This window comes from Lates calcarifer, linkage group LG11, assembly GCF_001640805.2.
Source record: "Lates calcarifer isolate ASB-BC8 linkage group LG11, TLL_Latcal_v3, whole genome shotgun sequence".
NCBI lineage: Eukaryota > Metazoa > Chordata > Actinopteri > Centropomidae > Lates > Lates calcarifer.
In genome coordinates this window covers 414,079-467,128 of record NC_066843.1, presented here as the reverse complement: position 1 = coordinate 467,128, position 53,050 = coordinate 414,079, and the positions used below count along the sequence as shown (strand labels likewise).

Below are 53,050 nucleotides of genomic sequence, written 5' to 3'. Positions count from 1 at the left end.
AAACAAAAGTTTATTCTTGAATCTAAGTTTCAGACATTTTAATTTTTATTTTGAACCAGTTTCCTGCAGGAACGTCTGAACGTTCTGAGCAGGTGCTGATGATTTCAAATAAAAACCTTTCTCTCTGTTAGAGATGGAAGCTGGAAGATGGAGATTTGTTTAGGGAGGGGGAGGAGGCGGCGGCGGCGTGGTGAGGGCGTCCCCCATCACGTCTGGACTGGTTTGATCCATCCATGCTGCCTTATCTCAGAGGGTGTGACTGTTGGCAGCTTCAGGACACTCCCAGCTCAGACAGGTGATCGGTTTCAGGTATCGATCGATCGGTCTGTACGATCTCTCTCCTGTGCTGAGAGCGAGCCGACTGCCGTCAGAGACGTATCTGTTCAGTGTTTGACCTTTGACCTGAGCTGACCAGACTGTGTTCACTGTGACGACAGTGCTGTTTGTTTTAATGTTACGATGATGAAGATGATGATGATGGTGGTAACTGCGTCAGTGGTTTAGTTTCTGTTTGTTTGTGGAGAACGTCGTCGTCCACACAGAGGATCAATAAAGAAAGTAAGAATCAAAACTTCTGTTCTGGTTTTAATCTGAATCTCTCTCTCTCTCTCTCTCTCTCCACCTGCTCCTCTCTCTGTTCGTTAATATGAATATTTATATGGGGGGAGGGGGGGTCTTATGTAAACTCTGTGATTGACAGGCCCTGACAGCCAACCAGCTCGCAGACAGTCTCTCCTCATGAATATTCAGCAGCAGCAGCTGAACACAAAGAGCCTCAGCTGTTAAAGGAGCAAACCGCTCATTTCTGTTTGATTTAACCCTTTAACTCTCAGAATCCTTCAACTGAAGCAGTTAAAGAAGCTGTTTTATATTTATATGAAGAAACAAATCCCTTCTTAACCAGGAGGCCTTAAAACTGGATTTATTAACTCAACAAATGACCAATAAAACGATCATTTCACCAGCACCAGGTCTTTGTCCACATTAATCACAGCTTCCCTCATTATTATATTTTCCTCTGCCTTTCAGAGAATTTCACTCTGGATCAGGGTTTAGTTCAAACTGATGCTGATGTTTAGTGTAAAAACAAACATATGGACAAAGTTAAACCAGTGGTGCCTTCCAGTTCTACTCAGAAGTCGGAATTTCCATGTTCAAGTCTGAAGTTTCGACCTGAACGCCCCCTGAAGTCCAACCCCGACATCAGAATACAAGATGGCTGCCACTCACGTCAACAGTATGAACTCTGTTAATGTTCCTGTTTGTTTCAGATTACTGCTGTTTGCTGTTTTATTCTCTGTGTTGTAGATAAAGTGTTGGGCAGGAGAGAAAGGATGAAAGAAGTTAAAGAGGAATGAAAGAGTTTGAAAAGGAGGAAAGTCAGAGGGAAGAAGAAAAGACTTCAGGAGGGATGAGATGAGGAGAAAAGTGGATAAAAGAGGATGATTGTTTTCCCGTTGTCATGGTCACGTGCTCTGTCGTAACCGTGGTGACGAGCTCATTCAGCCTGCGATTGACAGCTGAGAGTCGACGATGATGTAACAGTTTCAGAGGCCTCCTGCGCTCTGATTGGCTCGTTACAGATGACATAACAGCTGCTCGACCAACCGTATGTCACCGTTTTCTCTCTCACACAATTATTCTTCTGTCTCTCTTTTTTCCTTCTTAATTCTACTTCGTTTATCTGTCCATCCTGTCTTCTCCTTTAATTTGAATCACTCTCTTCCTTTCCTAATATCTGTTTTGTTTATCTCTCTCTTCTTAATTTTTATTTTTTCTTTCCATCCTCTGCATCTTCTTTCTTCCATTCCCTCGTTATTTTTGTCACTTGTCTATTTTGGAAAGTTTTGAAAAGTAGAAACAAACCACTGCTTCTACTCTCAGTGTAGCTTCATGCTAATGGTAGCTCCAGGCTAATGGTAGCTTCAGACTAACTGTAGCTTGTAGCATCTGCAGGTTACTGATTGATGTGTAGAAGCTTCACAGTCAATTAGCTGCTGCTGTTGGGCTGGTGTGTGTGTATATGAATATGTTTTACTTACATTGTGGGGACTCACCTCTCTTTGGGGGTTTAAAAGGTCAGGTCCCCACAATGTAACCTCCTGAGCTCCTGCATCCTCATACGGGGACTTTACATTTTGGGTTTGCTGCACCTTGTACTTCATTTTGCTAAACTTAGACCTGTTGTCCTCGTTAGTTGTTCTAGCGTTCAGTGCTCTCAACAGTGTAAAAACAAGATGGCGGCAGTCTCTGAGAACATGTTCTATGGTATGAAGGACAAAAAAATTACACAAAGTATAAATAAATAAATACAAAATAAATTCGGGAACGTAAAATGTGATTTATTTATTTATTTATGTGTTTCTGTGTCCTTCATACCATGGCCGAGACTGAGACTAAAGTGGAAAAAGTAGAAAACCTCATCAAATTTTATGGTTAAAACTTATTTGTGCTTAATAATGTTTGCAGTGTGATATGGTGTAAAACAAGTTTTAGTAATAGTAACAACCTAGGGCACGGTTAATTAGGAAGTACTCATTTGAGGACATTAGGACATGAACAATCGTTCATGAGTAAAAGTGGAAACATAAGTCAGGTAAGAATTATAGAATTATCTTTATTAGTTTACACTTAGATAAATATTAGTGATAGTTTACATTTATTTTACCTCTGCTTTAATGAAAACTATGGAATAATGTGTTGGAACAGGACAATGCTCAGGTCTCAGGATTTTAAGTCACAGAGGTTTAAAGTTCAGGGTTAAGTCTTCAGAGACTGTGCTCAGTTAAAGATGGAGGTGGTGTCAGTTTACTGTGACATATTGTAAACTGCTCCTCCAGGAGGAGGAGGAGGAGGATGATACTGATGACTGTGTGTCCAGTTACAGTTTGCGGTCCAGCTGATTGTTGCGGTTACTAAACTGTGACGAGACCTGATCAGGTTGCAACACACATCAATGAAAGGTCATGTGACTCTATTGGGAATCAATAGTCAGCAGATGTTTACATGTTGATTTTGACACAGATGAATAAACACTGTTGTACTTATATACTTGTGAGGTCGTTATCCAGTCCCCAAGTCCCTAACCTGGACCCGTGGAAACCTGAAGACAAACTGTCCTCTCTTTGTAAAACTGTCTCCTCAGCTCATTGGTCTGCGCCCTCAGGTAATGAGTAACCTGTTATTGATCTGTCTAAAAATACCTCAGTAATGATCTGTGGTTTTAGTCCAGAGACCTGATGGTCAGATAACATGATCACATGATCAGTTCTCCCACCTTTCATCAGATCACACCTGCCGACTCAGCAGCTACTCACCTGTTTTTCACCTTTGTTTGTAGAATAATGCCATCGTCGTAGTTTAGATTGGTTCTTTGGATCGTCTCTACAGAGAGAGGTCCAGGACTTCAGAGCGTTCAAACCATCAGTCTATAACTAAACCTGCTGCTGATTAATACGACCATGGAGTCTTTATCACAGCTCTGACATCAGGGTTTTAGTTCAAACTCAGCTGTAGCAGGTGTTGTGATCAGCACCAACAGAAATATCACTTGGAAACACTGGGGAGAAAAGTCGTCTAGTGCCACCTTAAGAGTAAACATTCAGGCTTAGGGTCCAGGTCTGAGAACCGGTGAGATGCATCACGTCTTTAAGGCCTTGTCCAAGTTAACACAGATATTTCTTCTTCATCAGTTCACACAACATTACGAAACATCTCTGCTCGCATTAAAACACATGAACTAAAAGCGCTCCACTGAGCACACTGGGCCAGTAGGTGGCGACAAAGTCTACGTCAGTGATTCGTCAAATACCAGAGAAGGACGGTTGTTCCTGGTTGACTGATATCAGCCACAGCAGAGACAGGTGTTAGCGGCCGCTCGGGTGATGCTCGTACTAAACAAACAAAGAAACAGGGACGTAGCTGCTGTTAATGTTTCAGGGCACGAACGCCTCGAGGTGTGAACCAAACTCCCAATGAATTCAACTTTAACAGCTGAAAGACTCTTTGTTACTGTTAACGTCATTTTTGAAAACCTTCAGACTGTGTTTGTGTTACTGTCACAGATCTGATCAGTTTTTGTTCAGTGAACTGAGCATCTGTCACTGAGGTGTTTATTAACAACAGTTTCATTATTTATCACCGTGTCGTCAGCCTGTCTCACACTGAGCATCACAGCCATAACATTTAAACCATCAGACCTGAACGTGACCAGGTGACAGGTGGACGACAAACGAACTGGAGGTGTGTTTTCATTGACTATAAACCAGCTCATCAAATAGATGCAGTTGTCATGAACATGATTGTTTGATGATGAAGCTCAGATCAAATAACCACAACACAGCTCTGATAACACGACGGACAGGAGGCCTCAGGTCCTGATGAGTCTTCACTGTCGTAGTTTACAGAGTCCTCTGCTCTTTGCTGATCTGAGAACATTCAACAGAAGCTGCAGCTCCACTTTAAATAAACAGGTGGTTTTTATGAAAGACTTTTAATGTAATAAGCCTCCTCAGGCTGACAGTGCTGAAGTAATCCAAAGTATTTCAGTTACTCACTGAGTACTCACATGATGGAATAAGAGCTTTAATCCCTGATGATAAGATGTTGAATAAAATGTGAAGTAAATGTTTTCAGATCAGATTTCCTCTGGACCTCCTGTCGTCAGGGATATTTCCTTTTCCATCAATTTTACAGCAATGGAAGTAAATGTGCTATGCGCGCTCCCGGCAGGAGCGAGGGGAGCGCGCAACTGCAGCAGATCAGAGCGGGGAGGGGCGGGGGGAGTGTGAATGTTACGAGTCACTTCTCATTCCACTAATTTAGCAGAAGGGGAGGAGAGAGAGGGAGGTAGAGAGAGCATGGCGCTGTGTTATTGGTGAGCCGGGGGGGGGGGGGCTGTCGGAGCCTCTGCAGTATCTGACCTGAAAAAAAAGAAAACACTGAACCCTCCTCCTCCTCCTCCACCTCCTCCACCTCCTCCTGCTGCTGCTGCTGCTGCTGAGAAAACCTACAACACCCAAACGCACCGGGCCGGGCGGGTTTTCCTCCTCCAGGTGTGTGAGGAGGAAAAAAAAACGCGGACGGAGAAAAAAATCCTCCACCGTCGATCCACCGCCGCCTCATTCATCCCGGAGATCTGACGGAGAAATCAGCCGCCGGTGACCCACCAGCCCCGGAGAAACCAGCGGAGAGCCGCGGAGACGCAGGGCGGACGGAGGGAGCTCTGTTTCGGCTTCATTCCGTCGGGTTTGCTCGGTGCGTTCGGCGCCGGAGCTCGGTGTTTTTACGCGGCGGCTGCAGAGGGAGCGGAGAGCGGGGAGGAGGACGCGGGGAAGGAACGGCCGAGAGCGGAGCAGGGTTCTGGGGGGGATTTTTTTGGCAGAAGGGTCGGTGTCTCGGTGCGGTGATCCGAGAGGGAGGATAGAGACGGACTCTCTGCCGCCCATACACCCCCCCCCCCCTCCACCAATGGGTTAAAGTCGGTCTGTATGCATTAACGCCGCGCAGAGCCTCGGGTCCGTCCACACCTGCTCACACCTGCACACCCCGACCTGCAGGGGCTGTATGATGTAGGAACCACCTGCCCCCCACCACCACCACCACCTCTGCTCCATCTCTGCATCATCATCCTTTAAACACCCCCCTCCCCTGTATCACTATCCCTGCCTCCCCCCCCCGACCCCCCACCCAGCGTCCCACCATGCCGGCGGGGATGAAACCGCTGGAGAAGTTCCTGAAGAAGCAGACCACGGCGCTGACCCGGGCCGGGGGCTTCGTCGGAGGGGTGGCGGACAAGGCCAGCGGGGGGACCGGGGCGTCCCGCCGGAGGGCCAGCCTGTCCCGGGTCGTACCGTTCTTCAGGGAGACGTCACCAGAGAGCGGCCAGGCCCGGGAGGTGTTCAGGTGAGACAGACATGAGGAGGTTTAGGGGGTCAAACACAACACCTGACTCAACCAGATCTGGGCAGAGCCGGGTTAACCAGTAAGGAGGTCCTGGGGCAAAAACAAGCAGCGCCCCTCTGTGAGTGACATATTTAGGAGGAGGCAGCATCTGAGCTCTTTCTGCAAACTGACAGAAGAATCTCCAGAAGAATCTGAGGTCTGAGGCCTCGGGGCAGGATTTATTCCCGGCTTTGCTGGGTTGGTAATCCAGATCTCGATCCAGGTCTCTTGTCCAGGTTCATCAGTGTATCTCAGTTCCTCAGTTCAGTCCAGGTTCACAGTGTTTAGTCCTGCACGTAGATAGGGCTGGGTGATACAGGAAAAATATGATCATGATTTTTAGCTCCATATTGATTGATTTGGACATTTAAAAAAAAACAATAACAGTTTATGGTGCAGAAATGTATTGTCTTAACTGTGGTGACTGATCAACAAATGTGAACAGAACAAAAACCTGTGACTCCGATCACAGACTCCTCTGATAGGACCTTCTATGTAGAGGAGCAGATTAGACAGTCAGCAGTTTGTGTCTGGGAGTTCGTAGCTACAGTCCAGAACTTTAATCAGTTTCCTGAACACACCTTTCTCTGCTGAGCTCAGAGGCTTCATGTCTTTAACTGAGAAGAAGGAAACTGTTCAGCCTGCTAGCTGTTAGCTGTTAGCCCTGTTAGCTGTTAGCCCTGCTAGGACTCGGTGTGGACGGACAAACAGCATCTTCATCCTCTCTGGGATGAAACCTTTTCAGCTGATTGTAAAGATTTGTTTTGTTTCCATCTTTGTTGGTACCGACTGGCGACATGTTTTTCAGACCGTCTTCATCTGAACTTCGTCTCTTTTAATGAAATCAAACCACTTCCATATAATCGACCTGCTGTGACCTTTGTTGTTTCCTGTTAAGGTCAGTTCTTCACTTTCGAGCCTCTCTCTGGTTCCACTCATGTTTCTGACTCGTCCACAGCTTTCTTTACCTCCGGGTCGGTCAGGAGATGGATCTATACTTTGACGTGCAGCTGCTGCCTGATTGGCTGTGGTCACATTAATGCTGCCGTCTGATAGGTTGTTAATAAAATGCCCGGAGCTTATCGTCTCACCTCTACCTGTAGAGCTGAAACAGTTTCATTGATTATTCAGGAGTTATGTTGGTGATCCATTAGTTATTAGACTCATTTTAGAGCTAAGACTCCAAAACCAGAGTTTTTGATGGAAAAAAGACATTTGAAGACTTCACGTTGGGGTCTTAAAACTACTAAAAGATTGATCCAGAATGCAGGTATAGTCAGGAGATGCATTGATAATGAAATTAATCATTAGTTGCAGCTCTGATCACACGTCCATTAAATCAGAGTCTGATTTGAAAGAATCGTCCAGCAGGTGTTCAGATATCCTGCCACATACAGCCATCATGGCTGCAGCTTCATATGTAGAGAGCTGAGTGCTGTGTCCTGACGCCATGTTACAGGACGATCTGTGTTTGAGAATCATGCAGCCGGACTCAGTGTTTTCGTCTCATTGTCTTTTTATTGTTTATTTCTAAACGTTGCAGCCCCGACAGCGAGGACCCGCCTTCCTGGCCCTCAGCTACAGGGACCGGTCTGGTCACAGTGCCTAGCAGCGCCAACGGCTCTGGGTCGGGCTCCGGTTCCGGTTCTGGTTCTGGAGGAGGAGACGTCCGCAGTCCGTCTCTGTCCAGTGACGAGCAGAGCTCCGAGGCCAGCCTCATCACAGAGACCAGCAGCAGTGGCGGGGGAGGAGGAGGAGGAGGAGGCGGAGGCGGGACACCTCTTCACCCCGACACACCTGACAACCTGACCCTCGCCGTGCTGGACAGCGTGGCGGGGAAACGCTACGGACACTGCACAGGTAAGAAGCTCTCGTTTTCTACAGTTTATCCTCCAACATGGCCGCCGGAGGAGGGAGGGCGATGTCGTCCAACCTCTGCTGTGATGTTTAGTTGTTAGTTGTTATTTTGAGAATTAAAAGCAGCCGAATCAGCTGTGATCAGCTCCTGGTGTCAGTGTCTCTGTGGATGTTCAGACAGCTCTCACTGTCTCACTGTGACACTGAAGGAAAGTTAAAAACAGGAGGACTCTGAGTGAAGTTCTGCAGCTGTCAGGAGCGTCTCGTTTTGTGTATTTGTGGAGGTTTATTGGTGACGGACATCAGAGACGATGATCCTCTCAGGAAGTGGAAGTCACAGCTGAATCTATAAATATGTGTTTCATGTCTGTGAGTTCAGGAGTTATGACTCAGGCGGGCGTTTTAAAGGAGCAGACTATAATTGCCACTGCTGCTCCAACTGTTGATCAGCAGTCATATGACAATAGCTAACTTCCTGTTGTTTTTACAACACCTGTATGTACCTGTCTTTGCCTCACCCATCTCCCTCTGATCCCTCAGTTTAAACCTCAGGAACAGAACAAACTCTCCCCAGTTTTTCCATTTTATTGGTGCAGAAAACATCCAAATAATCCATTTGTCCTGGCTTCACTGCTTCTGACCGTCTTGCAGCTGCACCTTAGCTCAGATCTGACCTGTTCTCTGTAATCATGTACAGTGTGAAGGGCTGGCAGAGCCAGTAGAAGCCAGTAGAAGCTGGTTTATTATTTTATTACCTATTCATTTGTTATCAGGTTCTCCAGCGTCTGTTTCTGTTGTTTGGACAAAAACCAGACTTTGGAACATTTCATACACCAAACTGATGGTGGATTAATTGAGGCAATAATGATCAGATCAGTCAGTGCTGAAGGTGATTGTTAATTGCAGCTGTTTATTGACGAGCTTCTGTCTCTGATTGAATTTGATGTTTGAGGATTCGTCCTCGAGTCCAGAGAAAATCTCTGCTGTCAGATCCAGGCTCTGTTTTCTGCAGGAGCGTTTTCATTTTACAGTTCACATCATACAGACTGTTCCTGCAGCCTCAGTGTGTGTCTGTGTGTGTGTGTGTGTGATAACCAGTGGTTACATAATCGCTGCCGTCCTCTTTCAGAAACGCAGCCTGCTTATTACAGCTGAAGTGGGTGTGCATGCATGCGTGTACGTATGTGTTCCTGCAGGAATGTTTGCCTGCATGCCTCTGAGTGTGTGTGTATGTGCGCAGAGCACTGATTGCTGCCTGTTGGAAGCTGCAGGGTGTGTTTGTGTGTTTGTCTTTCATTTGGTCTTTGTATTGTTTGTTTCAGAAACTCAGATTAAAACAAGTAAAAATAGAAAGTTTGAAAATTTGAAAACATTCAACATTTGCACATTTACTGAAATATAAAATAAATGAGGCAGGTTTATTTGTGCAGTATGCTTCAACTGCAAGGGAATAAACTGCTTTACAAAATAATGATTAATGAAAAATAAAAAAAAACATTTAAATGGAAATTAAAAAATAAGAAACACAATTAGAAAATGATTTAAAAAAATAAAAATACATATAAGAAATGCTCAAATTAAAGAAATTTAAAAAGATATTTTTGCACTGATTTCAGCAAAAATCCTGACATTAAAGTGTTTTAAAGTCCCCCAAAAATTCTAAAAACATTTTCTAAAATTTTCATTAAAATATTTTCAAAATTCGCCAAAAAACTTTCACTTTAAGTAGAATTCACCTCCTGCTCTGTGACTCTGTCATTACAGCAACAGTTCAACATGTTGTTTCAGCTTTTACTCTCTGCTGTGTAACTGTACAATCGATGGAAACGCTTCTAGTTTAGCTTCAGTTTCTTTGACCTGCAGAGACGAGAAAATGACAAGCGTTCAGCAGAGGAGGAAAGACGCAGAGACAGAAGGAAAGGTTCAGGCTTTCTGTTGTTAGACACTGAAAACAAAGATCCATTAAGATTTTTATCAGACAGATTATTATGAAACAGCATCTGAACCTACGGAAACATTAAGATCACACTTCTCTTCCACTTCCTCCTCAGCCAGAGGATTATTTACTGTGGTTTGTGCCTGGTTGTATTTTATATGGACTCATTATATTGGCTGTAATAAGGAGTGACATTGATGAACAGACATTTTACAGTCCAGCACCGTGTCAGGTTTAAATCTAAAACATGATCAATCTTTTCTCGTTGGCGTCACGTCCGGTGAGGAATAAGATAAATAATAAAAATGTACAATGCGCTGCTGCTTTTTTTTCTCTTGTAAAATATCTTCAAACCATAAAAACAAAAAGTGACTAAAGATACTGTGGATGCAGGAAACTCGACTCTGTCGTCATGGTTACGACTGGCATCCACACTGCTCCGGAGTTTTCGAGCCTCCAAAGCTGAGGTTGTGTCCAGAATCATTATATGTGTATAGTGAACACAGTGTATCCTACAATGCATTGTGAAAAGTAGTGAACAACCGCTGGTCACTAACCAAGAAATATATCCCATCATGCATTGTGCTCACACTGAGAGAGGGAAAACACGATGATGCAGACACGTCACATTCACATTCACTTCCCGATTGGTTTTTATCGGTCGCAGCGTAGTCTTCGATTGGTCAGTCAGTTGTTATTATTTTCTGCAACGAAACAACAAACAGATCAGACAGTCTACTTCCTGTTTACACCTGCGTGGATATGGACAGATGTTTAATGTGCACCAAAGTGCTGAGTGGGTTTTAGTAGAAAACGGTCTCATGTTAAGTAAAGAAAACCTCCTTTATCCAAACTGGTCACATCCATAAATAATCCAGAGTTTCCTTCCTGTTGAAGAGTCGTCATCATCATCATCGTGTTATACAAACACTTCTCCGATAATCAGCTGTTAACAGATCGTCTCTGAGACTTAATGAAGCGATGAGTTTGTTTTCACATCAGTAATTATTTTCTACACAACCTGGTGATGCTGCTGAATTAATTACTGATAAAATCATCATCAGATCTGCTGCTGCTCACAGGACGACAGCGTCTGTGGTCTTATATCTGCATATTGATATTAACATATAATCAGCTTCAGAGTTTATGAAGCAGAGAATCAGTTTAAATGAATTAAAAAGGCAAATATAAATAAAACTCCTCAGTCTTTATAAATCCTGTGGCTCAGTCCTTGGACCAGGAAACAGGATTTTTGTGGAGGATATTTGTTTTATCTTGATGAGTCCGTCAGCAACATATTCATCAAAATGACCAGATGAGGTCTTTGAATCATCTTTAATACCTTCACAGTGAGAAATGAGAACACGGGACGGTTCATTTGATAAATAAATAAGTGACTGATTAAAGAACTGATAACAGACTTTAGCTGAGAGTCAGACAGAAAGTGTTTAACACAACCTGAGACTTTCATCAACTCTAAAACGTGAAGCGTCTCCATCGTCAGGTTCAGTCTGCAGGTGGTTTTCACTCAGGACCAGGTTAAAACCCTGCAGCAGATTCCTTCTCAGGTCGCTTGGTTCAGGACTGAGGAGTTAAAACAGGGACCGGCTGATCCAGTTTGAACATTTGAGAGACTGTAACATAAAATCATTATCAGACCTCAACCATGAACCTCTTGCACTTAAGGCTCGATAACACCAGTGTTCAGAGAGAGAGTGTCGTCATCATGTTGCAGAGACCAAACTGTCCAGTTTCAGAGATTTTCACAGAATGAGTCAAAGCTGATAAATTATGGATCGCATGAAATTTAGCGTCTGAACCAACTGTCCTGTGAGGAGGGAAACAAACTGTGGACAATGTGTTTGTTCTGGTTCAGGCTCCAGAGAAAAATCAAGGAACAAACTTCAGTTTGAACATTTTCTCTGAAAGTTTCTCCTCAAACGGCAGAAACGTTTCTCCATCATCCAGAGTTTGAAGAGCAGATTTGTTGTGATTGATGTGACAGATGTTGTGTTGCTTCAGGCTTCGTGTTCGACTCTCTCCTGATCAAAACTCAACAACACAACTCGCCCCAGTCTCTTCTCCTGCAAACACCACCTACAGTAGCCCAGAGGGGACAGTTAGCTGCAGAAATATGTGACGCTGCAGCAAAAACTAAACCATCAGCAATGAAACGAGAGCTTTGTTTTGCTCTGAAAGGCTGATGATTTCTGACCCTGTTTCAGAAACAAGAGAATCACTTTTCATTGCTCCATGCCAGAGTTGGACCGTTCAGTTCGTACTTCTTCTTCTCATGAACATAATATCTCAGCAACACCTCGAGGGAAATTCTTCAAATTTGGCACAAATATTCTCTTAGACTCAGGGTTGAACTGATTAGATTTTGCTGTGACCTTGCAAACACGTTTTTGGCCATAACTCAGGGATTCACACACTAATTAACACTGGACTGGTTGGAGGAGGTGTACAAACATGAGGTGGTGATTCCAGTTTCTTTTCATTCCAGCCTCCGAGCTGAGACTGAGCTGAAGTCCAAAGGTCTGTGATTAGCTGTGTGATGCTGTGGTTGTTTGTTTCTGACTGTTTGTTCTTACACCAGATTAGATTTCTGTTTGTACCAGTAACTGTTCAGATGGATGGAGCTTAATGTTGAGAAAAATGTTCTGACAGAATTCCTCAGGATGACTGAAATCCCAGCGTGATGCTTCTCTGCTCCTGATGTTAGCATCAGTTTATCAGCTTTATTAACTCTGTACATTATTTATCAGGAGTTCTGATCTTCTTATTAATCACAGGTTAATGCTGCCAATGATGAATAATCAATCAATCATTTAGTCCATGAAACACCAGAAAATAGTAAAAATCAGACCTTTATTGCAAATAAAGGCATAAAATTCCCAGAGATATGATTAAAAAAATCTCATTTTATCCAAAACGACAGTTCAAACCCCAAAGATATTCAACTTTCTGTTAAATAAGACAAACAAACTGTAACTATCCTCCTGCCAAATGTCAGGACTCAACTTAATTACAACAGGTGAGAATCTAACATGAGGTTTATTTGTTTATTTTATTCAGTCCGATGGTTTAGAATCACAGTTCCATAAAGTTGTGGTCCAAGAGTCTGATAAACAGCTGCGTCTTTAAACACTGACATTAATGGACTACTTGGATCGCCTCTGGTGGCTGGCTGCGGTATAGGTCATAAGCCCGCCTCCATGTAGAGAAAATCAAAGTCCACGCCAAATAAATGTTCTGTTTTTGATGCGTTTCTGATAATTTGTTTTAATTAGTTCTTTGAAGGCTATGAAAAGCAGGTGAAATGTCATGATTGACAGCTGAGATTGACTTGTGATTGGTCGGTTGAGTGTATGGGTGGGACTTTAACTCTTGAGCTCCTGCCCCCGATCATGACCACGCTGCAAATGGCGGCGCTTGTATATGGGATATTTTGGCTTTTATTTTTGTACAGTTGGAGGAAGTGCAGATATGTCGGCCATCTTTATATCCAGTCACAGGTCTGAATTATCTGATCCTGTAGTGTGAGGGGTTCACAGACAGAATCCTAATGTTACTGACTGGGTGACTGGAGTCTCCCTGATTTTGAATCCTGCAGTGAGTCTGGTCTGATGTGTCAGAAACACGCTGAAGGTGAGCAGAGAGACGCCGAGTCTGGATCCACGTCGTCCTCATCTGGTGTGTTTTTGTGTCTCAGCAGCCTGAAAATTACACTGTGCTTCATATTTAATTACTGCAGAGCCGGAGCCTGTTGATCCTCTTCAGTCAGTGTGACCCACATCCAGCTTTTATTTTGGCTCGGTGTGTCTGCGTCACACACCAGTCAGAAAACCTGCAGCACGTGAAGTTAGTTTCATGAATTTAAACGTCGGTGCAGCCTCTCAGCTCCGGGTTTGTCCCATGTCCTCCATGTTTGATGTCACTTACCTCCAGCACTGACGGATTCTCACCTGTCTGGTTTTACCTGCTCGCTTGTTCGTTCACAGTCTCCACACACACACATACACACACACACACACACCTTCATAAATACTTAAACATGACGCATTTTGATTGAACTTTTGCCAAAACAGCTTTTTAGTGACACAGATTTTTGGATGTTGATGAAACAAAAGACGTGAGGATCAGACTCCTGAAGTTTCTGGGTTTCTCACCCAGACAAACCTGGATCTTTGAAAATGAGTAGATTGGTTTAAACTAAGTCAGTGAGTGTCTCTGTGGACCTGTATTTGTTTCCATTCAGTCAAAGTGTCCCCATTAAAAGCAGCTGAATTAGTTATTATCAGCCGAACAGACCTGAACTGAACAGACAACTCACTGTTTACTGTGATTCTGAAGAAAACAGGAGGATTCTGGGTGAAGTTCTGCGGCCTCTTTTCTCTGAGTTCTGAGTGGATTTCTGGAGGTTTATTGTGGACGGACATCAGAGATAACGATATCTTTAGAAGGTGTAAATCACACTGAATCTATGAATGTAAGTTTCATGTCTGTGTGTTGAGATGTGACTCAGAGAAGACGTGTGATTTTTAGTTCAGTAAATTCAGTCTGACCCACTTTAAACCAAAAACCAAACGTACAGAAAAACACTTTTCCAGCCGACAACATGTCTCCAGGTGGAGCTGGTGTCAGACTCTGTTCAGAGGCCGACCCGGGTCACATGGGGCTCTCCCTGCTCTCCTGTGTCGGCCATCTTAGCTCTCTGCGCTCTGTCTTTAGTTAGCCTCCAGATGTTAGCAACACTTCTAAGTCATCTGTCTTCATGTTCAGCACCCGGCGTCGTTTCTGCTCCGTTTGTTTAGAAATCTAACGAGTTACAGAAAAACCTCAGCGAGACGAAAGTAGAGTTGGTTGCTATGGTAACGGACAGAAAAAGTTGATAACAGTAGAGTGATGGGAACGGGACGGCAGAGCTGGTGATTTTAAACAGTCGTCATGTCTCTGAGACGCTGGATTAAAATACAACAGGTTTCCCATGATGCACTCTGAGGGTTTGTTTTTAAATCCTGGGCCAATGAGAAGCTTTGTGTGTGTGTGTGTGTGTGTGTGTGTGTGTGCAGATTGAGGTAGTAGTCAGATAATCCTGTTTCAAGGTTCAGTCTTACTTCACACACACACACACTAACCTCAATCATCACTGTGTGTGTGAGAGAGAGAGAGAGAGAGAGAGAGGGTGTGGTTGTTTTAACCGAGCGAGGGTGTGTCAGTCAGACACTGAGGATTTTATAAAATAATTAGTGTGTATTTGTGTGTGTGAGCTTGTTTTACTTTGTTCGCTGGGTCTGAAACCTTTATATAAACACAGAGCTCCACAGTGATGATGTGTTTCTGTAGTCCAACCTGAAGTTAGCTTCAGCCTGGTTCCTCCACAAAAAGCCAATGGGATTCTTTCATAGTGTTTTGGATTATTCCAGAAAATAAACAGTGAGCAGCTAAAGTTTCTGATCCTTCAGGTTTAGTTGATCAGATCATCTTCACAGATGAACACCACTGTTCTGACACTCGTTAGCAACCGCCTTTTTTAAGACACGTAAAAGCTTCAAACATCAGGAGTGGAGGATTTACTGACCCATTTTATGTCGGAGAATAAAACCTGAAAATGTCTTGAGCTTGTGTTAAAACCACAGACCTTATTTCAGACATTTAACCAGAAACACACTGACTCTGGACGAGGAACAGGAAGTGCTAACATGCTAACATGCTAACTGACTTCCTGGTTTTAGGATCAGTCCTGCAGGACTCTGTATACTTGTCCTGCAGGTTTGGAGCAACATTACAGTGATTCTGAAGCTGTTGTTTTATGGTTAAAACTTAATAAATTTACTAAATTTACAAAATTAAAATCTGACATTTTATTACAAAACAAATGAAAAAATAAAACACAAACAATTATGTCATTCAGTCAGGTAGCTGTTTTCACATTTTCATAATTGTTCCTAAAATATAAAACACAGAATATATGAAGAATCCAAACAGAGAGAGCGACTCCTCTGCAGCTGTCAGCGCAGGGTTTTAATAAAGGTTTGGAAAAACACAAACAGCCAACGAGCGGTTGCCACGGACGATACCTGTCTGCAACTGTGATGTTATCACTGTGTGTGTGTGTGTGTGTGTGTGTGTGTGTATGTGTGAGCAGCTGCCTCTCAGGTAAAACAGAAAGACGATAAGTTTCCTGACAGTTTTATAAAGGACGAACAAACCTGTTAAAGCCTCTTACATAACACACACACACACACACACACACTCAGCTCAGCGGCAGGCGTGTCGAGGCAGGCAGGTGTGTTCAGGTGAGGCAGAGTTACGCTGTGAAACAGAATGTAAATAACTTTTCTCCTGAATGAAGTTTTTACTGCTGGTCTGTGTGCGGTTGTTGTTGTCTGCTGTGTGTGTGGGAGGTGGCAGCATCATACTGAGAGGAGGAGGAGGAGGAGGAGGAGGAGTGGAGGTGAAATGAAATCTAAACGCAGTGAAGTGAAGGGGTCTGAATACTTTCTGAAAGCAGTGTGTTGTATGTGGCTCCTGCAGGTGTTTTTCTCAGGAACAGGGAAACTGATTCACCTGGATCCTGGTGTCCAACACAATCACGAGTGTGTGAATCTCTGTGAACGTTCCTGTTCTCCAGGGAAAGCCCTCAGCGTGCCGTGGTGATGGGGCTTAAAACCAAAACACCACAGAAAAACAAAGAAACAGAAAGAGAAAGACAGTGATGGCGTGACAGGACAGCTCGCTGTGTGGGAGGAGGACTTTTTCTTTCTCTTTAGAAGAAGAGAAGAAGTGATGCTGCCCACTCGTTTACCTCTCTGCGGATGCTTTTACCTTCCTCCTCCTCCTCCTCCTCGTCTCTCCGCCTTCCTCGACCTCTCGAAGCTGCAGGTTTCCCTCGTCCAACTTCCCGTTTGTGAGGATGTGAAGAGCAGCAGTGTGTGTGTGTGTGTGTGTGTGTGTGCAGATACATAAGAGGCTCTTTAGCACCTGTTCACATAGCAACCAGCTCTCAACAAGACATTTGGAGAAGAGGAGTGGGAGGAAGAGAGAGAGAGGGAGGGAGAGGAGAGAGGAGGTGGGAGGAAAAAAACACAGACTCAAATTAGAGGCTTCTGAGCTGAAATACACGAGAAAACCTCCAACTTCTCTCCATGAAAGCATCAGCTCCGTCCACGATGTCGCTCTCACACTGATTCACTTCTGCTGCAGGTGATTTCCTTTTCCTGAAGGTTTAAACCCTCAGCATGGTTCCTGCTCTGCTCCATGAACACCTGTTGTTGCTCGGTGTAACGATGGTGAGCAGGTACGATCTCCCTCTGAGCAACACAACAAACTCTGCTCATAGCTCTTGATGTTTCCGTCAGTCTCCTGGACATCAGAGATGAACGCTGGTTTTTTAAGACTTCTATAGTTCAGCATTACTCTTGCTGTGTAATTTAAAGGTGCTATACGTGAGTTTTTGCTATCACTGCAAAGCTAACGTTAGCATTAGCACCACCAGGAGCTGTTTCCAGCTGTGAAAAGCAACATCAGTGTTTTGCTTCTGTTTCTGTCTCATCTTTTCTCCCAATGAAGTTAGCATGCTAACCAGCTAGCCCCAGTCCGCCATGTCATAACACCACTTTACGATAGTGAGTCTCAGAGGACGTATTCTAACCTCTTGTCTTGTAAACACAAAGATGGCAGCTGCTAATGCTAATGCTAGCTCCCATGTAGCACCTTTAAACTTCTGGTCCAGAGAGTTCAGAGTGACACTGTAGATCAGTTACAGACTGTTTAAAAACCAGCGTTCATCTCTGACATCCAGGAAACTTAGAGTTTGGTGTTTGTTGGAGCCACAGTCTGTCGCTGTGTTCACACCTGGTGTCCACGTTACTTCAGAGTTTTCCAGCCCTTAAAATGGAGACGTTTGGAAACGCTGCTGTCCCTGTTTTAGTCTGAGCAGCAGACGGAGGCAGTGGTATTCCAGCTGTGTTCTGTGTTACGTGTCTTTGAGCAAGGCACTGCCACAGTCTGTCTGCTCGTATCTCTCTCCTCCTCTCGGTGTTCCAGTCAGTTTCTCTCTCTCTCAGCTCGTAGGCGTTCTTTACATCCCATTTGGATTCAGTTGGTTTCTCTCCTCCTCCTCCTCCTCCCACGTTCACACTCTTTCACTCTCTCCCTCTGTGTTCACACCATCTTCTCTCTCTCTCTGCATCTGTCTGCTGATTCCTCCTCAAACCATTCTTCTTCTGCTAATTCGTTAGCCTGTGAATATGTTTATATATTAAATGACAGGGTGCACTTTATCTCTTCCTGTGGTAACTTCAGGGCTCAGACGTTAGTTAGTTATTGTCATAACTCAGTCACATCTCAACACACAGACGTCAAACTTAGATTTTTAGATTCAGTGTGATTTCTACTTCCCAAATATATCATTGTCTCTGAGAGCTCAAGAAGAGGAGGCTCCTGACAGCTGCAGAACTTCACCCAGAATCCTCCTGTTTTTAACTTTCTTTCAGTATCAGTCTAATGAGGAGAGAAACAATCTGCTCCTTGCTTCTATTCCAGCCACGTGATTGGTTCAGAATGAGTTCTATCGAGCAGGTGATTTCTTGATGAACACACACACACACACCTGTCCTGTGTGTGATAACAGTAACAATGTTGTTGTTTTTCTTAACAAACTCAGTTGTTGTCGCTCAGTTAGACACTGAAACTCTCCACAGCAGCTCCAATAAAACAGAATAGACCTGGGATGAATCCAGTGTGGTATTGATTACATGATCGATCAGTCAACACACACACACACTCACACTCTGACATGACGTTCATTCCTCTCTGTTCTTTTTCCTCCTCAGTGTTTCTTCTTCTTTTCACACATTTCTCTCTCCATCCTCTCACTGTGCAACGTGGTGTCTCTATGGTAACCGCCTGCAGAGAGGCGGACCCTGACAGGACACGCCCACTGCAGCATGCGTCTCTCACACACACACACACACACACACAGAGCAGCAGTATATTTTAGTAAATGCGACCACAGGTTTTGTCTGAGTCGTGCTGTTTCAGCATCTTAAATTACAGTGTTTTACTGCAGCAGCTGCTCGTCACTGTTTCAGCTCAGTGTCGCTCTGAAAAACATCAACACCAGGTTTTCTCTGTGTTTGTCTCTGATGAATCTGACTCTCTCTGCTGTGTCTGTTCATTTAAAGCTTCAGTTCTGGTTTCATTTATCTGAACCGACGACGACTTCGAGGCTAAATATGTCTTCATGGCCCACATTTAATCTGTGTGTGTGTGTGTGTGTGGAGGAGTGTTTCTATAATGTAGTTTATATGATTCTCTTAAAGTTCATCTCTGAAGATCAGAATTATTATACCAGCATATGAATTTTTATATTTACTGTTGGAAGGGAGATTTTTTTCTCCTTTGATGGAGCTAGGCTAACAGTTTCCCCCTGCTTCCAGTCTTTGTGCTAAGCTAGGCTAACAGTTTCCCCCTGCTTCCAGTCTTTGTGCTAAGCTAGGCTAACAGTTTCCCCCTGCTTCCAGTCTTTGTGCTAAGCTAGGCTAAACATGAAACTGATATCATCTCACAGATGGTTAATTTCTGACAAACAGAGATCTGTGTGTGTGTGTGTGTGTGTGTGTGTGTGTAAATTGTTTGCAGCCATAGATTCAAATGTGTAGAGTGGTATCTGTTGATTTACATGTGTTTGTGTGCAGCTCTCCTTTAAATCTTCAGTTAAACCTTTAATGCAGGAGAGTTTGTCTGAAGTCGGATCAACAGCCTGAAAGATAATGATCAGCAGATTCATTGATGAGGAGAATAATCATTAGCTGCCACTCTCCTGTCAGAGATTCAACATTTCCTGTCAAGGTTTTTCATATGAAAAGTCTTTGTTGGTAGGCTTTTAATGTGAAACACCAACAGGAAGTCCTCACATTCTCGTGAACATGATATCTCTGGACTCAGAGATGAACTGATTACAATCTGGTGGCCAAAGGTCAAAGGTCAAGGTCACTGATAAACTGAAACTGGAGACTGATGACCAGGAGGCTGTGGTTCTAGTTTTATTAGAGAATGTTCTTTATTTATTTGTTATTGTTCCCAGATGTGAAGGTGTGTTCAGGTACAGTCTGTACAGCTAACCTCTGTCTCTGTTTGTGTCTCTGTAGAAACTCTGCTGGATGACTTCATGTTGACACATCCCATCTTCCTGACGGCCGACAGGTTACAGCAAGTCCTGCTGCAGCAGTATCCTTCACACACACACACACACACACACATGCATAATTACCTGGATAGAATGTGCTCACAGGGCTGTGTTGTGTATCTGCATGTGTGCGTGACTGTGTAATGGAGCCGAGTCACGGACGTCCAGTGTTTGACGTTGATGGACAGTTTGGTTTGTTTCAGTCTGGAAGCTGCAGGTTTGTGTTTCCTCTCGCTGACGGCTGCAGACTGACACTGACATGTTTCCACCTCCTTCAGCCTTTTTAACGAGTCCAGAGGAAGGAAAAGGTGGAAACACCACCCTGCCTGTCCATCCTCTCCCCAGAGGGTGAAGTTTAATGACCCCATCACCTTCCTTCTAGCACCACCCTCAGGACGAACTTTACACTTTTAGCTCATCTGTGGGATGATTCAGAACAAACCAGATCCACGGAGGCTCCACCGCCCAAAGAATCCACCGCTAATGTCCTGCTGTCAGATGCCACAGGACGCCCCCAGAGGTCGAGGTGGACCTACACAGTATTAGTCAGGTTCCACTGGTGACTGTCGTCATTACAGTCGATGAAATCAACTGTCAGAGCTTCAACTTTCACTTGCTACAGTTTTTTAAGACGTTGTTCGTGTCAAACTCAGAAAAGACCACGTGTTTGGCATCAAACTCACCTTAAATACCTGTGGTTCCTATGCAGAGCTGCAGGACTGATCTTATAACCAGGAAGTCAGTTAGCATGTTAGCATGTTAGCTCTTCCTGTTCCTCGTCCAGAGTCAGTGTGTTTCTGGTTAAATGTCTGAAATAAGGTCTGTGGTTTTAACACAAGCTCAAGACATTTTCAGGTTTTATTCTCCGACATAAAATGGGTCAGTAAATCCCCCACTCCTGATGTTTGAAGCTTTTACGTGTCTTAAAAAAGGCGGTTGCTAACGAGTGTCAGAACAGTGGTGTTCATCTGTGAAGATGATCTGATCAACTAAACCTGAAGGATCAGAAACTTTAGCTGCTCACAGTTTATTTTCTGGAATAATCCAAAACACTATGAAAGAATCCCATTGGCTTTTTGTGGAGGAACCAGGCTGAAGCTAACTTCAGGGTTACAGGTTCAGACGGTGCCTTCAGGAAAATCTGATCTGTAGAGAGGTGATAGAATATATTAAATATGAACTGAAACTGTGCTGAATTAAAATCACATAAATAAGTAGAGATGATAAACAGCTGACTTCAGGACAGATTGTTACGCTGCGTCGTTTAAAATGTAAATGAATCCTTTTTTCCTCTGCAGTGACAAAGTGATTGTCGTCCACTTTCATACTCACCCACTCAGAGAGAGAGAGAGAGAGAGAGAGAGAGAGAGAGAGAGAGAGCTGGAGGGAGGAGAGGAAGTAGAGCAGAGAGGGATGGGGGCGGGAGAGAAGAGAGAGAGAAATACTCGTCTTCATCTTCCTCTGCTGGTTTTTCCTCGTCGAAGAAAAACCACAGTACACACAGAGATCTCCTCACTCTTCAGCTGTTTGTGGTTCAGAGAGTCATAACTCAGTCAAATCCTAACACAGAGACATCAGACAGAAACTGCTGGAATCAGCACAACTTACACTTTCCACATCTGTCATTGTCTCTGATGTTCGTCATGAATAAACATCCATAACTCCTCCTTGAAATCATAGATAAAAGTCACTTCTTATGACTGCAGAACTTGCCTGAAAATCATTGTTTTAAATTTTGCCTCAGGATTTAAATAATCCAGTGATAGTTTACCTGTACATCTGTGAGTGCATTAAAAACAGGAACTGATAATAGATCATTCGGCTCAAGTTAAATTGTGCAGAATGCAAGAAATACAAGGTAAAGTACTAATGATTCATTCACATCGTCTCAGCACGGTTAGAGGGTGCTACACACCTGAGAGCAACAACATCAAAAACAAAAACCAGGTAAAAGTGAGAACATCAGGTTGTTTTGAGACAGATTTGATAAATTACGACTGATCGTCAGTGTTGGCGCCCTCATCAGGCTGCTGCAGGAACTGGGTTCATCAGGGAGAGAGAAAAACATGGTGTGTGTGCAGAGACGGAGGCAGCTGTGTGTGTGTGTGTGTGTGTGTGTGTGTGTGTGTGTGTGTGTGTGTGTGTGTGTGTGTGTGTGCGTGGTGCAGTGATATGTGGGTCATCATGGCGGCGTCTCTGACTCTGTAGTTACAGTTTCTCTTCAGAGCTGCTGCTCTCTGAGGCTGAAACATTAAAATCAGGCTGATTACAGATGAACTCATGAATCAGACTTTAAAGGAAAATTCCAGAGTTTTTCATCCCATTCTCACTGAGCATGTTATTAGGAACACCATTCCTCTCTTTGCTCTGGATTCCTCCAGATGTTGGAAACTTTCCTCTGAGATTCTCGACACGGAGAATTCTGCTGCTGGAAACTGTCCATGAAGGGACGAACATGGTCGGCAACAACACTCAGGCTGTGACATTCAGACCATGACTGATTGATATTAAGGCCCAATGTGAGTCAAGACATCATCACACCTTTACACCAGCAGCAGCCTGGACTGTGGTTCTGTGGATTCAGATTCTGTCCCTTCATCCAGATCCAGCTCCATCAGACCAGTCTTTAACAGTCCAGTGTTGGTGAGTGTTGTTGGCTGACAGCTGTTGTAGTCCATCCACCTCCATGTTGGAGCTGTAGATGTGTTTCTGTTCAGCTCAGTTGTACAGGGTTGTTATCTGAGTTACCATAGTGCTTGATCCGTACCTGGGAACATGATCTGATCTGCTTGTGTGCCAAAATCAGAACATGGGCACAACTGAACCTCTTTCACGACAACGCCCGATCCGTTCCACACACGTGCAAGATTTTACATCACTTTACTTCTCGCGTTAGCCTTTTAAAAGTCGTCGTCGAGCTCTTGTAATAGACGTATATCTTCTAAGCACTGTGTCGGTGTCTGATTTATTTATTATGAACTGTCTGCGGCCATCAAATCCTGAGGTAATCAATGTGTTTGATTAAGTTAACTGTGTGGTTCTGATCAGATTCTTGCTCAGTGAATCAGGAATTTTAATTGTCCATAACGTGTTTGTGTCATCAGACGAATATCTGTCCTTAACTCAGACTCTCTCAGATTCACTCTGGAGACGGAGGGGAAGGAGGGAGAGAGGAGAGGCAGGGAGGGGGAGGTGGAGGGTGAGAGGAGAGAGGGAGGAGAGAGAGGGATGGAGAGATGGAGGGAGAAACAGACGGAGGACTGGACGGAGCAGAGAGGAAGCAGGCGGTGCTGAACGTGGCGTTCAGGTACCTGGACACCTACAGAGAGCTGCTGCAGGAGGAGGGAGAGCGCAGCAACAGCTTCCCTAAGGTAACACACAACCACAGGTACACAACACACAACATACACACAACATATACACAACCACAGGTACACAACACACAACATACACACAACATATACACAACCACAGGTACACAACACACAACATACACACAACATATACACAACCACAGGTACACAACACACAACATGATACACCTCCTCACAGCTGCCATTTTGAGAGCACAATATGGAAACATGCAGAGCACACGAAGGTCTGAAAGCTGAGTTTAAAATGACGGACACTTCTCTCCCTAATCGGTCGCCATCTTGGCCACGTAGCAGAAAGGGAGGGGCCAACAACATATTTTTAAACTTGTTAAAATGGCGGCAGAGGAAGGTCTCATCGTAGTTTACATGTGGCATGAAACAGGGTGAACACACAAGAAAGTAAAAGGTTCATTTTTGAGTCAAGCAGCTGGAGGACATCTTGATGACAATCGTCACGTGTTTCCTGTAAGTTGCACGGCGGCCATGTTTGATTTGAGACAACACTACCCTGTCGAGATTCACACACTACACCAGTGAGTATACCGAGTACACAGTGTACTACATGTAGGTGTACTAACTGGGGATGTAATGGACCTGGAACGGTAACAATACGTCTTCTGGGCAAAACTGTTTTTTGGAGCAGAGCGAAGGGAAATGAGAACTACAGAGACCATCATCCTTTGCTCTCCGCTTCGCTCAGTAAAAATTCTTTCAGGCTTCTGATTGGCCAACATTTACAGGTGGAGTTACATCGCCACCTGTTGGTTGTACAGGTGCATGTATGAGTGAACGAAGGTCCAATCCCAAACCAGCCTCCACCCACCACCACTTCACCACCAAGTGTCACTCCTAACGAAGGCCGAGGGTATAAATGGAAAGACCAGATTACAGGGACGTCCTCGCCGCTCTACCTGAATGAGGAAGCAGCTGTCACCGTGGCAACGGACGGACAGTGGCATTTCTCTTTTTAGAAAGTCCGGTTCAGGACTAAAAACCTCAGCTCACACACACACACACACTGTAATAATAATGACACACACAGGTGATAACACTTATTCAGGGTGGAACCTGTTGTTCTTGGCTCCTGGTTTCCAACAGAACTGACTCAGCTCTGGAAACTTTCACAGTCGCACACATTTCTCATCTTCTGTATTTACCTTAGTGTGAAAAACACAACGTTGTGTGTGTTTTTATTGTGTGTTTGTGTGTGTAGGAGCTGTACCTGTGTGCGGTCCAGGAGCTGAGTCGGTATCCTGAGCTGGTGGAGGACGTCCTCAAACTGCAGAGATGGACCGAGATCTTACACTGCCCGTAAGACCAACACACACAGTCACACACAGTCAGTACACACAGGAATACAGTAAATCAGTAAATCCCCCACTGCTGATGGTTGAAGCTTTTACGTGTCTTAAAAAAGTGAAAAAATCCCATTGGGTTTTTGTGTGGCGTCAACATAAAGACGTGAAAGGCCCACGTGTAGCCACAGTTTGGTTCAGTTTGTCCGATCTGGGCTACTGTAGAAACATGGTGGACTCGAATGAAAACAGATGATATTACATTTCTGCCAATAGATTCCTGGAAATGTTCCACACTGGACCTTTGAATTACACAATAACAACAATACATTTACCACATGTTTGTCATGTTTTATTATATTTTATTGTATAATTTTCTTGCTAATACGAGATCATCTGTTTTAATTCTTTGACTGTGTGTGTCTGTGTTACTGTGTGTGTACTGTGTGTGTCTGTGTTACTGTGTGTGTGTGTGTGTCTGTGTTACTGTGTGTGTGTGTGTGTGTCTGTGTTACTGTGTGTGTCTGTGTGTGTCTGTGTGTGTTATCAGCTCTGATGAGGAGAAGGAGAGCAGGAAGAAGCAGGTCCGTCCTCTGTTCAGACACTTCAGACGTATTGACGCCTGCCTGCAGCCCAGAGAGGCCTTCAGAGGCTCCGACGAGAGTACGACACACACACACACACACACACACACACACACACACGTGCATGGACAGAAATATAAAAGCTGCAGTTCACTGTCTAATCTGTAAACACATACACACAGTTGAAATGCAAACACACCTGCAGTCTGTGGTCGGGATATACAAATCACAAACTGCCTGACACACCCAGACACACACACACACACACACACACACACACACACACGTGTACGCACATTAGTCTTGCTATAGTTGTGAGGACTTCCAGAGGACATAATGACCTGATCCTGACTCTGACCTGAACCCTCATGCAGCCCAGTGAGGGAGTGTGTTTTCAGGTGTGTTAGTATGGACAGAGATCATTTCTGATAACGGAGCTAAAACACTGGACATCACACTGGACACTGACATCTTGACCTTCACACAAGCTAACGCGGTAGCAGCAAATATTATATTTCAAATCAAATAAAATCCAATTATCTTCCAAACTGAAATAAATGATGCAGTAAATTAACCAGCTGCCTGAGATCAGATCTAAACGGTTTCTTTCTCGTCTTTTGATGGAGCTAGGCTAACAGTTTCCCTCTGCTTTAGGTCTTTGTGCTAAGCCATGCTAACACGTCTGGACCATCTCTGCAGTGGAGATGAAACTGGCGTCCGTCTTCTTGCCAACAAAAAATGTTGGACTGTTCCTTTCAGATGCAGTACCATAAATGGTCACTAGATGGTGTCAAAACTTTCCCGATATAAAATTTTGTGTAAAAAGTTTCGTCCTTTTTCTCTTTGTTTTTGGACAAACCGTCATCTGTCCGTCTCTGTGTGGTCAGTCTTCTGCAGGGTCTACACTCCGGATCATTCCTACGTCACCATCAGGAGTCGTCTGTCCTGTCGGGTCGGAGAGATTCTGGCTCTGGTCAGAGAGAAACTCCAGTACAGCGAAGATCAACCGGTCCTGCCTGGAAACCTCATCCTGGTGGCCGTCACGTCAGCCGGAGGTCAGGAGACAAAAACCACATCAACACGATCATTAGTTTGAGTCTTTGTGGTCGTTTTCTCTTCGTTCTGTTTGATCTGCTTTTATATTGAAACTCTTATTGTGGTAGTTTGTCTCTAGAAACCAGATGAAGTGTGCGTTTAGTCTTTTATTTAACTGTTATTAACGTCTCTGTGTTCAGAGAAAGCAGTGTTTCGTCCCAGTGATGAAGCTGTGTTCACCACGCTGGGGGTCAACACTCACCTGTTCGCCTGTGAACCTTCTGAACTCGACTCACTGGTGAGGAACTGAACGGTTTCACTGATCATTACCTGATGAAGGGAGCGGGTTCTGTTTGTTATAATGTGACGATGTTTTTATCCTCAGCTTCCTCTTCCTGAGGAGATCCACTGGACTCCAGGTGACAGTAAACTCCACGACATGTCAGCGGAGGAAGTGGCCAATCAGCTGGTGGTGTTTGACTGGGAGCTGTTCAGCTGCGTCCACGAGGTCAGAGGTCACAGAGATCCAACACGCTGCTCCACAACCAGCGCACTCAGATCTGACAGATCTGTATCTTCCTTCTTCTTCGTTGGTGTCTCCTGCAGGTGGAGTTTGTGTGTTACGTGTTTCACGGAGAGCAGTCGCGCTGGCGCCCCCTCAACCTGGAGCTGGTACTGCAGCGCTGCAGCGAGGTGCAGCACTGGGTCGCCACCGAGATCCTGCAGTGTCAGTCGCTGCCGAAGAGGGTCCAGCTGCTCCGCAAGTTCATCAAGATCGCAGCTCTGTGAGTCCATGTCCTGACCCGGGTCAGGGTCAGACCTGCAGAAGGATCAGGCCAGAAATGTCCCAGGTTCCCGGTGTGAACAGGTGTTTGTGTGTTTCAGGTGTAAGCAGCAGCAGGACCTGCTGTCGTTCCTCGCTGTGGTTCTGGGTCTGGATAATCCGGCTGTCAGCAGACTACGACTCACCTGGGAGGTACAGGACTCACCTGACGCTGCTCTGCTGCACCTTCACACACATTCAGATAACCAGTAGATAAGGTTCAGTTCACTGCAACCCATCTGTGTGTGTGTGTGTGTGTGTGTGTGTGTGTGTGCGTGTGCGTGCGCGTTGTGTTCAGGGACTCCCGGGGAAGTTCAGGAAGCAGTTCCAGCAGTTTGAGAGCATCGCGGTGAGTCACAGTCTCAGGATCATGTTTTACTTTTGATCTGCTGCTAACTCATCACTTGTTTCACATTGGGATTTTTCTGGTCTTACAGGATCCCTCCAGGAACCACAAGTCCTACAGAGACCTGATCACCAGCCTGAGACCTCCACTAATCCCCTTCACACCTCTGCTGCTTAAAGGTACTCACACAGGAACTGTAGGAGAGTCAGCGACAAATATCACATTATATACATCATATTTTTCAATAGTCTCCATTTAAAGCAGCCGAATTATTTATTATCAGCTCCTGTTGTCAGTGTGTCGTGGATGTTCAGACACCTCTGTCTGTTTCACTGTGATACTGAGGGAAACTTAAAAACAGAAGGATTCTGAATGAAGTTCTGCAGCGTCTTTTCTCTCTGGTTTCCAAGTGGGTTTCTGGAGGTTTACTGTGGTTGGACATCAGAGATAATGATCTCCTCAGGAGGAGGGAGTCGCTCTGAATCTATGAATATAAGTTTCATGTCAGTGAGTTCAGGTCTGACTCTGCAGGAGGAGGAGGATGTTTGACACAGAGAGCAGCAGTCGGACTCCTGAGGACTTTTACTCATTTCTAACGTTCAGGAGACAGTTGAGTTTCTCAAGAAGCAGAGTTTTCTGTAATGTTTTCCTCTGACAGTCACATGACCTCGTGTGGTTTTCAAACCGTCCCTGACAGTCACATGAACCCGAGCGAGGGACTGAACCTCGTCAGTGCTGATGAACTGATCCTGGTTCTAAACCTGCACTTATTGATCCTCTGAGACTCTGATCGCCTCCAGCTGCCGAGCAGATGTGAAGCTGCTGCTGACAAGTTAGCTCCTCCTCGCTAATTAACACTCCTGGCTAATCAGCTCCATGTTAGCGTCAACCTGACACACACACACACACACACACACCACACACACACACACACACACAGGTTCAGTCACTTCAAAGACTCCTCTTCATCGTTGGTTTTATTTTCCTCTTCGCTCCAGTTTTTTCTTTTCATCTCGTCTTCAGTCGCACTCATCTAACCCAGCAGGTGTCCACACACACACACACACACACACACACACACACACAGGATAAGAGGCGTACAGAGTGTGTACAGTAATCTCATTTAAAGTCTTTTGAAACTGAACGAGTGAAAGCAGAAGAAAGACGTGTGTGTGTGTGTGTGTGTGTGTGTGTGTGCAGCCTTAAGCTCTCTGTCTCCATGGTAACATAACCAAAGAAAGAGGGAGGGATGGATGGAAGAATGAAGCGAGAGAAAGAGAAAGAATAAAAGCTGCAAACAGAAGAAAAACTTGTGTTTGAATCATTTTCAGAGTCTCATTCATTGGTTCATGGTTTGTGCAAATCTGTACTATTATTATTATTATTTCATCACACTGTATTTATCTGATGTGTGAAGATCATAACAGGAGAATTAAAGAAGCTAAAACGTGCAAACGAACGAGCTGATGTTGAAACCTGCTTAAAATGAGGAGGTTACACTGAGCTGACAGGAACAAACATGCAGCAGCTTCAGAAAACATCTTCATCAGTTGTGTTTCCTTAAGTTCCAACTACAACATTAAAGTCGTATTTCATAACATCGTTCTGAACTTTGACTCCTGATAAACCCTGATGAATCCTGTGTTGATGAACTGATGTGTTTCCTCTGGCAGATCTGACGTTTCTCCACGAGAGCTGTAAGACGTTTCATGGCGAACTCGTCAACTTTGAGAAGATGGTGAGTGAAGTCACGTCCATTCAAAAATGTTCCTAAAATGTAAAAGAAGAACCAGTGAAAAGCCGCTCGTCACAGAGAGAGGGGATGTGTCGCACGTTTACATATTTATATGAAGTGAGTAAATAAATCTTTATGTCTCCATCCCGGTGACAACTGTGACTGGATTCATGAATGCGATATCTCAGTAACACCATGAAGGAATCGTCAGAGTAGGTTTGTTTCTTAAACAGGAAATAAAACTGGAACAAGACATTAAAAACTCATCACTTCTTCTCTTGTCACCTTTTCTTTCTCCTCCTCTTTTTCCTTCCTCCCTCTCTCCTTCTTCTGCAGCATAAAGTGGCAGAGATGGTGAGGATCATCAGACGATACAGGAGCACTCAGCTAGGTAACAGACACATATACACACTGTGTCAGCACAGTTCATTATAACATGTGATGGTTTTACCTGTTGTGTCGACACGCTGCTGCTGTGTGACCTTTGACCTTGCTCTACAGACATAATGTTCATGTAGAAACTGTCAGAACTCAGAGAGACGTCCTGTCCACTTCAGCTCCTGTTGTTTCATCAGTCCAGTTTTGTATTCACAGCTGCTTTTCCACAGTTTATTATAAACATTGCACACGGCCAAAAGTTAAAATACCAAAGCTTTAAAAGTGCAGTAAAACCCTGGTCTGTAAAGTGTCTCCAGTTGTGAACTGTGTGCGGTTTAAAAATGGATTCTGGTCCAGATGTCCTGCAGCTGTTTCCCAGATGATCAGAGTCGTCTTCCTAATGAATTAAAGAGATTAAAAAAGACAAAGGCTGCAGCTGAAACCTGGATGGAAAACATCCTGAGGTGAAGGAAAGACAAAGTTAAAATCATCAGAGAGCTTCAAATTATATCGAGCTTTGTCTCCATCTGGTGGTGACAGTGTGAAACTGCACCTCTGTTTTCTAATTTCATTCCTCTTCCTAACATCACTGTTTTTTGTTTGTCTGTCTGTTTTGTTTTCTGGCAGCCATGGATACAGAGACGTCCCCCTCCCACCTGCAGACGAAGGCCTACGTCCGCCAGTTACAGGTGATCGACAACCAGAATCTGCTGTTCGACATGTCCTGTAAACTAGAGCCTAAAGACACATAAAGAGGTGGACAGAGGGAAACAACAGAGAAGAAAGAAAGAGGTTTGGGATGAAGAGGAAGAGGAGGACGACAATGTTCAGATGCTTTTCTTAAGGAAGTTTGTGTCCAGAAACAATAAAGCAAAGAAACAAAGGATGAAAGGATGTTCAGGTAGAAGGAGAGAGGAGAGAAGAGAGGGAAGGAGCTGGGTCTGGAAAAATCTTCAAAATCTTCTCCTCCTCTTCATCCTCAAATAGATAAAAGAAAAATTTATCCTCCCTCCATGATTCTGACTGTCTGCCTAGATTCCCTTCATTTTCTCCATTTCCTCCCTTTGCAGCTTCCTCCTCCTCCTCTTCCTTCCTCATCCCTCCATCAGCAGCTGTCCAGTCCAAACACTGCCAGCAGCCAAAAACTTGTCACGTGAAAACACACGGAGACGTTTTCAGTTCACAATCCAGTCAGAGTTCGCAGTTAAACCTCGACAGATCGTCTTCAGTCTGTGACGGACGTTTTATCCCAAAGGCCTGGCGTTCATCAACGTGGAACTCTCTTGAAATGTTCGTAAATGTCTGCTTTGAGCGTTCAGGAACCTACAGCGAGGAAAAGGTCCAAGATCTGTTCATGACATCCTAAGGGCATCAAAAAAAGGTCCAGTTTGAGACACATTGCTCCTCTGAAATCTCAGCTTTGTTGTGTCTGAGTGAAATAAACCAGGTCAGAGGTGAAACAGGACATCAGTGAGGAAGAGGAAATGAATCTTCGAGAAGCTGTTGGACGTCCAAGAACTCTGGACTCTTCTTTGACCCAACGGTTACACCTGTTTTTGTCATTTTCTGCACTTTCCCGCCCTCTTTTCCCTCTTCCTGTGGCGGCTGACCAATCAGACTAGAGACAATCTGACCACCTGACTGACACCTGTTGACCTTTGACCTTTGACCTTTGACCTTTGATCTCCTCAAAACAGCTTCCACCTTGTCGTTTATGCTCCATCTTGTCTTCGGCCCAAAGACAAGACAACGTATACATTTTTTCCAGTGTTACTATTTAACACTAACACTAAATTTAACACTAACACACTTTAACACTAAAAGCGTTTAATCGATCAATTGAGAAAATAATCTGCAGATTAATCAATAATAAAAGTAATCATTAGTTGCTGTTGTTTTCAAGTTTCTCTAATGCCATTTATAGACTCTGTCAACACTAAAAGTGTTTATGAAGCCAAGTGTTTTTGGAGGAAATCGATTTCTCACAAATGGAAATCATGGATGTGTCAAAAGCCTCAGTGGGTTTCCACATTTTTGGGCCTATAGAGCAGAGCTAGATGAGTCATGAATCATCTGTGAAACAGTCAAAAATTACACTTTTCATCGATTGTCACATTGGGGAGCTCCAACAGACAAAAAGATGATGACAGTCAGAGGAAATTATTCAGACGATCCAACAGTCTGACAGCAGAGAATGAGAATGATCTGTTCTACGCATATGGTTTTATTTACGGTTTCTGTTTTACATGAGAAAAGGTTTAAAGAATCAGGACTTTCTCTTCGGACAAACAGTTTAGTCTAAAAGTGCTTCATATCTTCAAGTCTTTTTTCCAAAAGCAGCCGTTGCCTTATATTCAGGCCAATACAGTACTTCAGCCAGTAAGCATCTCTGTTTATCTACACAAAGAAGGGTGTTATGAGTAACAATAGGTTGCAGTTGCTCAACAACACATCATACTGGTTGATCAAATCCTGATGGGTTACAGGTTTGAAACTGAACTGGACGTGTTAAAATTATAGCCAAAAGCCGAGCAAGGACGAACAGAAGCTGTTAACATCTCTGAACAACAACATGCAGACGGAGAAAAATGTTCCAACCTGAGGATGTAAAAACGCCGGCAGACAAGTGATTCTTTTACTGATGAAATCTTTCAAAGACGAACACTGTGCAGCAGTCGGTTTGTTCACCAGGATCTTTTCTTAAAGAACATGCAGGAACAACCGGAAAAGAAATAAATCATGACACTAAACCAGTTTTCGTGCAGGTGGAGCCAGTCGAATTTTGATGACACCACTTTTTAAACTGTAACTTCTGAATATGAGTTTACACCTGAGACTCCTGCACTCAGAAATCTGTCGTCTGGATTTCATGACTGAATATATTTTTCCATCAAAGTACTGAACTCTTTTACATCAAATAAAGGACACAAAGGACCATGTGGTGGACCTGTAACTGAACTCACAGTTATAGTTGATTGTGTCCATGGTTTACATCAGTGGTAAGGGCTGTTTGGCTGACCTCTGACCTCTGATTAGTGGTTTGCATCAGCTGCCATATTTCAAACAGAGCAATCAAGAACTTGTTTCTTTATCTGAACGCCCCAGATTCCTCCAGGATTTAACCTAAAACAGTGATGGCGTATTCACTGACTGAGTGAGTGTCTGTGACGGACTTGTGGACATTTTGGGACTTAATCACACTGTGTAAGTGGAGGATGATCAAGATGTTGGACTTTCCTCGCTGGATGAGAGTGTGTAGATGCTGGTTTTCTACCGAACATAGTTTTAGTTTCAGTCTGAAGACGTGATCAGACTGTTTCAGTCTTTTCTGCTTTTTGTTTAAGGACTTTAATGATGAATATTATCATTAAATGTCTCTCATGGTGTTTTATGATCAGAATTCACATCGCATTCACTTTAAGGGACTATACCGCTGTTTTTGCATGTTTTACCCCGTTTACTACACATCATGAGCAATGCAGCTGTTTTCCAAACCACAAACAAAGTGTTTTACAATTTTGAACACTGGTTAGTTTCCTCCAGGCATCCATAGATGTTCATTTCTAGAAACATCAACTTGCATAGTTTGTAAACTTGCAGTCAGTCAGTTCATAATCACTTCTCTTTGCTCACAAACCTCAACATAATGAGAACAGGTGTAATATTTTAAAAAGTATGTTTTAGTATTTCGAGATAAAGCTGTAATCTTATAGGAAAAAGTTGCTTTGTTGGAAGTCTCTCATGTGACAGTTCCCTCTCACCTTCTGAGGTTATTCTTTTTCTCAACTTTGCTTCTGGGAGACTGGCAGGAAGTTCAGTGCCACAGAGGTGCAGCTGATTCCACCTTATTTATAGACTACTTGGAGAAATGTGCTGGCTCACACCAAACCTGTAAAGTTGTTTGAGGAGGTAAAAATATAGCATCAGTTTCTCAAAAACATAATCACATTGTGCATCAACAAATTGCTACAGACTGCTGCTTCCTTTAGAAAGAAAAATATCTGTGCACATTGAAAACTGGTTTTCTGAAAGATGTAAAAACTCTTTCTAAAATCTGAAACACTTCAGTCTGTTTTTGGGTAAACAATTGGTTATGATGTTTGTGAGCGTTGGAGAAAATGGGCAAAAACATGCAAAAAAAACCCACAGGTATAGTCCTTTAAGAAAGTGAGAGCGACCATAAGCTGATTGAACTGATGATCACATGATCCCAGTCAGCTGAGTTTACAGGACGACATCATACTGGAGAGATCAATACAAACATATAAGAGGCGACAGGAAAACTTTATTTTCTCAGCATTTGGGATCTCACTGCTGTCACATCTGAAGGACCAATCGGCTTTAAAGGACAGACCTGAACGGCCCCTACAGAGCTGCCCTCCCATTGGTTGGTTTGGTGGATTGGTGGGTGGAGGTCCGAGGCAATAACAGAGCGACAGGAAGTGAAGCTGGTTGGTCAACTTCTCGCATCAACGAAGCACTTTTGCCAAACCTCAGGGCTCAGAGACACAGAGAGGTTTTGTTTACTCTTTATTCTCAATTTTCAGTAGAGTTCAGTTAAGTTGAGTCCAGTTGTGTTTGCGATCAATTGGTTCTGTGTTTGTACAGCTGATCTCACTTCAGTCATATTTACTATAATAATAGAAATTTACAGAGTTGTTGTTTTACGTTGTGATCACCACCAGATCTGAGTCCAGTTTGGCCACACTGAAACTTTGTTTTAGTTTCTGAGCGATAGATCAATGATTCAGAGCCGTGTACGGTGTAAAAAAAAACCCAAAACAAAACAAAAAAAACCTCCGTCTGAAGTCATTGAGTCCTAAAGTTAAATCAAGTGTTTTCTAATGCACACCTGGTAGACAGAGGCAGAGTTTGAACTTTAAACATATAGCATGCGTCAAGGAACTTTTTATTTTAGAGATAGACTATTTTCCTAGTTTAAGAGAATAAGACTTTGAGACTCAACCCAAGACAAAATGATTATGATGGAGGTTTTTTTTGTTGTTGTGCATTGAAGAGTTTCAGTCCAATATGTTTTGTATATTGTACATTTTTAATTTTTTTAATTAATTTCTGCTGTAGCTGCTTCACAGCTCACAATCCTAGAGATTTTGGGAATAGATGTAATGGTTATAGAAAATAAAATTAATTTATAATTTAGAGGAAAAAAGTCATAGTTTATATGAAAAAAATTATTCAGAGCGAAATGTCTTCATTATATATAGTGACATGACTGTTTACATTAAGTTCCTGTAAGTTAAATATTTTATCCAGTATCTTTCTTTGCGGATGGATTGAAACTCTTCAGTGCATCAGGACGGTTCATGTGTTTGTAAAATTTATCTGAAAGTGTAAACGTGTGTTTGAAAGAATATGTCTGTGCTCAGCTCTGGTGGCTGGTGAGACTTTATCATCCTCCATCTGTACCATAACATCCTGTTTGTAAAAGCTCAGTGAGGCTGATCCCGTCCAGAAACAAGTCCAACTGCTCACACAGAGGAAAACTGTCCATCTCCATTGTATCTAGTTAACGTCTCTGGAGTCTGGGGGGTCAAGTATTCAGGCCAGAAAACTTAACCAAGCTTTTATGGTAATAATGGGTCTTTATGGAAGCCGTGTAACAAGTTTCAAACAGAAGATCCTTCTCTTTCACCTGTAACTAGTAATTTTACCAGAAAATATACCTGCTATAAAGGAGCAGTTCAACATTTTCCTTTGATTGATTTTGAATTAAAACCTCATATATATCCCAAATTCTCCTCACAGATCTTTTACAGTGACTCAGACTTTGAGGAGCATGATGTGTGAGCTGAAGTTGTCTGGTTCTGGACGGGACACAACCTGCAAAACTTCTCCAGTTTGACAAAACCTTACATCAAATATAGAGTTTTGAAACCTTTTTGTTCTCAGAACAGATTCCAAGAACTCCCAAGAAGATGAGTTTGAACTGTAAAGACCACTAGTTCGTGTTCAAACCCCCAATAATATGAGTTTGAACTTCTCAAAGCAGGAGTTCGAGTTCAAATTTGCAAGAATATGGAAGTCTGAGCTTTGTCAAAGATGAGTTTGAACTGGTATTCTTAAAGTGCAAGTTTTGCCATCGTTACATAGCCAACATTAGCATTAACCTCTAACCTCTTGTATTTTAAACTAAGCTCTCAGTAAGCAACCATCACCACCATCTGCTCCTGGCAAGAAACCATGTTGCAAAAAAATTACCAATTGTCCCTTTAAGAGTTTGAATTCCATTTGGGATTTCCAACAACACAAGCTCCACAAACCTCCAAGAACACAAGTTCAGGTTTTAACTCAACACAAGTTTATTCTCCCAAATCACACGTTTAAGTTTATATTTCAAGAATCGAATTCCATGAACACATTTGAACTCTCAAGAACTCCAGTTCAAATGTTCAGAAACTCAACTTCAAATCCCCAAACCACCAGTCAAAGAGACACCTGATTTAGTTTCCCATGTTCCTAGTTGAGAGTGACTCATTTGAAGAATAATGTGAATTCTGCTGTTCTTAGTCTGAGAACAAAAGGAGTTTTCATCGACTCTGTATTTGATATTAAAGGTCTTGTTGAGGCAGAGATGTTTGTCGCGGTTTGGTCGGGTACAAAACATGAAACCCAGCGAAGATGACATCATCACTAGTCTGCCAGTGGCTCTCTCAGGACCACTTCCTGGGTGTTGAGCGCTTTATTATGGATCCCACCATAATTCTGGGCAGAAACAGAAGTCCTAAACCTGAAGTGTCTCTAATCTGAACCCAAACAAAACCAGTCTCAACATTAAACTGCCCAAACCTCCAAGCTTTCCAGAACCGATCACAGCCCTGTACTTCTGCTGGGATCCATAATTTCGGAACGTGGGCGGCCTCTTGGGTCGAAGCTGCCCGCTGTGTCGCCTGTAAGAAAACACTGAAAAAATTAAAATGTGTATATTGCAACCCTGTAAATAGGCAAATACTAACGAAGACTCTATTTTATGTATGAGCTGAGAGAGAGAGTGACACAAACTCAAGGAGAAATATTTGATTTGGTGTTTTTTATTTGTAGAAGTAAGAACGTGTACAGTGACAACAGACAAAGACAGAAATAATGATGAATATATGAGTTTATGAATTGTACAGTTAAATTTCTTCAGTTGGATTGTTCTCTTGTTTTCTATCTAAAGCTTGGGATTGTTTCTGTTTGTTTTGTTTTTTTTTGTACAGAAGTGGTTGTTTACATCGATACGAGTCCTTATTTCTGTGAACGTCAGACAGTTGATGTGATTGGAGCAGAGGTCTGGCATGGAGCGCGGCCTGGAAGGTTGGTGTTGTATTACAAAATATTCTGGACAAACACAACAAAAACAAAACTTCAGGAACTAGTACAGAGTATTGTAACATATGATGGAGTATTATAGCAACTGTTGTGGGAAAATAAAATCTTGAAATTTTGACAATAAAGTCGAAATTATTTTTCAAAAATAAAGTAATATTTGAGAAATATGTCATAATACTATGATGTAAATCTGTGTGTTTTAGAATAATGTTACAATTGTGCAAAAAAAGTTAATATTTCAAGAATAATTTTACAAAAGACAAGTCATAGTGTTGAGAGATTAAATTGTCATTGTCACAAAACAGTTCAAATATTTCATTTTAAAGTTAAGTTGTAATTTGAGAAAAACTAAAAATATTTCAAGAATTGTTTAAACTTTTCATACAAATTTACAAAATACTAATAAGTATAAGGGATTCATTAAGAAAGGTTGTAATTATAGCAAGAAAAAGGAGATAAAGTTGTAATTTTACATTAAACAAGTTTTAGTACTAAATAATTACAGTGCAAGCAATATTTTGTTCTGCATAATATTGCAACTTTTCTGGTCCAATTTACTGTCATAAAATTAAAATTATTTTTTCAGATTTATTTTTTCCTTAACAGCTGGTCTGATAATCTGCGTAGTAATGCACTTTAACATGCATGTCTGGTAGAAATGTTCTCCTTAAAATTTGTTTTGGAAATCCACCGAGATAGGTGACAAATCTCTATCACTGACCAACGAAGTGATTTGAATGGAAAAAAGTACAAACAAATTTATCTAAAAAATGTTAAAAAAGGAAAGACAGGGAGAATCAAGTTACTGGAAAGTTATTGACTATACTGAATCTAACTGAGGTTGAAGTGTTCATTCGTGGGAAGTTTGTGAACTGAAGTCCAGCTAAAATGATTGAAAGAACTGGTTCTGAGTCTGGGCCCATCTCCAGCAGACCTCTGCTCCCTCTGCTGTCACACTACAGACACTGAAATAAAACCTCTGGACAACAACACCGCTGCCCCGCACTCATTTTCTGTTTGTGTGTGTTTGAGTTTTATCTCGCGCTCAAGCCTTCCCACACTCAGCGCTGTGGTGTTTCCAAAGATAAGAGATAAAACAAGTATTCAGATCCTTTTAAGTGGTGATACTGCAGTGTAAAAACACTCCAGTATGAGGAATATGTCCTGTAGCAGAGAGGGGGGACATCCATCGGTTGTAGTGGGCTCAGGAGGCAGAGTGGGTCGTACACTAATCGGAGGGTCAGTGGTTCGATCCCCAGCTTCTCCAGTCTGCATGCCGAAGTATCCCTGGGCAAGATACTGAACCCCAAATGTCCTATATATAGACCAAGTGCTGCATGAATGGGTGAATGTGACCAGTAGAGTAAAGCTCTGAGTGGACAATATGACTAGAAAAGTGCTATATAAATAATTTCATTGGTATCTGATTGGTAGTTAAGAGCAGTTTTAATGGGGAAAATTATGAAACCATAAAATAAATTGTGTTGCATTGGACCTGGGGACTAAAGCACAGCCAGACCTTACTGATAGACCAGAAGAAAATTATGCTGCATTCCATTTACATCTGATGTTGGAGGTCAGAAATTGTGACTTCCAAATACAACTGGCACACACCATTATACCCGATCCAGAGAATAGGTGGCCGGAACAGGTGTAAACAGAGAAAGAAAGCAAACATCAGCGGTGGCATGATGATCTGTCAGAGAAGCACGGATTTAGATATTAAGCATGTTAAACACTGCATTTTGTGAATCTGTCGTCCAGTTGGCTACAGAGTGTTTGCACAACATTGTTTTGGTGGCTCTCACTGTTGCTCACTGACGGTAAAAGCTCCAAGTGTCAGTTCAGAGGGAAGGATTACTTATTATATGGAAAGTTTTGCTCTTTACCTTCATTTCATAGTTCTCACTCGGTTGCATCTGAAGCTTCCCCATAATTTTACAGCTATATTTACTATTCTCTGCAACTTACAGTTACTCAGATTTCTACAGAAAAGGTTGAAAATAAAACCGTTGACACCTGATTCTTACACACCATTTCTCCAGTTTACTTAGTCACTCTAAAATCATTTAACTTCCTCAGCAGATACAGCCATGAGTGTCTTGTGCAGATAAAATTAACGCTTTGGTTTTAAGCTACATTTATTTCATGCACTCTCTCTTCAAACCACTGCTGCAGAGAAATTACGAGATTAAAACACTGGTTAGTTTTATGCATCCCAACTGTCTTTTCATTAGCTAAAATTTGGTCGATGTTTCCCTTCAAAGTAGAATCAGTAACAGGAGAGGCCACACAGCTGTGTTTCTGCAGGTTCCTCTGGTCCAAATGCATCGCAATACAAGATGGGTTAGAGTCTCAAGTGTGTGCGTGAGCAGGGGGTGTGTGTTTTAATTTCAGCTGATAGGGTCCCTGCATCCCCCCCAAGGACTGCAGACTGGACCGGCGTACCCCTGAGAGGAGGACCGGTTTCCATCCCTGATTAGGAGAAGGTTTATATTTAGGGTCAAATTTGGGGGAAGGGTGAAGGTTGGAGCCTCAGATTAAAGACACGTACAATAGAGAGTGTCTGAGAGTGTGTTTGCAGGACTGCAGGAGTGTGTGGGTGTGTGTGTGTGTCTAATTTCAGGTCTTATATAACACGTGCGCAAAGAGACAGTTATCCCCACTTACATAATGCACCTGTTAACTTCACAGTAGGGGGGAGCTGTGGTGAAAGAATCCTTAAGTGAAAGCAAAAATATTCCACTGCAAGTAAAAGTCCTGTACTCAGTATTTTAATATTTCAGCAAAATGTACCTTTAGTATAGAAAGTAGCCACTGTGAGGACAGAATGGCCTCTGTCAGCATTAAATTATGCATTAATGTGTAAGCATGTGTAATCAAAATTGCAAAGTAACCAGCAGGTGTAGCTGCCAAATAAATTTAGTGGAGCAAAGTATCATAACAGTCCTCAAGAAAAGTAAGGAAAGCAAGAAAAGTACTTATAGACATTTCTGCAAAAGCAAAAGCAAAACTGAGTTAAAATTCAGAATTGTTCATTCCACAGAACTAAATGAGGCAGTAGTCAAATCCCAAGCTAACGCTTAGCAGCTCGCAGTAGTGGACATCTCAGATTTTAACTTCCAGTGGAATTCATGCAATTTTTGCTGTGGTTAAGCTACCTTTAAATCACATGTTTAAATGTATAAGTTCTTGAGATTATTATATTAATTTTATGTATTTTTGCAGTTAAAATTTCCTTTTAACAACGCCACAGTTTCTGAACTGTCTACAGCTGTTTCCACAGGCAACAGAATGAAACACAGCACCACAGCTGCTGAATTTCTACAGACCATCTACAGGTGAGGATGGTGACTTTTTACGTGGAACCTGTTTATCCTCAGTCTGCTTGCATGGGGTCATGTGTGTAGCCATAAAGTTCATGTTCAGGACACTTTTACAGGGTTCTTGTTTTAAAATGAGGCTCACAGATACATCAAGAAGTCTGTCAGAGAAGATTTTTCAATCAACTAGTGAAGCTAATGTTAGCTTACTGAGCTAGCTACCTACATCAGATCAAATCTGTTACCAACAAAAAGAAAAAAGCTGCTTTTGGTTTTTTCTGTCTACGATCAAAGACCAGTTGTTTCTAAAATTCTAGAATTTTGATGATGAATCTGTGTGCGGAACATTCTAGAGTGTATGGATTTTCAGGTTAGCAACAGGAGGAACACAAGGGGGTGGGGCTTAGCTAACTGTCAGTCCATTCAAATCTCTAACTTGAACCTTGTATCACCTTGTGTCTCTGTGGGAAGAGAAGACGTGGGTCCTCACAAAGATAGACTTACAAACACACACACACTGGATGATTGAACAGATCTGTCAACCACTGACACAGATTCAGCCTCACATAGTCTAAAGCACACAACCTGAACCCCATCACACCAACACACACATCTACATATTTGGACCACCCCCACCTCTTCCCACCTCCCACCTCCCCCACAGTGGAGCCTTTAAATAGAGCTCCACTCCGGCTCTTCTTCCTCGGTGATCGCATTCCCCGCCGCCGGCAACTCGTCTTCACTAGCTCTCCTCGACTCCTCAAACCAAGGTAGATATCAACACACACACACACACACAGAAATTCAAGAAATTTTGGTCTTTTTTTTAATATCACACTGACTTTTAATGTGTAACTATAAAGAACATTCCCAACTCTCTGCTCCATCAGTTTCTGAGCAGCTCAGAGTTGTTAGTTTTAGAGGTTATGTGCTGCAGTTACATGTGTTACGATGACATGCTGGACGGCTGCAGACAACTGGACATGTGTGTGTTCAGCACTGAGATGGTCACATGATCACATGCTGATTGTTCTGTGAGCTTAAATTAGAGTTCAGAACATTTTCAACTAGAGAAACGAGTTTAGCTGCAGAACAACCTTTTAGGATGTCTGGATTATATTTATAAATATTTATATTTTACTATATAGTGCTCAGATTATGTACAGTAACAGTTTTAAAGGCTGACATGTGACTGATGTGAACATTTTAAACGTATTGACTGCTGTTGGCAGCAAAAACTAAAAACCATTCACCTCCAGAGTTAAACCTGAACAAACCAAAACTATCAGACTGGAAACAGTTTCCAGTCAGTGTTTACTTCACTGTCCATGCTCTCTGATATGAACATGTGCAAACTTACAAAGTTAAATCACACAGTTAAATTATCTGGATCCTTCAGTATCACATTAAGAATGATTTTTTTTTTTACGTGACTTTATGTTTTAAGTGATTGAATATTATTTAAAATGTCTGAAGGAAGATTCAGCCTCTGATCTGACAGAGCTCCATGTGCTTCAACCACCCCCCACCTGCTTCAGTCACATCAGTCCTGATTGGTTGACCGAGGCTGGTCGTCCTTCAGTTGTTTCGTTTTTCAACTGTGCACTGATCCCTCTTTATTAGTGGAGGAGTCAGAGGTCAGAGGTCGCGAGTGTCATGTTCAAGGACACCAAATTACAAATTTCTCGCCATGTTTTTTTCCAGAATTTTGATGGTAAAACTGCAGTTTGTTCAAGAACATTTTAACAGAATCTTATACCCCCTAAAAACTCTAATCTTGTGAGTACGGTGGCTCTGAGAGCTCAAAACAGTGTTAAAGAAAACACACACAAATAAAGACCAAACTTCACCAACATGAACACAGGCAAACTGAGGAGCACGTAAACTAATTTGACCAGTGCTGCAAACTCCACATCAGATATCCTCAGAGTCTGGTCCTCATGTTTGGAGATCACAGGACAAAAATGGACTCCAAGATTTTAGGACTCTCCACCCGGTGCATGACTGGGTTTGATAAATCAGCAGAACATAAGCTCGATATGTGACCTGGAATCTTAATTACACCCTCAGAAACATCACCCCTGACGTTTCTGGGGGTATAAAATTATCTGCTGTGATCATGTGGCCTGCTGCTGACCCTCCACTCTGCTGTCTCCAGGAGCTCTCTGGGTTTTCTGCTCTCTCAGCCTGAATTCCTGCCACAGCCACCTGCTATCAGTGGGTATCAGCTTCACACGAACAGATACCAGCGGGCAGTAAAATTAGAAAGCAGGGCAGCCGGGCACAACGAAGCTTTGTCCAAAATCCTGAGCAGCTGTTGGGTTCAGGCGGATGGAAGAAACCCACATCCAGACTCGCAGGCAGCTTTGATTTCACATTCGCTCACTCAGCAGAACCACATCCAGCTTTACAAAGTTTCTCTAATGAGGAGAAATTTAATCTGATCTCCTGTCTGTTAAAACTCATGATGGATCCACAGTCAGTGAGTCAGACATAATGGAAAGATTTCACATGAGAGAGGAGGAAGGGCGGGACCTTCAAGACCAATCAAATGAGACTCACCTGTGAGGTGGGGGGAGAACCAGATGTATCATATCAGTATCTGACATTTCCTCTGGTCTCGTCTGAAACAAAATTAAAAGCTTCTCATCACAGTCCAGCAGAAATATAAACTGTTCCTGAGCCAGTTTATTTAAGCTTCAGCTGCTTTTAATCCCGAGAAAACTTTGTGCTACAGAATCCATCCAACTATCAAAACGTTCAGCTCCTTTACGACATTTTCAGCTTCAAGTGAATGCTTCAGCTCTTGTTTTCCACTTTGAGCTTCTGAGGTTTGCTTCTGTATTTAGCTGTTTTTTCAGCAATTTTCTGTCAATTTCCAGCAGTGCCTCAGTTCTCAGCATTCACACTGCAGTTTCTTCAGGAAATGCTTTTTCTATTTCCTTCAAAGAGAATCAGTTTGTGATCAATGACATGATGACTGTGTCTCACGTTGCGTCGACGTCCTGAACCTGTGGGGGTCCAAACACAAACTGGAGTTTAATGAAACTTCAGTTGCAGTGAGTGGACGTTGTCAGGAGAACAGATTGGTAGATGTCTGCAGGAGCAGAGCGTAATGAACTTTGTCCTGCAGCACTGAACAGACTTTATATCTGGTTGATCAAACCTGTTTCAGCTCAAACAGCTGCAGGATCTGGTCTAAGGTCTGGTCTGTGATCAGCTGTAGAGCACAGAGACAGTTCAGTGTGTGCTATATGTTTTTTACCAATATGTGGATCTAAAGATGCAGAAACACCCTGTAGGTTCTGTGTTAACTTTTCAGCACCTTCATCATCTGCTGTGATGATGTTTATAACGCCGTCTCTCTCCTCCTGTGTCGCAGCCTCCTCAGCAGACATGGAGCGTACCTTCATCGCTGTGAAGCCCGATGGCGTCCAGAGAGGACTGTGCGGTGAGATCATCAAGCGTTTCGAGCAGAGAGGCTTCAGGCTGGTCGCCGCCAAGTTCATGCAGGTAACCATGACCTGTTACCGCAGACTACTTCCTGTTGGTGGACACCAGGAATACTGGATGAAATACTACAGTACCCATGAACCTCAGGTGGAGAAGTCAGTCCAGAGAATTAAACTTTAAAGTCACAGCAACATTTATTAACATATAGTTTGACTTGAGACTGATCAGACTGTGGGTCTACTCTGTAAGAGGTCAGAGGTCAGAGGTCAGAGGTCATGGGAGTTTTTAATCAGGAAATGTCAGGAGAGACCTGAGCTCAGCAGAGAGAAAGAAAAACAGAATTTTCTTTCCAGTTTATTTACATTTTAATTTCTAGAGTGACTCAACAACCAGGACTGAAACAATCATATTCAGATATTTATTTGTTCTATATATATTTGTCTCCTGCTCGAGCCTGAAAATCACGTCCCTAAAATAAAGAAAGGCTTCTTCAGCTTCGTCGTGACTCTCAAATCTAAAGACAGTTACAGTTCTATCCTGATCAGTTTCCTCTGTGTGCAGCTGATCAGAGGTTTATTCTGATGATCAGTTTTGATCAGACTGAAACTTCAACTGTCTGAGTGACGGACACACGACTCCACCACTGAGGGGGGAGGAGGGGGAGGAGGAGGGGGTGACAGCTGTTGAGTTGCTGAATGTCGCAGCTTCAGTGAAGGACTCACTGTCACACACTCCGTTATTCCCAGCTGCTGTGTGTGTGTGTGTGTGTGTGTGTGTGTGTGTGTGATCAGATTGTGTATTTTAATGTGTTCATTGTGTGTTTATCAGTAGTTGTACTCTGTGTGTTCAGGCCTCTGAGGACCACATGAAGAAGCACTACCTGGACCTGAAGGACACACCTTTCTACGCTGGTCTCTGCAAATACATGTCCTCTGGACCCATCCTCGCCATGGTAACACACACATATATACACACACTTTTGTTGTCAAGGTCTCAGTCCTTTTACAGTCGTGTTGTCCTCGTCCTGAGCGGTGACTCTCAGGATGATGACGAGCCTCAGATTTATTTTGAGCTCAGTTCAGAGACGTGTTGATGAGTGACGCCGCTGCTTCTCCTCTGTTTAACTCTGTTTTATTCTTCTTTAGGCAAGAAAAACAAACATGAACCATTTTTGAACAAAAACTTTTTAAAAAACAAACATCTAGTGGACGGATGATTCATTTTAATAATTAATTAATAATCTTAATATAAAATCAATACTTACTTGCTTACAGATGTTTTTACCTGCAGGACTCTCCTGTAGAAGGATTGGCAACATATTCCTGAGCTGCTCAGCATCTCTGGCCATCATTGGTTTGGACTTACATTGACTGGCCAGTGGGTGGCAGTGTTTGGCCACTTTAGACTCCAATGCGGTGGCTGATTTTTCAGTGTGTTTTTGATTTGTAAATCAGTCGTAGTTTAACTAAGTTTCTAAGATGTTTTCATGTTCATTTTAAATTAAAACTTAAATTATTGCTCATCCATTTATTGACATGTCTGCTGAGTGTACAGGATAAATAAAAGTAAAGTGTATTATTTGTCACTGAAGAGCACAGATCATTTCTGTTTAAAGTTGAATTCATCTGTTGTTCAGATTATTATGTTCAGAGTGATCCTCTGTCACTGTGTTTGATAGTTTGTTTGTTGTTCTTTGTGGATAACAGATGAGACTGTGTTACACTGAGGTGTTCCTATTATTTTGATCAGTAACAGTAGGGTAAACAGCAGAAACACCTTGTTAACACAGTAAAATAAGACAAACTGAAGAACTGTTAGATCAGACTGTTAGTTTCAGGTGTTCCTAATAAACTGGGCACTGAGTGTACGTCCTGACCACAGGTGTGTGACAGGTGTGTTATTGTGTGTGTGTTTCAGGTGTGGGAGGGTCAGAGCATTGTGAAGCTGGTCAGGATGATGCTGGGTGAGACCAACCCCGCTGACTCCAAGCCCGGCAGCATCCGTGGAGACCTGTGCATCAACATCGGCAGGTGAGTAACATAATCCACAAAATCAGGGAAATTATTTATGGAATAATAATAATATAATGTACTGTAATAAAAGTTTGATTTCTGCAGGTAAAATGTGTGAAATAGACCAAAATAAAACTGTTAACTGTGTCCTGATAATTGCAGATATATAACGACTTTTAAAATTATTTGTGTAAAAACAGGTTTTACTTCCAAATGAAACAAGCTCATATTGATGATACAAACATACTAAATAGAGTTTATTATATGTTGACAATAACAGTAACTTTGACAAAGACTAAACTGAATATTAACCACTGAATGATCAGAAATATAAATTATGAAGCAGGTGAAAAGTTAAACAAGTTAAAAGATTTAATGACTGAAAATTTAAAACGTTGAAAAGTTGATGAGTCAAAATTAGAATTTACTAAATCTAATTATTCTTATTTACAAGGCTACTCGCTAAAATTACAATGTATGTTAAAATTATGAGTCAAAAAGTCAAAACAGAAAAACAGAAATTTGTCAGCAGCTGCTTGACTACATCTGATAAAGACAAAGTCGGTCAGTCCCTGTAGAAGTAGTGCAGACAGGTAGGAAGTGTTGGGACAGTCGACGAACTCTGACACCTGGTGTTTCCTTCAGGAACATCATCCACGGCAGCGACACAGTGGAGAATGCCAAGACCGAGATCGACCTGTGGTTCAAAGCCGAGGAGTTCGTCAACTACACCCCCTGCTTCCAGCCCTTCCTGTACGAGTAAACCCACCAAACTGGCCCCCCCCCCCAACCCGCCCCACTCAACCCCCCGTCCTCCTCCCCCCACAGCCGACCCTCTGACTTGGTCTTCACCGATCAACCCACAACATGTAGCACTTCTCAATAAAGTGTCATGTTAACAACAGTTTCTGAGTGTCTGATGTTTAACACATTCATCGTCTTAGCTTAGCAGATTAGCATGCTTACATTTGTTAATCAATACTTGAGCTGCAATGATCAATCAATCAATCAATGAGCAGGAAATTACTTACAACTACTTAATTTTGATAATTGTTTAATGATAAAATGTTTAATTTAGCTTGGTTTAGTTTATCTTAGCTTACTTTAGTTTAGCCTAGCTACGTTTCTGAGCCAAAATGTCCGAAAAAAAAAAAAAAAAACATGTAAGTCACTCGTCAGCCTTTGTTCTAAAACTTTTTTTAATTAATATATTAGCCTGGTAAGGACTCACTGATATGAGACTGTAGGTGATTTTTCATAAGTTTTCTTCAGGGTGTTTTAAATTCCTAAGTCATTTAACTTATATGTGATAGTTGATCTGTTGATCTGTGCAGTGTGTTATCTTTTTATATACAGTCTATGGTGATTCAGTTCATTAAACCTGTCATCCCGTCAAAACAACCACATTTATTTATTTATTCAAGGATGAAACTGTCTCAGTGTCTCAGTGTAGTAAACCCTCATCACGTTCATCAGGTATCAGCTCTAATAAAACATCCATGCGTCTTTATGGTGGATTACGGTGGATGTATTAAGACCAATCAGAGGCGGTTGCTAGGTGGACCAGAATCGACCAGCCAATCAGCGTTTTTCTGTTAATGTTGGCTGACGTATGTCGTCATTGTTCACAACGTGTCTCCTCATTGGCCATGATCTTCTGGGAGGAGCTCAGAGAGGCGGAGACCGGAAGTTGGAAAACCGACTTAAATATGTTTGTTTGAAGCGTCGCCTCTGTTTGTCCGTGCTGTGAGGAAACGTCGTTACCGGAGAGTCTGGAGCTGCTTTTATTGTTGAACACAACTGCAGCGCGAGGGTAAGGCAAACAGTTAGCGGCTAGCGTTAGCATTAGCCTTAGCCTTATGTTAAAAGATGTCTTTGGGGCTTTTCCCTTCTTGTTGTCGTTTTTATTTGCGCGGTTGAAGTGTGTGTGTGTTTGTGTGTGAGCTGTGGAGGCTGGTGTTCAGTCTGTCTGTCTGTTCCATCTCCGCTAGCTTCTCTTTACTCTGCACACACTTCACTGCTTCTTTGTAATGCTGAGCTCCATCTCGGTCAGTTTAAGTCAGTTAATGGAGGATTAGCATGTCGCTGTGATCATGTTGTCTGTATGTGGTGGTGTTGCATCGTTTCGTGTCTCTATCTGTTTTCCATCTACGCATGCTCAGCTTCTCTGTGGTTGTTTTGCATCATATTGTGTCTCGGTAGGTTTGTGTAGTTTTTGTGTTTTAGTGTGGCAGTTTGTGACAGTAATCTGTCCATAGCCATCTATTGATCCATCGTTGTGTATGTTATTGATCAGAAAATTGCTTGTGGTGACTTGAGACTTTACTGAGCTCAGTTCTGTGTTAAATACAAGCTGAAAACTAGATTTGAACTCTGAGAGCAGAGGCCTGAACTACGAAGAGAGTTGAACCTCCTCTGGTTTAACTCAGGTTCTCAGGTGAAAGTCGGGGTTGACAAACCCTGACTGCCTCGATCTGTGTTAAACGGTACGACGGTGGTTCAGATGTGGGTCAGTTGAGTCGGTGTTAACTTAATCAGAGTTAGTGCGTGTTGATTAAAGGGGCGTGCACCGTATCTCTCAGATGAAGAGCGCACGTTAATTCTGTGGGTTTAGAGGAATTTAAAGAGACTCTAACGACACAATGTCAAACCAACAAAGACAGAGAGACTGGTCACATGTTCTCTGGATTCTTCATCTGTAATATGAGATGGAAGGACACAGAACATATGTGATCATTTCTCAGATACTTGGATTACAGTCAACACGTGGGTCACATGTCTGAGAATGAGCTGTTCCTGTTAATGATGTTCTGCCTGGAACACTCAGGCTGTATATGTATGAATGTAATGCTGTTATGTTCAGTATGAACTTCATGTTAACAGTATTTCAGCCTCAGTGGAAACTGAACCTGGATCAAATAGAAACATTCCTATAAAGTGGTTCACATTCATATTTCCATCATTAATGCTGCTTGGTCTGTAGTCTACAATTACAACAGCCTGTCTCATTATATTGTCTTTCAGGACAATAATTCACCCCCCATACGTGAAATGATCACATATGTTCCGTGTCCTTCCATCTCATATTACAGATGAAGAATCCAGAGAACATGTGACCAGTCTCTCTGTCTTTGTTGGTTTGACATTGTGTCGTTAGAGTCTCTTTAAATTCCTCTAAACCCACTGAATTAACGTGCGCTCTTCATCTGAGAGATACGGTGCACGCCCCTTTAATCAACACGCACTAACTCTGATTAAGTTAACACCGACTCAACTGACCCACATCTGAACCACCGTCGTACCGTTTAACACAGATCGAGGCGGTCAGGGTTTGTCAACCCCGACTTTACCTGAGAACCTGAGGAGGTTCAACTCCATTTGTAGTACAGGCCTCTGGTCACAGTGACTGAGATCAGATTACTGTTAGAAGTTATTATGAAAATTATTTTAAACATTGATTTTCTCTCTGAGATCAATAAAATCATATTGTAGTACCATAATAAATTTATTCACCCCAGCACTCAGAGTGTGATCGTTGGTTCTAGTGTTTAGTTTTCAGCTGCTGTACTTGTGTTTTCCAGGTTTACTGGTTCAGCTGCTGCAGCCTGGACAGAAACACCTGCTCTCACCTGATAAACCAAACAGGTATGTGTCCAAACGATTTACTCATTCTGAACAATGTGTTAGTAACAGTGTTATTGTTTAAATTCTTGATATTTAGTGAGTTTAGTATTGAATATAATAATAACTGATTAATGTCCTGTCTATAAATTTTCAGAAAATTGTTCTATAATAGTACAATAGTATAATAGCAGAAGGTCAGTGTTAGTTTCAGTCTGACTCTGTCATTATCTCAGCTGCAGTTTGACTCTTTAAAACCTCTTGTCTGGAACAAACAGCAACAAATTAAAGCTGCTGTAACTTATCAGTTTTAGGTTAAAAATAAGTATATAACTTTAATAAATAAATTGAAAATCTTTAAATATTAAGTGTAGGTTCACTAATTAATGAAGCCTTAGCTTGACACTCTACTAATTCCCTCTTGTAATGCACATCATCAAAGGGAAAAACTCCACAGGATTTACTTCAACACATAAAAACCACAGTACAAAAGTTATCCACAAGAAAATAAAAAAAGAAAATTAAAGTGAGTATGAGAGTGTGAGAGGTCAAAAAACTGTGGCTCCACTCCATGTTGATGCAGAAACCACACCCCATCGATACTTAAGTATTAATAAGCAACAAAATATGCAAATTTACTAGCGAGCCTCAGTACACTCACTAATATCACAAAACATTACAGATGACAATTGTAACCCTTTAAATTATCCACTCACATATTTTTAAATGTTACAAATTAAACCGTGACCATATCACTCTCAATACATATGAATTGTAATTATTTTAATCTGTAAATATTCCTTTTGATCTCAATAAACATTACTGCTAAAAATATGAAATTAAGTTGCCATCCACATATGAATCAACTAATAATGAATTTAGGCTTCTACACTAAGTATGAAACAAACATTAATGTGTAATATGTATAAAGAATAATAAATAAATAGGCTTTAAAAAGTTTGATAAATAAGGTAAAAACCTTTAAATATTCAACCATTAAAATAAATTTAAAATATTTAAAACTAAATAGGTCTAAGAATTAAGCATGAAACCTGGTGGGGGGGGGGTCACATTTTTGACACCTTACTATGACTTTTTAACATGAAACCTGTAAAAAATGTATTTTGAAAATGTTTAAAAATAGGTCTAAAACTTTAAAACTTGAGAATCATGACATTTTTCTAAAAATAAAATGCAACAAAATGATTAGTATAACAGTTTCAAAATAGAGAAATGCAACTCAAAAGTTTAGGAAGATGCATTTAATGATTTTAGACAACATTTAACATATCACAGCAAAGATAATGACAGATATTTGACCACAAGGAAATACCGGTTTAGAGCTGGTTAGGGTTAATGTAGTTATAAGCACATTTTCCAAAGATGAACATGTCTACTAAGCATCTTTGTTATCATTTAACTGCTTGTGATACAATTATTAATTAAATAGTTGTTTCATAGGCGTTAAATCTTGTCACAATGAAGATTGTCTCTGGAAAATGTGCCCATGGCTACATTACAGGTGGTGGAGAAAAGCAAAGTGTTTTCAGTTGAATAACAGGAAACCAACAGAACAGTTAGATAGTAGAGGTCTTTTACTTAATTAACAGCCTCGTAATACTTTTGTTTTCTTTTATCCACTTCAGGTCCTCAGCTGCTGTCGTCTTCTCCTCCAGCAGAGACAAGAACACATTAATCACAGAAACTGATGAATACATCTATTTTGACTTTTCTAAACTGTTCTTATTTATGTTTGACATCTGATTACAATGATTTGTTAGTGTGTTTTTGTTCATAAAAAGGTAAATGAAACTTGAAATTCAAACCAGTGAGAGACAGTTTTTACATTTCCTAATATTTCTTTTAAAAAATTATTTTACTGAAATGATTTTACTATGGTTAAGTTAGTAAAATTATTTTTGCTATTTTTTTAGTGAGGTTAACAAGTTCTTTTATTAACAAAATTATTTTTATGTAAACAAATATTTTCCTATTTTTCATGACATACTGTGCTATGACATTCTCTTAGCGACATAATATCCTGTGGCATTTTTTAATGACAGAATTAACTGACATTTTTCACAGAATACTGTACTATGAACTATGTCTTAATTATATCTTTTATGAAATCTTTTTGGCCGTTTTTGAGGCTTTATTATACTATGACATTTTCTGAGTGTTTTTGAGGCCTTACTATACTGTAACATTTTTTGACCGTTTTTGTTGCCTTACTGCACTATGACAGTTTTTGATGCGTTATTATACTATGACATTTTTTGACCATTTTTGACACCATACTGTACTATACTTTTTGATGTTCATTTCTATGACTTTTTTTCATTTTTGACACTTACTATACTATGTCATTTTTTGACCATTTTTGATGTCTTACTCTACAATGACATTTTTTTGCACTTTATAATATGAGATTTGTGACACCATACTGTACTATGACAGTTTTTGATGTCTCATTATACTATGACATTTTTTCACCGTTTTTGAACCTTTGTCATTTCATTTTGGTATTTTGCTATTTTAAACTGCAATATTAGTACACTAATCTATTACTGTGTACATAGTCCTTTTTTTCTTTTCACACTACAATTTTCAGATGTTATGTATTTTGTTTTGTATCCTGTCTTGTTTGTACCATGCCTTTCTTGATTTTTGCTGCTGCAACACTGAATTTCCCTGCTGTGGGACTAATAGAGGATTATCTTGCTCTTACTCAAATAAATATTTCTGACCACTGAATATTTTGCTGGTGTGTTTAATACTGTATGAAAGTGAATATTTTTAGCATGAGGCTGCTTTTAGCCACTGTTAGGCATAGATTAGGGTTAGGGTTATGGTTGCAGCTTTTAGCCCCTTATAGTCAGTAGAGATTAGGTTTAGCATTTGTTTCTTTAAGCCACTTGTAGCTGGAAGTTAGGGTTATAGTTTTTAGCCAGAGGATAGAGTTGGGGTTAGGCTAGCTAGCTAGTAGTAAGACGTTAGGGTTAGGGTTGTGGGCTTCAGCCACTTTTAGCTGGAGGTTAGGGTTAGGATTGCAGCTTTTAGCCACTTGTAGTCGAAGGCTAGGGCTAGGGTTACGACTTTTAACCACTGTTAGCCAGAGTTTAGGGTTAGAGTCGCTGCTTTTAGCCACTTTTAGCTGGAGATTAGGGTTAGGGTTGTGGCATGTAGCCACTATAAGCTGCAGGTTAGGGTTAGGCTGCACCTTTTAGCCATTTGTAGCTGAAGGACAGGGTTAGGGTTGCAGCTTTCAACCAGCAATTCGTTTTTAGCATCAATTGTACATTTTAATTGCATAGGGCAAGTAGCTAGAGATAAGGGTTAGGGTTATGACTTTATGGTTATGACTAGGGTTAAGGTTACAGCTTTTAGCTAGAGATTAGGGTTATGACTTTTAACTGCTTTTAGGGTTAGGGTTATGACTTTTAGCCAGAGGTTAAGGTTAGGGTTACAGTTTTTAGCCAGAGGTTAGGGTTAGGGTTATAACTTTTAGCCAGAGGTTAGGGTTAGGGTTACAGCTTTTAGCCAGTGGTTAGGGTTATGACTTTTAGCCAGAGGTTAAGGTTAGGGTTACAGTTTTTAGCCAGAGGTTAGGGTTATGACTTTTAGCCAGAGCCTAGGGTTAGGGTTACAGTTTTTTAGCCAGAGGTTAGGGTTAGGGTTAGGGTTACCAGGGTTAGGGTTAGGGTTATAACTTTTAGCCAGAGGTTAGGTTAGGGTTAGGGTTATGACTTTTAACCAGAGGCTAGGGTTAGGGTTACAGTTTTTAGCAGAGTTAGGGTTAGGGTTAGGGTTA

The 53,050-nt window shown here is 42.0% G+C and overlaps 3 protein-coding genes across 3 annotated transcripts in view; all 3 read left to right on the top strand.

Annotated features, from left to right (window-relative positions):
* The window catches only part of casc3 (casc3 exon junction complex subunit), a 10,860-nt gene extending 10,289 nt beyond the window's left edge, over positions 1-571 (top strand). The window contains exon 12 of the mRNA XM_018674882.2: positions 1-571. This exon is cut by the window's left edge and continues 3,076 nt beyond it. The gene's annotated coding sequence lies outside the window, so the exon portion shown is untranslated.
* A 4,238-nt stretch (positions 572-4,809) lies between these two features.
* Positions 4,810-37,820, top strand: rapgefl1 (Rap guanine nucleotide exchange factor (GEF)-like 1). Its single transcript, XM_051073920.1, is given in 16 exon segments — positions 4,810-5,904; positions 7,487-7,803; positions 19,894-19,972; positions 23,059-23,302; positions 24,519-24,616; positions 25,151-25,263; positions 26,072-26,239; positions 26,420-26,517; positions 26,605-26,727; positions 26,826-27,004; positions 27,105-27,195; positions 27,341-27,391; positions 27,480-27,567; positions 29,062-29,126; positions 29,460-29,514; positions 30,129-37,820. Coding segments are annotated over 16 exon segments (2,097 nt in total). The 5' UTR covers positions 4,810-5,701; the 3' UTR covers positions 30,254-37,820.
* A 2,939-nt stretch (positions 37,821-40,759) lies between these two features.
* On the top strand, positions 40,760-46,522 carry LOC108882397 (nucleoside diphosphate kinase A 2). The gene is made up of 5 exons (XM_018674885.2): positions 40,760-40,923; positions 43,536-43,666; positions 44,457-44,558; positions 45,524-45,636; positions 46,264-46,522. Exons 2-5 carry the CDS (start codon positions 43,550-43,552, stop codon positions 46,379-46,381), a joined length of 450 nt encoding a protein of 149 aa, XP_018530401.1. The 5' UTR covers positions 40,760-40,923; positions 43,536-43,549; the 3' UTR covers positions 46,382-46,522.
* Positions 46,523-53,050: the final 6,528 nt, after the last annotated feature.

Coding starts and splice junctions, on each gene's coding strand:
- LOC108882397 (XM_018674885.2), top strand. CDS start 43,550: ATGGAGCGTACCTTCATCGCTGTGAAGCCCGATGGCGTCCAGAGAGGA. Junction 43,667..44,456: donor TCGCCGCCAAGTTCATGCAG/GTAACCATGACC, acceptor CTGTGTGTTCAG/GCCTCTGAGGACCACATGAA. Junction 44,559..45,523: donor CTGGACCCATCCTCGCCATG/GTAACACACACA, acceptor TGTGTGTTTCAG/GTGTGGGAGGGTCAGAGCAT.